Source organism: Callorhinus ursinus, unplaced genomic scaffold, assembly GCF_003265705.2.
Source record: "Callorhinus ursinus isolate GAN/ISIS: 27379988/994484 unplaced genomic scaffold, GSC_fseal_2.0 scaffold9, whole genome shotgun sequence".
Classification (NCBI taxonomy): Eukaryota; Metazoa; Chordata; class Mammalia; order Carnivora; family Otariidae; genus Callorhinus; species Callorhinus ursinus.
Window position 1 is genome coordinate 8,963,970 of NW_027397071.1, and position 61,768 is coordinate 9,025,737.

At 48.0% G+C, this 61,768-nt stretch overlaps 2 protein-coding genes and 1 pseudogene across 3 annotated transcripts; 1 reads left to right on the forward strand and 2 right to left on the reverse strand.

Moving 5' to 3' along the window:
* Window positions 1-6,270: 6,270 nt before the first annotated feature.
* Window positions 6,271-50,505, reverse strand: PROK1 (prokineticin 1). Of its 2 annotated transcripts, none has more exons than XM_073896179.1 (5): window positions 50,134-50,505; window positions 46,582-46,701; window positions 46,160-46,295; window positions 8,067-8,192; window positions 6,271-6,514 (listed from the first exon to the last, which is right to left on the reverse strand). In XM_073896179.1, the coding sequence occupies exons 3-5, from the start codon at window positions 46,220-46,222 to the stop codon at window positions 6,395-6,397; spliced, it is 309 nt and encodes a 102-aa protein (XP_073752280.1). In that variant the 5' UTR covers window positions 46,223-46,295; window positions 46,582-46,701; window positions 50,134-50,505; the 3' UTR covers window positions 6,271-6,394. The 2 variants fall into 2 exon arrangements, with proteins under 2 accessions (XP_073752280.1, XP_073752279.1); XM_073896178.1 differs by having other exon boundaries at window positions 50,032-50,505.
* Window positions 50,506-50,525: 20 nt separating this feature from the next.
* Window positions 50,526-55,761, forward strand: LAMTOR5 (late endosomal/lysosomal adaptor, MAPK and MTOR activator 5). Its single transcript, XM_025872558.2, has 4 exons — window positions 50,526-50,678; window positions 51,534-51,595; window positions 54,210-54,327; window positions 54,998-55,761. The coding sequence occupies exons 1-4, from the start codon at window positions 50,644-50,646 to the stop codon at window positions 55,056-55,058; spliced, it is 276 nt and encodes a 91-aa protein (XP_025728343.2). The 5' UTR covers window positions 50,526-50,643; the 3' UTR covers window positions 55,059-55,761.
* On the reverse strand, window positions 52,312-52,805 carry LOC141373385 (acyl carrier protein, mitochondrial-like; annotated as a pseudogene).
* Window positions 55,762-61,768: the final 6,007 nt, after the last annotated feature.

Here is a 61,768-nt window from a genome sequence, read left to right on the forward strand (position 1 = left end):
TTTTTTTTTTTTTAAGATTCATTTATTTTAGAGAGAGAGCAAGAGTGGGGTGGGGGGAGTGGCAGAGAGAGTCCCAAGCACTGAGCACAGAGCAGCACACGGGGCTCGATCTCACGACCCTGAGACCACAGCCTGAGCCGGACAGCACCGCCCAGGTGCCCCTGGCTTCTGTCATGTAGCATAGCGTTCTCGAGGTCCGCCCTTGTTGTGGTAATAGCAGTACTAGGTTCCAGTTTACGACTCAGTGACATTCCACTGTATGGGCACAGCATCTTTTATTCATTCCCCAGTTGATGGAGGCAAGTTTTTTTGTGTAAAGATGGTCCTTCACTTTTCTTTCTGATTCCCCACTGGAAAGGGTGTCGCTGGAGAAACCCCTATGCAGAGCGGGCCCCAGACCACCTAGTGCTTCCCTCCTCATCTGGTGGGATCCGAGGTTTTGGTACACTCCAGGAAAATTCTCCAGGTTGACTCTTGGGCTGGTCTCAGATCAGACACAGGGCAAGTTTTCAAGTAGCAATTCTTCAATCCCAGGGTTTATCACTGTCAAAGCCCCGAAAGAGTAAGAATGCCAAGTGCTGCCCTTGTGCGGGCCTTGGTCCCAGCTCAACCTGCCCCCAACCCAAACCACGCTGGGTAAATACACAAAGTAAAACAGTGTGTTTGCTGTGCAAACTTGGCTCTGAGGCGAGTGCCCAGTCCCGGAGCCTCCCCTGAGCTGACCTTTCTCTCTGGCTGAGGGGGGAGGCTTCCTGCTTCCTTCTTGGGTCTTCCCTCTGCTCAATGCCCCCGGAGCCTGGTGGCCAGAGTCTGTGAGATGGGAGAAGTGCCGGGGAGAGACACTGAGCAACACGCACTCGTGTGCTTGCTTGGTGCGGCCAGTTGGAATCCTACCCAATACACTATCTCGAATTCATCCTTCGGTATTCAGGGGGAGCGGGGCTTAGCGGCAGACTTCCATTGAATCCCCTAGCATTTTAGGCCCTTGCGAGAGCTCCAGGCAGATGCTCGGCTCTGCTCAACCACTCAGGGTTTGGCCCCTGGTCCTCCATGAGGAGCACCCACGAACTCACCTAACCCCACCCCCCGTGCTAGCACACCCGCTAACTCAGGCCCTCCCTTTGCTCAGCTCAGTTCCAGCCCCCGACTGGTGACATCTCCCCTAACTGGTGCCAGCAGCTGGGTCCCCTTCCTCTGCCCTACCTTCTGCTAGCATTCTCTTAGAGGGGACAGTCCTTTTTTGTCTTTGTGTCCATAACGGCAAAGTCCATCCAACAAAAGTAAATGGAATTTGTATACCTTAAGACGTTCTCACTCACAGATCCTGTACTTTCCCACTCCTGATCTGCACCCCGAGGCCCGTCCTGGTCTCTCAGGGCTATCGTGGGCTTTGTATATGGCTCGTCCAATCTCCAGGACCTCAGAGGGCCTCCCTCTGCTGAGCCAGAAACTGCAAGGGGGCCGGGAGGTGAGCACTGGGGTGTGGGGACTCTGGGGGGAGAAGGTCTGTGACAGGGGGCAGCTATAGAACCCCACATACCAGAAGCCCCTGAGACCCTCGCCAGCCTATCTCCTCCTAGGAAATGCCCCCGCTGTTTCATTCATTCATTCGTTCGTTCGTTCGTTCATTTGTTCATTCAGTAGATGTCTGTTGAGCCCAGCTCTAAGCCAGGCACCAGACACAGGAGAAAACCATGGTCTCCGTCCTCAGGCAGCAAATGGTCCTCTGTTAACCATGCAATAAAGGGACCCCTTAGCTCATAAACTAGTAATAAACTAATTAATTAATACATGAATTAACTGGGGGCAACACTTTAGATGACCAGAAATTTCTCAGTCCTCTCTGGGCCCTCCCTTCAGATCTGCCAAGGTGTCCCACCCTCCTCCCCAACCATGGCGTATACGCAGATCCTGAAAGCCAGCACCCTGCCACGTCCCACGTCTCCACTCCAAACATTGTGGGGAGGAGTCTGGGCCAGGCCAGCCAGCCCAGAACACCCCTGCTTCCTCCCCCCCAGCTCCCTTCTGCCTGCAGTGACAGACCACAGTGCAGACAGCAGGAGGGCACCGCCTGTGTAGCTTGGGGTCTAGAGAAGGGCTGCCACGGATGGCAGGCAGCCCACCAACATCCTCTGTCAAGTACTCAGTACACCTGGTACTTGGACTTGGTACACCTGATACTGGGCTTGGTCTGTGATGAGAAGAATCCTCGCCCCCACACCCTGAAGCCAACCCTGGCAGAGGGCAGCCTCTGGCCTCAGTAAATGAAGGGCTCTGTGGCTGAGAGGGTGGTGCAGGCACTTGGCAAGGAGCTGGGCCCAGAAGCCCCTCCTGCCCCCCTCTCCATCCCCCACCTCCACCACAGGCCTGGGTGTTCTCAGTCCCTCGACCTCATGCCCCTGGAGATGCAGTTTGCTGTGTACTGGGCACAGGAGGGGAATCCAGATCCTGGGAAGTCAGGCCACCGAGAGGATAGGCTGGGCGTGGATCTGCCCCCAGGTGAGTCTCCGTCCTCTGGCTATGCAGCTGCTCCAGCCCTGGCCCCCACTATTGAACCCGGGGACACAGGCAGGACGCAGACACTGCCCTTCCTTCTCTCAAGGGGTGGGGGGTGCTATCTAAGAGCAGGTGCCAACTCGGGGCCTGAGATGCATCCCAGGTGTTTCTGTGTTGATGGATGCGGATGGGGCAGGGGGGTGCATTTGAGTGGCTCCTGAAGGAGGTGTTGAAGTCCCCAGACAACAGAAGAGAAGCAGAGCATTCCCCGCAGAGGAACAGCTCAGGCAAAGACACGTGTAGCCGCTTCCACAGACCGTAGGCAGTCCCGAGGCCGAGAAGCCTGGTGGGGAGCATGGGAGAGGCAGAGAAAGGGTGGGCGGGGGCTTGTTGCTCCCTACCAAGGGCTGGGCTTTCTCCTTTGGAGCTGAAAAGGGCCATCGGGGAGCACAAACCAGGTAAATGTGCCTCCTAGAAAGATGCTGGTGGACAGGCCAGGGTGGATTTTAAGGGGAAAACTGGAGGCAGAGAGAATAGGTCGGAAGCAGTTGCCATAGGCCATGCTGGGCAGGATGACTGCTTAGACTTGGCCATGGCTGCTGTGAGAAGGGACGGTAGAAGAGAGAAGAAATCTAGACTGCTCTTGAGCTTCTGGCTCGGATTCTGGGGGTGATGGTAGCACTGACCCAGATGACTGGCAAAGAAGATGGAGATTCAGGGGCACAGGTAGGGGGAAGGGGCATCCCATCTCCCTCATCTGGCCCCGCCCATCTCCACGGTCCCACTCCGGGAGAAGCTGGAGCGTGTCTCACCGGAAGATGACAGTAGCTTCTAGGAAAGAAGTATCTAGGAGGGACGGGACCCAAAAGGGCAATTAAATATTTCTCCTGTGCTCCTTAGGGTGACAGTTTTCTTTCCACAGGTGGAAGCACTGTCCCTCTAAGCCTCTGGTTGAATCTTGGGGACATCTGGGGAATGGTCCCCATCTGCTTTGAGAAGGGTGCATCTTTGACTCTTCCATGCCATCCCCAGGTTGGTCACTAGATGGCAGAAGACTCCACCTGTAGGGTAGGAAGGGGCTTGGACTAAGGGGAGGTAAGGCAGTCACTGAAGGGGCCCGCATCCTGAAGGGGTGTCCTTTTCACCTAACCCTGATTTAATTTAATTCTTTGGGAATACGTTCTTATCTTGGATCTATTATTCTTATAAGTAGATTCTTCTTATAATTGTATTTCTGAAGAGTATAATCCTGAATATAAAGAATTCTCACAAATACACTTTTCTTACCCCCCCCACCGCCCCCCACCCATCTCCCCATCTCTCCTTTTAGGGCTTCAGAAAAAAAGCAGCTAGAAACTGGGACAGAGGTCAATTATACATTCCTTGGCATTCTGGTATAAAAAATGAGAATTTTTCCCGTTAAACTAAATAAGGTCTACAGACTGGCCAGCTCCCAGATGGGGACAAAGATGGGGGGCTGCAGGTGGCAAGTCAGTGTGCACCACGTCATGGGCACCCCTCTGCCAACACCCCGTCTCTGCTGTGCTGAAGCCATGGCCATTGTCTCACCCAGGAGGCTCTGCCTGCCGAGGACACAGCTTGACTGGGGAGGGCCCCCCACACCAGCATGACGTGGTGGCCATCAGCAGTACCTAGAGACCCCAGAGGACAAGGATGGGCAGACTGGAACCCTAGAAATGGACAGTAGCTCTATGTCCCGCACCTGAGCCTAAGTGCTGAGGGTAGAGATTTATGCATGGGCTGCAAGAAGGGCCAAGAGTCAGCAAAGCAGGCAGTGATGTCTATCAAAGGAGATGAAAACAAAGAGAAGGAGCCCTGAGTAGAGCTAAGGTCTGGCCTGAGTGGGTCCTGCAGTAAAGCCTGTTCTGAGCACCCCTGAGCAAGGCTCTGGCAGATCCAGGGCAAATAGGGGAGGGCAGGAGCCCCCAGGGCCTCGTTAATCACAATGTGCTTGGAGGCTTCTGAGAAACACGGGATACAATGTCCTTTCATCTTACATTTTGCATTTTTCTAGGCTAGGAATTGGGGTGAGGAGGGGCTGTGGGGACACTAGCCTGGCACTTAGGGGATGCTCCCAGCCCCCGGGTTCGGACACAGGCTCAAGGCCATCCTGATATAGACTTCCTCACCCCACACATGGTGGTCTGGGGGCATCAGGTCCTAGACACTAAGCAAAAGAGACTAAATTGCAGAAATGGGAGTTGCAACCCATCCAGATCTGACCAGTGGAGTCCCCACTCAGCCGCCAGCTCAGGGCTCCCTTCCTGTCTCCAACCCACCAATGCGCCTGAGTCACACACTTGAGCAGCATCCTCCGGGCCCAGAGCCCAGTGCCTGTCACCTTTCATTCAAAGAAACCCTGAATCCACTTTCGCAAAAAAAATTGCCCAAAATCAAAGGAGGACATCATAACCGTTCCTGTTCACCCTCCGTTGAGGAAACCTCAATAGTTTAGTGTCTGGGTGAGTCACAGGGCAGAGACGGTGTCTGTCCTGTCCACTGCTGCATCCCTAGCACCCCCGAGCGTTGAGCACATCATAGCTGAGCTATAAGTGATATTCAGTCCACCGTGTGTGCGTGCATGTACACGTGTGTCGGCGAGAGCACCTGGCTCTCATCCTGGATGACCAATGTCAGCCCTCCCCCACCTGGAAAAGGCCCCATCCTGCCCTCCCCACCCCGTGTCCCCACACCAGCAGGAACAACACGGCCACTCGTCCCTTGTTCATGCTTTTATTCTGTAGGGGGCAGGTCAGGGAGCACAGCTTCCAGGGCACCAGGCCGTCCTGGGTGAGCCGAGGGCAGGGTCCAGGTGGGAGGAGCTTGGTGGGGCTGGGTGTTGTAGAGGCCAGTGGAGACAGTGACACAACTCCCAGAGAGCTTTGAGCTCCAGGAAGCCTTGCTATCTAGAGAAGTTGCCTTCTCTGGGTGTGAGGCCTGTGCAGCCTGGTCCCTGGGGGGTCGTTGCCTCCCCCCAAGTCCAAAATCAATGTGCTCGCCTGCTGTCTCTCCCCTCCCACCTCCCCACCTCCCCCAGCTGGGCAGAAGCCACGTCCTCAAGGTCACAGACATGCTCCCGCAGGCTGATCCTCGGAAAGGAGCTGTTTGAGGTTACTCCCTAATTGCCTCCTAAAATGTCAATGGCTGATTAGATTAAACTGCCCCCACTTGCTTTCTATAGGGAGGCTGTGAGAACTGGGGGTTTCACTGGTGAACTGGTCAAGTGCGCGGGGATGGGCCTTGGAGGCAGTGCGGTTCTGGCCTAGTGGGCGGGCTCCCTGCACCTGCCATGAGATCACTGTCTACTGCACCCCGCCTCCCCCCACCCCGGGAAGGGCTGACCTTGGGTGCATGGCCCAAAACTGAGGACTTAGTCAATCAGAGGAAGAGATACAATTCCCGGTCGCTCCTCACAGGCCTCATGGAAAGGGCCTGAGGCTCAGTCCAGGACCTGCCACTCTGAGCAATATACCCAGGGGTCTGTGCTGGGGAATGTGGGATTCGGGCAGAAGGGCACATGCAGGAAGGCAGAGAGACGGGCCCAGGGAGGACAAGCCACCTCTGAGGAGCAGACGGGTGAGTGAGGCAGAGGCTAAGGGAGAAGAAGCCCCTTCCTGTTACTTACAACCCCTCAGGCAGCCGGAACAGGGAAGAGAACCAGTCAGGCCCCCTCTTGGACCACAGCCCGAAGCGGGGACCCTGCGTGCTGTGCGTCAGCAGGCATGCACACGGCTGTGCTAGGGAGGAGGCACCGAGGAGGACAGTTCGGGGACGGGGCGGTGGGGGAGCTGGGCCACGGGGCAGATAGGGCCTAAGAGGCGAGCCCAGGCTGGGCTCATGCAGGGGCGCGATGTGTATCCTGACTACAGACAGGCTCCTAGAAGCTGATGTTCTTCAGGTCCGTGGAGCAGCGGTACCTGCCATCCAGGCACCTGGAGCACAGCAGGCTGGGCAGGCAGGGGCAGGTATGGTGCTGGCGTTTTCTGAGGAAGGGGACCTGGGAAAAGAGAAGAAGAAGGAGGACTCCTTCACCATAAGGGAAGTGGGCCTCCTGGCAGGAGCCTCTGGCCAGCCCAGCCCTGGCCGGTGTCTCACCCCTCCGACCAGCCCGACAGTAAGTTATGACAGAGGGAGAAACTGAGGCACAGTGGCTGAGCGACATGCCAAGCTCACACAGCTAATTTGTGTAGGAGCCAGGATTTGAACCCAGGCCATCCGGTTCTCGGGACAGTGTAATCAGCCACAACCCTGTGCTGTCCACTCCAGCCTTAAAACTCCACAAGCCCCCGCGCTGCCTAGCCAGGTGCTCTCGCCGACACACGCGTACATGCACGCACACACGTTGGTGGACTGAATATCACTTATAGCTCAGCTATGATGTGCTCAATGCTCGGGGGTGCTAGGGATGCAGCAGTGGACAGGACAGACACCGTCTCTGCCCTGTGACTCACCCAGACACTAAACTATTGAGGTTTCCTCAACGGAGGGTGAACAGGAACGGTTATGATGGCAGGTAGGGTCAGACTGCCCGGGTTCAAATCCTAAGTCTGCCACTTCCCAGCTGTGTGACAACTGGCAAGTTCTTTAGTCTCTCTGTCTCAACTTTATTATCTGCAAAATGGGTTAATAATAGCACCTACCACATATGGCTATAAAGAGGTTTAAACTATACAAACTGCAAAAGCACTTAGCCTGAAAAGTGGCCCATAGTGAGCACTCAGCATTAGCTTTTACTGCCACTGGTGTCCCCTTTGGGAATATAGATCTGCAGCTGAACCACCTCACACACCCCGAGGCGGCAACGACTGCCTTGCCATCCCACCTCCCCATCTGCCAAGAGGTCCGGATCAGGGGGGTGACCACAGGAGGATGCTCTGAGCCCAGAAGAAACCGGTCTCCTGGGTGCAGGTGTCGTTCCCTGAGGAGCATGACAGACTCCTGAACTGCAGGGAGCCCGGGGGAGGGGGCTGGCACACGGGGTCCCCATGCACACTTGTCGTTGCTCCTGTACCCGACCCTTCTATGCCCCCTGGGCTGGGAGCTGCCTGTCAGTGGATGGGAGCAGGGCGCGTAGGGCCCATAAGAGTTACAAGTCCCTCCTTGAAGCATATGCCCTGGGCCCGTGGCTTGCCTCACCCTAACCAGACCCATCCCTTGGATGGGAGGCCATTTTGTGAGTCTTATTTCATGTTCTTGAGGGAAAGTTCCTATGGGTAGAGAGCATTCAGGCCCCCTTGAGAACCTGAGCTCATCAGATCTGAAAGAGACTTCGGGGGCGATCGGTCTCTTCCCCTCATATACACGAGGCGACTGAGGCCCAGAGCAGTCATGCTAATTGCCCAAGGCCACTCAGCAAGTGAGCAGCTGGGGTTCCGGCCCCCAGGTCTAACAGCTGTGTGATTAGTAGCCCCCCCACTCCACCCCAGGCTGCCTCCAAGGAGCAAGGAGGCGGTGCCCAACCCCGCGAGATGTTACTAGAGTCAGAGTCAGAAAATCGGGGTCCAGTCCCAGCCGTCTGGCTCTGGGCCCTGAGCAGGTCTGTGCCGTACCTTATGGCTGCCGGGGTGACACTCCTCTCCTTCCCTCCCCAGCGGGGTGCACATCCGAAGCCCACGTAGCCACAGGCTGATGGCACAGCACGTGCCCGCCCCACACTGGACATCCCGCTCACAGGCCTGCGAGGGGAGACAAAGCGGCCATTTGTGCCCATTAGTGCCCCCCAAGAGAAAGCAGAAGGGAGAGGTACATCCAAAACCCTCACGGCAGCCTCGCACCCCAGGCCGCACATCCGTGCTCCTGCCGGGATGCTCAGGGCTCAGCGGGGCATCAGCACTGCATCTGGGGACCCCTCCAAGCTCCTCGGAGGCCACGCAGTAGAGAGGCAACACTCCTCTCCGGACCAATGCTGAGGTCAAGAGACACAGTTCTTCCAGCCCCAGGACATGCTCCAAGGATGCTGGTGAAATGGGACTGATCTGAGTTCCTAGAGGTGGGAGGGGCATTGATGGCCCAAGCCCCTAGGGGCTCAGTCCTTGGTCAGTCCAAGCTCCTCCCATCAGGACCCTGCCCCCGGCTCACCCAGGATGGCATGGTGACCCGGAAGCAAGTTCCCAACCTTGACCCCAAACCCGGGGGTGGTGCCTCACTTCCCTGTGCTGGCCCCCACCTTGGCCCTCCCCTTGGTCCTCACCAGAAGCCCAGCCTCACCCGAGGTGCCAGCACCCCAGAGTACAAGGGGCTCCCCTGGGGCTTCTCTGCTGGCCTCCTCGATCCCCAGATAGGGATGGACCCCTCTGGGTTGGGCTCCAGAACAGGAGCTGAGCAGCCTTGGCTGGTTTCTGGAAGTTGCCATTTGTTAAAAAAGCCGGACCAAGGCCGGCTTAAAAAAAAGGCCGGGGGGGGGGGGCGGGGAAGGGGGGAAGAGACCTCTGAACTGCTCCAGCCTCAAGCAGGGCCACGATGGAGAATCTTGGCACTCCCAGAGAAGCTTGGTGGCTTTTCTGAGCTGAGATTCACAGCTGCGGAGCACCCTCTGGCTACCTGGGTGGGACCTGGCAGAAACTGGAAGCAGCCAACTTGCTCAGCCCCGGGAGGGAAAGTGGGGGTGCGGGGTCTGCTTGCCACCCAGAGGAGGTGCAAGTGACAGTCACCTGGTCGTGCAGGTCTCCAGCCCAGCGAGGGCACATCTCACACACCCACCAGGGCCAAGCAGACCTTCCCTGACTCTTCTACAGAGCTGGAGCATCATTGTCCCACTCTGGCAGGAGGGACCATCCAAGCCTGAATCCGGGCTGGTCACAGTCCAGGGAGCAGGGGCGTGCGGTGGTGTCTGCCCAGCCTCTTCCTGGGAGTCAGTCTTGGGGCCGCAGCGAGGCATGGAGAGTGGAAGAAGACCCTCACCCCCTGAGCACTGGGTCCCACCCTCTCCTTGTCCTGTCTGTCATGCATGTTGGAGCTGGCCCTGTGAGGTCACCTGGGCATCAAGGTCAACCCGCAGCTCCCATCCCTTTTGGTGGCTTCTCTCCTTTGTTCTTAGCCTCCCGCATCATCAGGCTACACAATAGGAGGATTCAGAGGCTGATTCATTAGGTATAATTTTGCCTTAACAATGTTATTCATGCTCTGGGTCTCAAAAGCATTGACTTGCTTTAATATGTGTTCATCTTTGAAACTCAAGTCTTTTTCCTTTAAAAAGGAGAAGAAAGAAGTTTTCCTTTCTGTGACCATGAAAACTAATGCAATTCCAAGAAACATTTGGCATTTTTCTACATTTCCATTCTCTATGTGAAATGTTGAAGGATGCTGGGGGAAAAAAATAAATTTCCCTCTCTCTCTCTCTCTCTCTTTTTTTTCCTAGTGGCTTTGATCTGAAAGCTCTCAGGTATTACTTTCCGTTTTAGTAAGAATGGTCCCACCACCATCACACATTTGAGGGGGTCCTGGGGAAAGCCCCAGTGTGAAGGCAGGCAAGCGCCCCTGTGTGGAAAACCTCCACTGGGAGGCTAGATTTCCACTTGTTATCCAATGCCTGCTTTTGGGCACACCCAGCCAAATGCTCTGATCAGAACCGGGCACAGTTAAAATACACAAATAATAAAGGAAGGAAAGAATTTCAAGACAATCTTTCTTAAAAGTAGAAAAAGCAGAGGTTAAACATCCCCCATTAAAGCTAATAAGGTCACTGCCTTAAATTAAGTCAACATGTGTATAAATTACACTGGGCATGTGGACCAAATTGTATAAAAAACAAAATTTACACAAAAGATAAATTATGGGGTGCTAATCAACTTTATGAAAGAATTCCTTATTACACAATTAGGAATCTTCATGTTCTCCAAGGTCTAAACTTCAAAATGTTCGATGTTCTCCTAATGCAATTGAAAATTTTAGATTGGATTTACACACAGCCTCTCCAAAGTAGATCCCGTCGTGGAGGGGGGTAAGGTCCAACTAATCAAAAAGCATGTGGAATGCCTCTCTGAAATGCTGGCTGACCGCTGACTCCCCAGTTTTTTTGTTTGCCCCCTGCGTGGTTGCTGGCTCCCATCCGTGCAGACCCTGACACCCTCCCAAAACCCAGGGCAGAGAGGGAGTTGGACACCTTACCCCCGTGATCACGGCACAGTCCGACACAGTCACCAGAAGAAACATGATTGAGGCTCGCATGGCACCTCTCATGGTCACTTGGGGTGAAGGCACAACGCTGCCCATTCCACGGCCTCTCTCGCTTGCTCCTGCTCAGCCTCCTGTGCCGGCTGGGAAGCCCAGGCTGTCTGGCCCCCTCCCTCCTCCCAGATTTATGCAGTCCGATCTAGGCTGCCTGTGGATGCCTCGCTCTGCTTTTCCCTTCCACGTCACCAGTGCCATTCAAATGATCTCAGGGACGAACATGAGACCTGAATCTCTGATGACATCAAATCACCATCAAAACCAATAAAAATGAGCACATCGGGGGCGTTGACAGTGGCTCGAACTCTCCGAGGAGCGCAGAGATGCAGTCAGTTACATACATTTCACTACATGGTCTTCTGCGCCTGTGGGACATCCTATTCTGCTTGGGGCTGGGGGTGGGGGGCGGCTCTGGCAATGAATTAAGGGATTTACAACATCACCATTAATCCTTTCCTGCTCCAAACCATGCAACATACAGGATCATCAGTCCCCTCACAGTCAAGCCAACAAGAATTATCTGGGCATTTACCATTTGTTCAGCGCCGAGTTGGTGGCCCAGAGGACATGGATGGGTAAGGCAGCATCCCTGGTTCTCTAAAAGGTTAAAAGTCCAATAGGGAGATGTAAGACAGTGAGAAAACAAGGCCATGCCGGTGGGGTTGATGTCTCTGAGAGGCACACATGAAAAGTAGCTCTCTAAGAGGCTCAGGAGTCACTTGGTACAGGACTCAGTGTCACTTGGTACAGGAACCAGAGGGCAGAAGATGAGCACAGGTCTCTGCTTGGGTGCCACTGCAGCTAAAGGACACCAGGAGCCTCCCCACTGTCTTCTTGGATTTGGAGTGAGCATGAGGGTGGGCGAACAAACACGGTGGGCTCAGGTGCCAGTCTGGTAGGAGGTTGACTTGGGGCATGGTCTCTCCTGCTGGGTGAGGAAACCCCCAGTCCCAGACTTCCCAGGCCAGCCAACCCAGAGAGAGCTCCCGGAATCCTGTATCAGACAATCTGCTTCCCTCCACAAGGATAAAAAGCTATTATTTCCAAGGCATGCTTTGCCATATGTTAATAGATGTTACACACACCAATGAATAAATAAAAGATGTCTACAGTGAACACTTAGGGAAACACTGATTATACAAGTTCAACTAGGATTTTTTACTGCAGGACTTTTCAGAGCCTTTCATAAGCTACCGAGCAGGAAATGCAATTTGTAGTATCTCCCAAACTGAATCATCCATCAAGTGCTTTTTTCTTGGAATGTCTCAGGAAAATAGGGTTCCTACATAGAAACACTGGCAGGCATTTACGAGTGCAAAGAGAAATGAACTAGCACAGTAGCTAAGAGCTAGACCTCAGAGGCAAGACGGCTCATTCGTTTTATGACCCCAAGAATGCTGTCAATCTCTCTAAACCTCAGTCTTCTCATCTATAACTTGGGGGTGATAGTACCACTTACATTACAGGATTTTGTGAGTATTCATCCATTTATTTTTTCATTGACTATGTATTTATTTATAACTACTCCATTGAAGGCACTGTCCTCCGTGGTGGAAATAAAGCAGTGAACAAAACAAGGTTCCTGCTCTCATGTATCTTCTCTTCTAGTGAGAAATTGGTAATAGACAGCCAAATAGATTTATAATAAAATGGCTAGGTGTGCTCTGTTCTTTTTTTCTTTTCTTTTTTTTTAAGATTTTATTTATTTGACAGAGAGAGACACAGTGAGAGAGGGAACACAAGCAGGGTGGAGTGGGAGAGGTAGAGGCAGGCTTCCCGAGGAGCAGGGACCCCGATGCGGGACTCAATCCCAGGACCCTGGGACCATGATCCGAGCCGAAGGCAGACGCCTAATGACTGAGCCACCCAGGCGCCCTAGGTGTGCTGAGTTCTATCAGAAACAGAAGACAACAGAGCTTAACAACAGGTGATATTTTGGATGGGGTGAGTGTCTTTCTGAAGAGACACTAGAGAAGGCCTAATAAAATGAAGGAATGATCTGGGCAGCACCCGGGCAGGCGAACCAGAGCAAAGGCCCTGTGGCAGGGCCTTCTTGGTTAGTTCCAGGAGCAGCAAGGAGGGTGGCGAGCAGGGGAAATGAGGGGTTACAGTTGGAGGAGGAGCAGGGCCATGCCCTGCCAGCCTTGCAGGACACGATAGGGGCCTGACTGCAAATGTGCCAGAGATCTTGGACGGTTTGGGGCAGGGGAAGGGTGGCGGGAATGTCATTTTTATCTTGAAAGGCTCTCTCTGGCTGCACATAGAGAATTATCTGAGCTAATGCGTGTGACATGCTTATCACCATGCCTGGTATAGAGCAGCGGTTTGCTATTAGCAATTTGTATCACACACACACAAAAAAAAGATGGGCCTATCTGCCTTAATATATCTCCTGTGAGGTGGGCATCAAAATAATGAACCTGTTCAGGCCACCTGTACACTGAGCACTGAGGAGGTGCACAGCCAGAGAACCGAGAGACCACCTGGCCTGTTAGACGCTTACCTGGAGGAAGAAAGCAGGGTCACACTGGGTGCTGGAGGAGCTCCCAAAGCAGTCCTGTGGGCTCTGGGTGTCCCCACAGATGCCACCTCACACAGGCTGCCTTCCATGAGACAAGAGTAGATGATGGCTGATCACCCTCAGTCCTCCCCCTGCCTCCCATTCTCACCTCTTCCTTCAACACAAAACTAATTATCCCACACACCTGGTGAAGAATGATAGTGAGAAATACTGTTGCAAACAAAGCCAATAACATTGATTGAAAGCCTTGTACTCACCTTGAACGCTGGCACTTCAGGAAAAGCCAGCTTAATTAGAGGAAGGTAAGGGATAGCTGGTGATTTTGGTGGAAATCCCAGAAGAGGTTTTTGGGGAGCTTTCAGGGTTCTTTACCTGATAACTTGATGAAGCAAACATTCACTGAATGCCTTCCACATGTGTGTGGGGCCAGACGGGGTGATGCAGGTGGACGGGGACAGCCTACTGCTGAGTGATTGTACGAGAGGGCTCCATGTCACGCACCTTGTGACTGGGACCTGGCCCTACTTCTCACTCTAGCTGATGCCAGTGTCACCATTTTCCAGACTATACAGCTGTGTGTGTGTGTGCCTCTGTGTGTGTGTGTGTGTGTGTGTGTTTTCATGTGCATGCATGTGTGGCGAGCAAGGGCCACTCTCTGGGCCCAGGTCAGAGCTGACCTCACATCCTCCCCTAAGATGGTTAACGTTCATCCACAGAATAAATTTGACTCTGAGGGCATTGGCATTCCCTTCCAGCTCCACCATGAGGTCCTTGTTCTGCAAGCTACAAAGCAGTGCATGTCCAGGAGCCAACCAGCCCCTGCCTGAGTGTGACAGAAAGTGATCACTACCATTGGTTCCTTGCCAATGATTAAATGTGAATTGACTCTGGCTCATTTAAGAATGATACAAAGAGGGGCACCTGGGTGGCTCAGTCGTTGGGTGTCTGCCTTCGGGTCAGGTCATGATCTCAGGGTCCTGGGATTGAGCCCTGCATCGGGCTCCCTGCCCAGCAGGAAGCCTGCTTCTCCCTCTCCCACTCCCCCTGCTTGTGCTCCCTCTCTCGCTGTCTTTCTCTGTCAAATAAATAAATAAAATCTTTAAAAAAAAAAAAGAATGATATGAAGAGGGGTGCCTGGGTGGTTCAGTTGGTTAGGCATTTGACTCTTGATTTTGGCTTAGGTCATGATCTCCGGGTCATGGGATCGATCCCCTCGTGGGGCTCCACATTCAGCTCGGAGTCTGCTTGAGATTCTCTCTCTCCCTCTCTCTTTCCTCTGTGCCTCCCCCTGCTCATGCTTTCTCTCTAAATAAATAAAATCTTAAAAAAAAAAAAAAGAACGCTATGAAGAAAGAAATCAACAAACAATGGAAACCAAAGCATTGAGACCAGGAGTTCTAAACCTGGGGTCACAGACTCCCAAGGAGTTCATGAGCAGAATTCGGAGGACCCATGCATTTGGCTAGAGAAAAGAATTGTGTCTTCATCCTCACTAAGGTCTAACCAAATTTGAACATTTTCTTCGATTCTAACCAAAAGCCACAAACACAAAGGTATCAGTAAAACCTAGATCATTGTCACCAAAAGAAGTTGCAGATGTTTTCATATCCTATCATTGTTGTTGCAAACAGGTCAAAAGATTTCAGCTCATCACTATATTAAAGTCATGGGAGTTACTGGGCCCACTGCTGGACTGTGCTACTTGAGGTGTTAATAAAGAAGCACATCTATTACCATGTCAGAAATGTGTTCTTAAGATGTTTGATAACTAAGTTTTAACATATTGATTTCCTTTGTAATCTTGCATACTTTATTCTATACATTTAAAAACATTATTCTGGGAGGAAGAGTTAAGATGACAGAGGAGTAGGGGGAATCCTAGGCTTGCCTCCTCCCTTGAACACAGCTAAATAAATACCAAATCACTGTGAACACCCAAGAAATCCATCTGAGAATTGAGAGAACAAACTGCACATCTAGAGGTAGAAAAATAGACACACCCTGGCAGATAGGAGCTACAGAGGGGTGATTTGGGGGAGAAAAGAATTGTGGGTGCTGTGGAGGGGAGGGAGCTCTGATAACAGAGGGAGGAGTGAGAGAAAGAGAGACTGACAGAGACTGAGAACAACATAGAGGGGATTGCACAAGAAAAGCCCTTCCCCAAAACCATTGACTGGGAAAAGAAGAGGGGCTGATTACTGCAAGTTTTTATAAGCAGCAGAGATCAAAGTCTGAAGTTTTTGAAGTCCACACCATTTCCAGGGCTGTGCCTGGCAGACTTAGCAGTACTTCTGTGGTGACGGAGGGCAGAGGCCTTGGAGCAGACAGCAGGGTCTGAAGATCCCCTGTGTCACATGGGTAGAAACAGTTCCCCTACCTGGAGTGCTTTTGGGAAATGTGGCACAGCCTCTCCAGGGACAAAAAAGCTGGTGGGAGCCAATGTGCTGCCCTGTTTATTAGCATAGGAACAGAGAGACACCTGTTGAGGGCAGCAAACCTTGGTGCTGACTTTTTGCTGCACTTTATCATAAACTCTGAACAACCGTGCAGTCGTGCAAGTGCTCCTCTGACAAACCAGCACTGGCCACAGTGAGGCAAGACCCACCCCCAAGAGATCAGCATGGGATCACACCATGCAGATCCCTAAAATTTGGAGTTTTGAAACCCAGCCACGCCCCAAGATAAATCCAGCCACACAGGAGTACTATGCCACCTGGCAGGCAGACAGCTTGGACACAGACAGGATGAAGGCAGGGATCTGATGAAAGCTGGGGACACAAGAGAAAAGATTGTTTGCTCTTCTGTGAGGGCTTCCTGAAGAGTGGTGGGTGCAAACTCCCAGCTCCGGGATAAGAGAGTAGGGCGATGCCATTTCCCCCCCACCCCTGCCCATCAGCATAGACCAATTTCAGTGAGCAACATGAGCCACTGACACCGATCCCCACACCCTGTGCCCTGAAAGTGCATCTTTATTAGGGCAAGTCCCCCTGAGAACCAGCGCAACAGGGCCCTCCTCCAGAAGACCAGGTCTACTGATCATAGAGCCAGGTCTACTGATCATAGAGCACTGCAGAGCTTCAGCTTTAGGGGAAATAGGATCTAGCATCTTTTAACAAGCAGACCAAAACACACCTCATTAAAACTTGCCACCAGTTGACAAGGTCCAAATACCCCCCACTGCAGGCAAGGAGAAACTCTGCAGAGGACTGACCTGAGGAAAGGAGCAGCCAAAACACAGCAGCAGAGTGCACACTCTGAAACACTTCCTGAAGCACTAGGCCCAAGACAGCATGGGACTTCTTCTTAATATAGCCATTACTCTCGGGAGCAGGAATATAACAGGCCTTCCTAACACATACACACACAAACAGCGACCTAGACAAAATGACAAGATGGAGAAATTCACCCCAAGAAAAAGAACAGGAAGAAGTCACAGTCAGGGATTTAATCAAAACAGATATAAGATGTCTGAACCAGAATTTAAAACAACAATCATAAGGATACTAGCTGGGCTCAAGAAAAGCATAGAAGACACTAAAGAATCCCTCATTGCAGAGATAAAAGAACTAAAAACTAGTCCCGCCAAAACAAAAATGTTATAACTGAGATGCAAAACTGACTAAGTGCAATGACAACGAGGAGGATGAAGCAGAGGAACGAATCAGTAATATAGAAGGTAGAATTCTCGAAAATGATGTAGCTGAAAAGAAGAGGGAAAGAAAGGCATTGGATCATGAATGTAGACTTAGTGAACTCAGCAACTCATTAAGGCATAATAACATTCGTATCATAGGGGTCGCAGAAGAAGAAGAGAGGGAAAAGGGGGCAGAAGGTTTATTTGAGCAAATTATAGCTGAAAACTTCCCTAATCTGGGGAAAGAAACAGACATTGAAATCCAGGAGGCATAGAGAACTCTCAACAAATTCAAAAATAGCTGGCCGACACCAAAACATATCATAGTCAAATTCACAAAATGCACAAAGAAAGAATCCTGAAAGCAGCAAGGGAAAAATAGTCCTTAACTTACAAGGTAAGACAACTCAGGTTCAGAGCAGATCTGTCCACAGAAACTTGGCAGGTCAGAAGAAAATGGCATGATATATTCAACACACTGAATGGGAAAAATATACAGGCAAGAATACCTTATTCAGCAAATCTGTCATTCAGAATAGAAGGAGGGATAAAGAGTTTCCCAGACAAACAAAAACTAAAAGAGTTGGTGACCACTAAACCAACCCTGCAAGAAATGTTAAAGGGGACTCTTTGAGTGGGAAAGAAAGACCAAAAGCAACAAAAGCTAGACAGGAACAGAGAACATCACCAGAAACACCAACTTTACAGGTAACACAATGGCACTAAATTCCTATCTAGCAATAATATTTCTGAATGTAAATGGACTAAATGTTCCATTCAAAAGACATAGGGTATCAGAATGGATAAAGAAAACAAGCCCCATCTGTATGCAGCCTACAAGAGACTCAGTTTAGACCTAAAGACATCTGGAGATTGGAAGTGAGGGGATGGAGAACCATCTATCATGCTAACGGACATCAAAAGAAACCTGGAGTAGCCATACTTACATCAGACAAACTAGATTTTAAACCAAAGACTGTAACAAGAGATGAAGAAGGGCATTCTGTCATAATTAAGGGGTATATCCGTCAAGAAGATCTAACAATTGTAAATACTTATGCCCCCAACTTGGGAGCACCCAAATATGTAAATCAATTAATAACAAATAACAAAACTCATTGATGATTATACTAGAATAGTAGGGGACTTTAACACCCCATTACAGCAATGGACAGATCATCTAAGCAGAAAATCAACAAGGAAACAATGGCTTTGAATGACTCACTGGACCAGGTGGACTTAACAGATATATTCAGAACATTTCATCCTAAAGCAACAGAGTACACATTCTTCTCAAGTGCACATGAAACATTCTCCAAATAGATTACTTACTGGGTCACAAATCAGCCCTTCACAAGTACAAAAAGATTGAGATCATACCATGAATATTTTCAGACTACAATGTAATGAAACTTGAAGTCAACCACAACAAAAAATTTGGAAAGACCACAAAGACTTGGAGGTTAAAGAACATCCTTCTAAAGAATAAATGGGTTAACCAGGAAATCAAAGAAGAAATAAAAAAATACATGGAAGCAAATGAAAATGAAAATATGACAGTCTAAAACCTTTGGGATGCAGCAAACATGATCCTAAGAGGGAAGTATATTGCAATACAGACCTACCTCAAGAAACAAGGAAAGTCTCAAATACACAACCTAACCTTACACCTAAAAAAGCTAGAAAAGGAATAGCAAATAAAGCCTAAAGGCAGCAGCAGATTAGAGCAGAAATAAACAAACAAAAAAACAAACAAACAAAAAAACCCAGTAGAACAGATCAACAAAATTAAGAGCTGGTTTTTTGAAAGAATTAATAAAATTGATAAACACCTAGCCCGACTTATCAAAAAGAAAAGAGAAAAGACCCAAATAAATAAAATCATGATGAAAGTGGAGAGATCACAACCAACACCACAGAAATAAAAACAATCAAAGAGAATATTATGAAAAATTATATGCCAATAAACGGGGCAATCTGGAAGAGATGAACAAATTCCTAGAAACATACAAACTACCAAAACTGAAACAGGAAACAATAGAAAATTTGAACAGACTCCTAACTGGCAAAGAAATTGAATCAGTAATAAAAAAATCTCCTCACAAACAAAAGTGCAGGGCCAGATGGCTTCCCAGGGGAATTCTACAAGACTTTTTTTTTAAGATTTTATTTATTTATTTGACACAGAGAGAGAAACAGCTAGAGAGGAAACACAAGCAGGGGGAGTGGGAGAGGAAGAAGCAGGCTCCTGGCTGAGCAGAGAGCCTGATACGAGGCTCAATCCCAGGACCCTGGCATCATGACCTGAACCGAAGGCAGAACTTCAGTCGACTGCGCCACCCAGGTGCCCCTCTATAAGACATTTAAAGAAGAGTTAATACCTATTCTTCTCAAACTGTTCCAAAACATACAAATGGAAGGATAACTTCCAAACTCGTTGTATGAGGCCAGCATTACCTTGATTCCAGAACCAGACAAAGATCCCACTAAAAAGGAGAATTACAGGCCAATATCCCTGATGAACATGGATTTAAAATTCTCAACAAGATACCAGTAAATCGAAGCCAACAGCACATTAAAAGATTCACCACGATCAAGTGGAATTTATTCCTTGGCTTCAGAGGTGGTTCAATATTTGCAAATCAATCAACATGATACACCTCATTAATAAAAGAAAGGATAAGAACCATATGATTCTCTCAATAGATGCAGAAAAAGTATTTGACAAAATACAACATCTATTCTTGATAAAAACCATCAACAAAATAGGTATAGATGGAACACATCTCAACATCATAAAGGCCATATATGAAAGACCAATAGCTAATATCATCAATGGGAAAAACTGAGAGCTTTTCCTCTACAGTCAGGAACAAGACAGGGATGTCCATTCTCACCACTGTTATTTAACACAGTACTGGAAATCTTAGACTCAGCAATCAGACGACAAAAAGAAATAAAAGTTATCCAAATCTACAAGGAAGAAGTCAAACTTTCACTATTTGCAGATGACATAATACTCTATGTAGAAAACCCGAAAGACTCCACCAAAAAAATAGCTAAAAGTAATACATGAATTCATCCAAGTCGAAGGATATAAAATCACCATAGAATAATCTGCTGCATTTCCTTACACCAATAATGAAAGAAATCAAGGAATTACACCATAAAAAGAAATCAAGGAATTGATCCCATTTACAATTGCACCAAAAACAATAAGACACCTAGGAATAAACCTAACCAAAGAGGTAAAAGCTCTGTACTCTGAAAACTATAGAACACTTTTGAAAGAAATTGAAGAGGACACAAAGAAATGGAAAGACATTCCATGCTCATGGATTGGAAGAACAAACATTGTTAAGATATGTATACTACCCAAAGCAATCTACACATTTAATGCAATCCCTATCAAAATACCACCAGCATTTTTCACAGAGCTAGAACAAACAGTCCTAAAATTTGTATGGAACCACAAAAGACTCTGAATGGCCAAAGCAATCCTGAAAAAGAAAAGCAAAGCTAGAGGTATCATGATTCTGGACTTCAAGTTCTATTACAAAGCTGTAGTCACCAAGACAGTATGGTACTGGCATAAAAACAAACATATAGATCAGTGGAACAGAATAGAAAACCCAGAAAAACCCACAGTTATATGGTCAACTAATCTTCAACAAAGCACAGAAGAATATCCAATGGGGGGGGGAAGTCTCTTCAACAAATGGTGTTGAGAAAACTGGACAGCCACATGTAGAAGAATGAAACTGGACCGCTTTCTTATACCACACACAAAAATAAATTCAAAATGGATGAAAGATATAAATGAGAGACAGGAAACCATCAAAATCCTAGAGGAGAACATAGGCAACAACCTCTTTAACCTCGCCCATAGCAAATTCTTACCAGATGTGTCATCAGAGTCAAGGGAAACAAAAGCAAAAATGAACCTTTGGGTTGTCAGCAAGGTAAAAAGAAACTTCTGCACAGTGAAGGAAACAATCAACAAAACTAAAAGGCAGCCTACGGCATGGGAGAAGATATTTGCAAATGACGTATCTGGTAAAGGGTTAGTATCCAAAATCTATAAAGAACCTATCGAAAAAAGAATGAAATCTTGCTGTTTGCAATGACGTGTTTGGAGCTAGAGTGTATTATGCTAAACGAATAAGTCAGAGAAAGAAATACCACATGATTCCACTCATATGTGGAAGTTAAGAAACAAAACATACGAACATAGGGAAGGGGAAAAAGAGAGAGAGAGGGTGAAGCAAAGCATAAGAGACTCTTAACAATGGAAAACAAACTGAGGGTTGATGGAGGGAGGTTGTGAGGAGGATGAGCTACATGGATGATGGGCGTTAAAGAGGGCACTTGTTATGATGAGCACTGGGTGTTATATGTAAGGGATGAGTCACTAAATTCTACTCCTGAAACCAATTCTACGCTATATGTTAACGGACTAGAATTTAAATAAAAATCTGAAAAAAATATAAAACTTCATTCTGAGCAGGATTTATGGACTTCAAAGGAGTCCATGGTAGAAAAATAGTTAAGAACCCCTGAGGCAGAGTGAGGAGACAGAGAAAAGAGAGAAGACCCAGTTGAGTGAGGTGGAAGGTCATAGCCCAAAGAGAGAACCTTAAACTGGACACATTTGAGAAAAAAATTGTCAAGGAGGAGGAGAGGCACAGGGAGGGGAAGAAGCTACAGCAGTAAGCGTGAACAGGCTGACAGTGCGGTCTCTGGGGTCAGACAGAGCAGCGGGACCAAAATGGTCGGGCTACCTCCACGCTGAGGGGTCACAGGAAGAGCTGGCTCTTAATCTGGATCCAGGTGGACTCCATCGCTGGTTCCAATGTCTCCCTAACCCATAAACAACTTATATCCCCATCTACCTCATCTTCAGAACCCTTTGGATTTAAAAAAACAAACAGACAAAAACGATAAAAACAAGGACCAGGTTCCCATCAGTCCTTAAAACTTCAGTCTATATTCAAGTTACCTTGATGCCAACTGTCCAACTGGGTTTCCAATGAGGGCAAGACTTCTCCGTTCTACAAGTTGAAGGCGTAATTAAAAAAAGAAGACACCAGGGGATGCCTGGGTGCCTCAGTCGGTTAAGCATCTGCTTTCGGCTCAGGTGGTGATCCCAGGGTCCTGGGATCAAGCCCTTCATCAGGCTCCCTGCTCAGTGGGGAGCCTGCTTCTCCCTCTGCCTGCCGCTTCCCCTGCTTGTGCTCGCTCTCTCTTTCTCTCTCCTTCTCTCTCTCCTTCTCAAATAAATAAAATATTAAAGAGAGAGAGAGAGAGAAGACACTATTGCAATAGTGCCAGAGACTATCAAGTACCTAAGAACACACCCCCTGACAACCAGGATCCATTACCCCGTGCTTATCCTGACAGCGGCCACACTGCAGGCTCCGCTCACAGCAGCCCCTTGCACCCGGCCTGGAATGTGGCCCCGCTTCTCTCCTTTAGCTGCACCTGTTCCTCTCCTTCCCTCCACGATAACACCCTAGAAGGATAGACTACCTTCCTCTTCGCCTATCGCCTCCTCAACCCGTTCCAGTCTCGCTTCTGTTCCCGATGACCAGTGACCCTGGCCTTCTAAATTGCCAAGTACCAAGTGTCATTTTCAACCCTTGTCTTACGTGAATTTGTGCAGCTTTTGGCTTCCTTTAAATTCTTCTCTCTTACTTTTCTCGACATCATCTTCTCTGTCGTCCCCACCCTCCACCTTCAGAGGCTCCTCAGCTCTTTCCAACCTTTAAACTGTTCCCTGGGGTTACACTCAATAGTCTCCTATCCCTCCACACCCACACCATGCACATCACTGAAGTGATTAGGATCCCAACCTGTGTCCCCACCCTGGGCCCCCCAGGCTCCAGGCCCATACAGCCAATAGCCCCAAGGCTGTCACACAGTGATACCCACTGGCACCCCACACTCACCGGCCTCTGTCCACAGGTGTGTTGAGAAACGGGTGTCCAAGAACAAGTCCCGGAGCCACAAGACAGAACTCCCTAACAAGGGAGCGTGCCTCCCAAAGCCAGACCTGCGGTGAGCTCCAGGCCCCACGTGGAGCGTCTTTCTTCGCGTTGCTTCGTTCCTGAGTTCCAGCTGCAGAACCCGGGTCTCATCCTGCACCTCCCACGGGAGCACATACAGGGAAGTAGCTGACTCATCACTGAAGACACGGAAAGTGTTTAAAGCTCTCAGGGAGCTACAAAGCACGGTCTCCTGCTGCTCCATTCTTCCTCCTGTGTTCCCTGCTCAGCTAATGGCACTGCGACGTGCAGTCCGTAGCCCCACCTGGGAGTGTCCTGGTTTCCGGAAAGTCTCTGCTTTCATTAGTTGTTGCATCCTGTCACTTGTACCTCCCCTGGAACTCACAAGCACCCCTCCCTTCCATCCTCACCACCACCGCCCATGAACATCTTCCCCGCTGGCCGCCTCCAGGCTCACCCCTCTCCAACCCAGCTTCCGCACAACCCAGACATCCACTCTGCACCTCTTGGAGATCAACAGTTCCCCAAGGACTCCTCACCATCCTCCAGATCAAGCCCAAACCCTCAGCCTGTCGTCCAAGGGTGGAATGACCTGCCCCACCCTCCTTTGAGCTTTGCCTCCCATCACCCCCACTCGCACACAGTCACTTTTCCGGCGACACACAACCCCTCATGGCTCCTCCCCCAGCCGGTCTGTGTCATCCCCCCACACCTTCCACGTGCCGCTCCCCTTCCCTCTGGCCTGGGTGGCAAAGCCCCAGGTCCCCATCCTAGTGCAGCCACTTACTGATGGTACGAACTTGGACAAGTTACCACACCTCTCTGAACCTCAGTGTTCTCTTCTGGAAAAAGAGACTAATATCCTACTCCCAGGTGCTTTGTGAGAAGTACACAACATAACTCTGCAGAGTGTTTAAGCGTTATAATGGGCTCAACGGTGGCCCCCCAAAAGATATGTCCCCATCCCATTCCAACCTGTGAATGTTACCTTTGCAGATGGGACTAAGTGAAGCATCTTGACCCGAGCTCAGCCTGGATTAGCGGTGGGAGCCAAACCCAGTGGCGAGTGTCCTTACAAGGGAGAGACCAGGGAGGGCTGTGGGAAGTCGGAGACAGAAAGGAGAGCCACACCACCACAAGCCCAGGAGTGCCAGGAGCTGCCAAAAGCTGAAAAGGGCAAGGAAAGATTCTCCCCCAGAGCCTTTGAGGGAGCATGGCCCTGCCAACACCTTGATTTCCGACTTCCAGCCTCCGGAGCTGTGAGAGCGTACATTTCTGTTGTTTCAAGCCACCGAGTTTGTGGCAGCTTGCGGGCAGCCACGAGAACTAGCACAGACCCACCAAAGCCATCTCTCCACCTGCCCCTCTGTCCTCATGGGCCCCCTTCCAGCTGGGGCCCCACCAGGGATGCTACTGGCCTGGGGACCATGGAGGCCAGGCCCGGGCCAGCCAGCAACACGTCAAAACCGCTTTAAAAACAAGCACCACCGGGGCTCCTGGGTGGCACAGTCTGTTAAACATCCGACTTTTGGTTTCAGCTCAGGTCATGATCTCAGGTTGTGGGATCGAGCCCCATGTTGGGCTCTGTGCTCAGTGGGGAGTCTGCTTGAGATTCTCTTTCTCCCTCTCCCTCCACCCTTCCCCCTACTTGCCCGTGCACGCTCTCTCTCTCTCTAAAAAATAAATAAAATCTTTAAAAACAATCCCCACGGAGAATATCTCTCTGAAGAGTAATGTTGGACTAGAGACACTGCACCACCCTCACCCCAGAGGGTGCAGAGCTAATAAACCCAGGGGACCAGCTTCACTACTCAAGGGCAGGGCAGGGGGATGAGTTCCCATTTATCTTCACTTCTCGAAAACTCCCCAGAAATGTACAGCTTATGTTCATTTGTTTATTTCTCTTTTTTTAACTTCATTTATTTTTTTTTTTAGTACTCTCTACATCCAACGTGGGGCTCAAACTCACAACCCCGAGATCAAGAATGGTAGGCTCTTCTGACTGAGCCAGCCAGGCACCGCTGTTTGTTTGTTTCTGAACGTCTTCTAAGAAATGCTTGGACACTCTTTTCCCTGTGGACATCTGTGGGGCCCGTGGCATCTGGTCATTTTGACTGAGCTTTTCCATCCTGCTTCCTAAGGGTCCAGTTAGGGAACTTAAAGTCCCAGGCATCGTAAGGACATTTGTGTCACTGTCCAGGGTGATCGGCCTGGGCTGGCCAAGGGGAGGCTGCAGGCAGCTGGCCATTGGTGGGACGGGGCTTGCTTTCTTTCCACAGCCCTCTGGCCTCCACTACCAGTAGACAACTTCGCATCTTCACGCTCCAGTTTTAGTCCCATGGCAGCTTGGTCCCTCCCTATTCACTCACTCCTCAGAGAAGTAGCTGAGCCCAGAAAGGTTATGGAATTGCCTGGGGTGACACAACTCGACAGTGGGGGAGCCCACAGTCCGCCCAGCTATAGTAGAGGAGGCAGAGAACGAGGCATATGATGAAGAAGGCTGATTATTTTATAATTTTTTTCAAAGATTTTGTTTATTTATTTGAGAGAGAGCGAGAGAGAGAGAGAGAGAGAGCGAGCATGAGGGAGGGAGGGTCAGAGGAAGAAGCAGACTCCCCCTGAGCAGGAAGCCCGATGTGGGACTCGATCCCGGGACTCCAGGATCATGACCCGAGCCAAAGGCAGTCGCCCAACCAAAGAAGGCTGATTTTTTTATTGTTATGTTAATCACCATACATTACATCATTAGTTCTTGATGTAGTGTTCCATGCTTCATTGTTTGTGCATAACACCCAGTGCTCCACGCAGAATGTGTCCTCTTTAATACCCATCACCAGGCTAACACATCCCCCCACCCCCCTCCCCTCTAGAACCCTCAGTTTGTTTTTCAGAGTCCATCGTCTCTCATGGTTCATCTCCCCCTCCGACTTACTCCCCTTCACTCTTCCCCTCCTGCTATCTTCTTCTTCTTTTTTTTCTTGACATATATTGCATTATTTGTTTCAGAAGTACAGATCTGTGATTCAACAGTCTTGCACAATTCACAGCGCTCACCATAGCACATACCCTCCCCGATGTCTATCACCCAGCCACCCCGTCCCTCCCCCCCCCCACCACTCCAGCAACCCTCAGTTTGTTTCCTGAGATTAAGAATTCCTCATATCAGTGAGGTCATACGATACATGTCTTTCTCTGATTGACTTATTTCACTCAGCATAACCCCCTCCAGTTCCATCCACATCGTTGCAAATGGCAAGATCTCATTCCTTTTGATGGCTGCATAATATTCCATTGTGTATATATACCTCATAGAAGGCTGATTTTTAATCCTGGCTCAGCCACCTAACTCAGCTGGCTTCCCCCCCCGTGTTCTGGGGAAGACCCACGGAGAGGCGGGGTGCCAACATACTCTGTGAGCTGGGGTGCTTTCACAGAAGTGGGACATGGGTCCTCAGCCCCGTGGAAGCCCTCATGATTTAGCTCTAAAGTAGAAAAGGAAAGTAACAGAATCATCTGAGGTCCTGGGAGTGGGACTCTTGCCGAAGGTAATTTGTGGTGATCTAGCAGGGCACTGAAAGGAGACCCAGCTAGTCCAGACCTCCTCGTGAGCCGTGTTTGCGCCTCCTCAGTGTCTGGCTGGCATCAGGCACAGGATGGGGCTCACTCAGGAACCGTCAGGCTGGCTGAGCAGGCCATAAGGATGGAAGAAGGGGCACAGAGGGTATTATTAACTCCACTTCCTTCCCCCCCAGCTTCCCCCACCCCTCCCCTGTCTCACTCCGGGGCATCTCCCACCCGCCCCCAAAGCCAGGCTGTTACTGCTCTCCAGTCCAGCCCCCGTACCTGCCCCTGGGTAGGGACCTCCAAAGAGGGAATCTGGGGCACAGGAGGGAAAAGGCAGACAGGGGCCTCGAGCCCAGAGGCATGCTGCACGGTCTAGACCTGGTGGAGCTTTTCGAATACAGCCCAGCCCCAGAAAAAGCCTGGGCTCCCCTCCCTCTTGGTCTGCATTCCCAACCTGGGGGGGGGGAGGTCAAGGGTGAGTTGGGGGGTTAGTTTGGAAAATCAACAGACCAATTTCCTGCCCACCTGACTCCCCACTCCTCAGGTCCCACCCTGACGGCCAGCCTGCTAATCTGACTACCGTCTTCCCCAGACAGTCCCCATCTGTCCTCTCTCCCATCATGCCGTCACCCATCAGCTTCCAGACCCTCCAGCCCCCGATGGCAGTGTCCCAGAGCCTTCATTGTCCCCCTGCCTCAGCACAGGCTCATTTTCAGCAGAGAGCAGGCAGGCTGTCTTAGGGCAGGTCTGGAAATGACACCCTAGCACGTGAAGGCGAGCTGGAGGGGCTCAGCCTGGAGAAGCAGGTACGAGGGCTCTCTTCAGTTGTAAGGATCATTACACTGCAGCCCTCATGCACCCCTGGCTTCATTCTTACAACAGTCCCAGGGAGATATCAGCACCCCATCTTACCGATGAGGAAAGGGAGGCTCCGTAAGTAGCCAAGGCCAAACGGATGGGAAGTACAGGGCTCGAATCCGATCCCAGATCTGACTTTAGCACCCACTCCGAACCACCATGCTATACTGCCTCCTACGTGTGAGAACGGCCGCTGGGAGGAAGGTGGGGCAAGCTTGCTCCGGGCTGCTTTAAAGTGTGGAAGTTACAGGAAATGAGATTTAACCCAGTGCAAGGAGACTATCCCGGCAGGGAAGGGAAGGGGCTGCCAGGGAGGCAGCGAGCTTGTTGTTGCTAGATGCTTCGTGGCTTGCCGTCCAGCAGCAAAGCCATAGAGGAGATTCTTGTCTCGGGTGGCTTTTAAGGTCCGAAGACACTAAGTATATAAATGGACCATGACCATACCATATATAAAAATAGAATTCTGCCCCATAATCTGCAGCAACCAGACCAGGAAACCAGCCCCTTTCCTTAGGTGACCGGCCCAGGAAGCCAGCCTGCTTGAAGTCAGACCTGTAAGAAGTCAGACTGCTACCTCTAGCAACAATCCAGGAAGCCAAACAGTAACTCCTATAAACAACCAGCCCCAGATAGCCAGGACTTGCCTAATACCTGACAGCTCCCCTCATTTTTTGTCCCCACATACAACTAGGACCAACCAGAAAAAGTTTAGGACACACCCCTAACCCATCACATAGGACGCCCACTTCTAGTTAGTTCGCCCACAGCCTCCCCATGCAGCAGCCTCCAGCCAGGGCACAACAAAGCCTCCCTTCTCCCCATGAGAGAGCTGGCCCACTCCTCGGCCTGCCTTTGAGTCTCTGCCAAAACGATGGTGGCCGACTCTCCTGCTATAGCAAACTCTGAAAATAGCTGTTGCTTTTCTCATTTGGTCTTCATTTCCACAATCCATTCAAATGCTGAGTAAAATGAATGTGTGTGTGAGAGAGAGAGAGAGAGAATGTGTCTGAGATTTTATGCCTGTGTCAGATTATGTACATTCACACAAATGTGTATAACCTCCTATGTTATTCTTTTTTTTTAAGATTTTATTCATTTATTTATTTGAGAGAAAGAGAGAGTGGGTATGCACACAAGTGGGGGAAGAGACAGAGGGGGAAGGAGAGAATCTCGAGCAGACTCTTCACTGAGCTCAGAGCCCAACACAGGGCTCGATCCCACGACGCCAAGATCACAACCTGAGCCAAACCAATAGTCGGACGCCCAACCAACTGAGCCACTCAGGTGCCTCTCTCCTATGTTATTCTTGGTTGTAGAGCCCTGGGCTCCTAGGCCCCAACTCATTATCTTCCTGGACCTTGGATAAGTCCCTTGTAGAAGGCTCCACTGCGGTACCATGATGACACATCCCCTGGACCTATCACTGATTTCAGGAGCAAATGAGGTGGAGAGCTCCACACGAGCTCAGATTTACCTGTGCTGACAAGGTCTACATACAGAAGGCCACTTCTTCCCTCCTGAGGCCCCAGGGTCTTCTCTGCATGGCAAGAGCTCAGCCTGTAAGTACAGGGAGTAGATCCCCACCCTACCCTGGGGGACCTGTCGACCAGGGACCAGGAGCCGTGAGGTCCAACAAAGAACCTCCCACTCTGTCTAACAGAGCAACCCCGTCTTCAGCTGTCTTATCTGTTGGGGTTCCACGTGAGTTCACTTTTTCAAAGGACTTGTGCTTTGACTTGTTAGAAGACCACTGGTCTTGAACGTTCCAGCCCCAGAGGCAGTTCCAGAAAAGAGAGCCCCCACCCCGCTGAGGTGGCATTACTCAGGTGTCCTCTCCAAGGACACACACAGAGCCTGCTGCCTATCTCATCACGGGGTCACACCAAAACAAAGCACGGGGCTTAGGATGTGCCCTCAGCTGGACATTTCCAATAAATTTCTGGACATTCCTATCTGGGATGGGTTTCTTCTTCCCATAAGAAGATCCTCCAGGCACCAGAAACCTCTCTGGCTCATTAGCTCCTTGGTTCCCCTGTAAAGGTCAGAGCCACCCTGTCTACGGGAGCACAGCGATGTCTTTGAAGTGGCAGTGGCCATAATCAGCCCTGCGGCTGCCTTGCACATGGCAGGGCTGGGAGGACTCAGAGACAGTTGGACAACGTCAGGCTCCCTGCACACTAATTACTCCCCGCTCCGCGGGAGGATGCCCCAGAGTGGGAGAGCAAAGAGTGCAATTGCTAAAAGTCAGAGGTCCTGAAACCAGGAAGCTTGTGGTGAGCAGGACCCCCTTCCCTGAACAACTGGCAGAGATTTCTTCACCTCCGTGCTTGTCAGAGCACGGTTCCCAGGAGAGAACCCACGGGTCAGTATTCCCCACTAGTTCCCATCTGGTCCAGTTTACACAGGCTTCTTTCTAGGTGTAGCTGGACCTTGAGCCAAAGGACGTGGTATGATGTCATCTTGTGCAACTGCCCCAACAGCCCCACCAGCTGGGTTTAGTATTATGCCCATTTTACGGAGGAGCAAACCGAAGCTCAGAGCTTTAGCCCAAGAACGCAAAATTAGGGAGTGGGAGTCAGGGATTCAAATCTGGGTCTGGGGGACTCCGAAGCTCTTGCTCTTCAAGGCCACTCAAGCTGCTGCTGGAATGTGTCTCCCAGGTCAAAAGAAGGGCTTGGCTCTGGCAAGGGTCTCCAGGGCAATTGTCCAGCGTCTGACTCCATCAACATCCACTTGCATAATGCAAGTGGGAAGATTCTGGAATTTATAAACCTGCCATAAAATACAGTCTCTGGAATTTATAAACCTGCCATAAAATACAGTCTCTGGAAGCCTGGGTGGCTCAGTCGGTTAAGTGTCTGCCTTCAGCTCAGGTCATGATCCCAGGGTCCTGGGATCGAGCCCCGCATCGGGCTCCCTGCTCAGCGGGAAGCCTGCTTCTCCCTCTCCCACTCCCCCTGCTTGTGTTCCCTTTCTCGCTGTCTCTCTCTCTCTCTCTCTGTCAAATAAATAAATAAAATCTTTAAAAAAAAGCATCTCTGTCATAATGGCCAAAATAATGTTGTAATTTAGACAAATGGGGTGTTTACTCGTGACACGGTGAGGGGCACCTCCACAGAGAACTGAGGCTATGGAACAGCTACAGGGCCATTTGTAGCCTGTCCTTCCAACTCCATTAGCTCATGGGGTTTTCACAGCAACCCTGGAAGTGGGCAGGAGCCATGAGGCCCTTCTTTCTTTCTTTCTTTCTTCCTTCCTTCCTTCCTTTCTTTCTTTATCTTTAAAGTGTATCTTTTTTCCCCCATAATCTTTGCACCCAATGCAGGGCTCGAACTCGTGACCCTGAGTTCAAGAGTCGCATGCTCCACCGACTGAGCCAGCCAGGCGCCCCCCATGAGGCCCATTTTAGAGATGAGGAAACTGAGGCCTTGGGGGATAACACTATGTGCCCAAGGTCAGTGACCAGACCAAACTTAAATCCCAAGGCCAGTCTCAATGGCCTGGAGATCATCAATGCAATGTGAATTCTTAGCCAACATTTAAAAACCAAGAAATTTTACAGCAAAATCCTGTTTCTGGCTTCTGTGAAAAATCAGACAGTCTGGCTTCACTGGTCTACACCCCACATGGCCACAGTTGGCTGGAGCCGAGTGGTGGCTGTCTCTTCAGACAGAACGTGTGAGCGCTAGGGCTAACTTGCTACCACCTTGCATCATACAATTGTGTTACTCTCCCGGCCCCTGTAGGGCTCAAGTTTCCCTCCCAGCTCTATCCCCACCTCTCTGTGTGCTCTGGAATAAGTTACTTCTATTCCCTGGGCCACAGCTACCCCTTCCATAAAATGAGGGGGTGAGACTCAGTGGTTTTGGAGGCCCCTTCCAGCCCCAGGAGTCCATGCTTAGTGCCAGACTCCAGGCGGAGGAGGGGAGAGCTATGGAAGCATGAGATTCTGCTCCTGGAGAGTGTCTCAGTTGTCTTTTGCTGTAAAACAAATCATGCAGGTAAGATTTCCAAAGAAAGTAAGAATATAGCCAATACAGCCAGATGGGGCCAGTAGCTAAGTAAGACTGCCGGGGGGCAAGCTCCCTCTTCCTGCCCCTAATGGACAGCACCTCCTCAGCATGCTGATGCAATCTCTCCCTCCCCCCTCACCAGAAGTGCTGCCCATCATTAACATTTTAATTTTCCAACCTGACCTGCCAAGCCTCCTGACAGCCCAGTATCCAATCTTTGCTGATGGAGCTTCATCTCTAACTAAAACCTCAACAATTTGTGGGGCGCCTGGGTGGCTCAGATGGTTAAGCGTCTGCCTTCGGCTCAGGTCATGGTCTCAGAGTCCTGGGGTCGAGCCCCGCATCGGGGTCCCTGCTCCGCGGGGAGCCTGCTTCTCTCCCTCCCTCTAGTGTTCCCCCTGCTTTTGCTCTCTCACTCTCTCTGTCAAATAAATAAAACCTTAAAAAAAAAAAGAACTTCAACAATTTGTAACCTCCAGAAACACATTCTAGGTGAGGGAGACAGAGAATCAGAGGGACTAGGAAAGACACAGAAAATAGGAAATGAGGTGGGGGGACTTCCAGCCCAGTTACTCACCCATAACAGTATTTATCGAGTGACTACAGTGTGCCGGGCACTCTCCGCAATAACTCCATGAAGCAGATATTCTTTTGGAGAGAAGGGTACAGGGTGGTGGAACGGTCATAAGTTTACAAATCAGCTCTTCTGTTCAACTCCTGCTCTGCCATACGTCAGCTGGGGAGGTGGGCCTTGTGTCCCCCTAATGGATACTTACTAGGGGACACCATGTGATGGGCATTGTGCTCAAGACGAGAGCCTCAGTCTCTACGCTGGGAATCAGCCACAGGACAAGTGTGACAGTTCCCAGTTCCTCCATAGAGGAGCTGTCCACATGGCCTCCATGAGCACAGTCCCATGCTAATGGGTGTGGGGTTAGGTAAGCTGAGAGACTGGAGGATTTGAAAAGCATCCTGGGAATGGGCAGAGCCTGATTTTCTTTTGGAGGGATGTGCAGAGATGAAGCCGGCTCTGTGTTTAGAGCAAACATTTAATGCAAAAAGGAGTGAGAGGGTCAGTAAGCAGGCAGGAGCTCATGGAGGACCTGAGCACCCACATTTGGACTATTAACCAAGTCCAAGACCATGGGGACCCCCGAAGGGTTTCGCGCAGAAGAAGAGCATAGTCAGGTGTGCTTTGGAGTGGTCTACCACCGAGGAATAGTTAGTGTGCCTCATCAGGATGGGCATTAGAGTCATATACATAATTATCCTTAGAATTATTAGAATGAGAATTATGATTATTCTGTGAAAAGCATCTTTGAGTACAGCTTTTGTACTTGCAAATGGGAGCAAGGTCCCAGCCCACCAAACTGCGGAGCACGGCCCAGGTCCCTGGTGAGGGCGGGGAGGTCCCTGTGTGTGCTAACCTCTGAAAAATCGCCCAGCCCCCTTCATCTCTGGGAAATACGTGGCCAGTTCCTCTTCTCTTTCTAGGACTTGGTCCACCTGGAAAGCTCAGAGAAGAGCCCTCCTGCTCCCTCTGTGTTCTGCTGCTACAAACCCAAAGGATTAACGGGGGCAGGAACTGTGGTCTGTGAGTTACCGTGAGAAGGCAAATGGTTGTTGGCCAGTGCCTGGAAAGAAGAGTAAAGCTGCGGAGCTCCACAATCCCTTAACCAGATGAGCCTTGTAGACGCTCGGGGGGAGAAAACTCAGGATGTTCTGAACACGACGTTGATGGAGCATCAAAGCTGACAGCCGCAAGGTGGCTGCCCACGCGGCAGGTCAGGACCTGCAGCCAGGGCCTCACAGACAGGAAGGGAGTGTTATACCTAACCAGTGTTGATTGAACAGGGCAATCAACAGAAGCTCTATGGGAACAGTCAGCTGAAGCTTCATATGGGGTGATAAATCTGAGTTGGCCAATTCCGCACTAAAGTAAGTTAGCCGCATCCTCCTGGAGAGCCCCGTCTTCTCATTAAAAAATAATCCTTCAATTTCTGAAGCTTCCGAGAGAGTATGTGGGTGATTGTTTTAATACCATTCTTTAACCCAGGCTCTTTTATGCCTTTGAAACATTTCATTAAAATAAATATAAAAGCAATTAAAAACAATTCTTTTGGTGGCAGACTGGGACCTTCGTCAGCAAAGGGATATTTACTTCCCTCTCTTTCTCTCCCACATAAGATTCAGCAACTGAACATGCCCTTTCTTGAGGAACAAGAACAGCAGGGTATGGAGAGGCACAGCTGGGTTCCTCAAGGTAGGAGGGTCTCAGGAAGCAGGGCCTGCTCGGGGTCACTGCATCCGATAAGCCGCTGCATGGCACAGGGACAGGGCTCTGCCCCTTGCCTGCCTTTGGGAAGAAGGGCTCCTCACCCCCCGCTTCAAGCTGTCCTGCCTAGAGGTGGGAAGAGTCCCAAGAATGGATTAGGAACAGGCAGGAGCAGGGCTGCTTGTGGCAACGTGAGCAGAGACACACCTAGTCTTCTATCAGAAAATGCTAAGGCTGGGGAACAAACTCCTGGGCCATCTTTAGCTCCATTTCCTCCATCCACCTCCACCCCTCCCAGCTACCTCCTGTCCTATTCTTGCAGGGACAAGAGACAAACTAGAGGCCCTTCTAAGTATTCTATCCAATGGGAGGTTGGCCTACGACTCCTGACTATGATGAGAAACTAATTCAGGAAAGACAGAGGCCGGTGCTGGTTGGTCGGAATGGCTGCCAAGAGAATCGTACTGAGGCTGACCTTGAAGCCACCTTGGGGCTCCGTGGGAAAGGGTGCCAGCATTGATTGGTGATGTCTGCCATGGGTACAGGTTGGGAAAATACTGGCACTAGTGCCATGTATCTTCTAACCAGGGGACGCTACTCAGAAAGAATCCTTTTGTACTAGAAAATACCCACGAGATAACAACCCCAGGCTCAGGGTCAAGGGGCTTTCAACTCCCTGGTTATGCTTTTGCCTCTGATTACAGAAATCAATTCCAGCAATGCCTTCCTTCGGCCTCTGGCTCAAGTCAATCCAGTCGGAACCAGAGTTCTTCCTTTGAGAGCTATGGGTTGTTGGTGCTGGAATGGGGTTATGATACATCAGTGGGTTCCCCTTTTCTAGTGGTTCAGGGAGTAAACTGCTTTATTTTTTTTCTTACCTTTTTGGTAAAGAGACCAGGGCTGAACCCTAGAAACTCTGCTTCCTGGGATACCAGTCCTTTCTAGGGAGGCCTCCCGCCCTGGCCATCCTGGGCAGAGGCTATGTGATGCATACACGTGGGCCAAGATGATTTCTACAGGCTCAGATTTCCCCCAAACAATGAGACACTCTTTACTTTTCCTCAGTTAATGTTTACCCTCTCAAAATGGTTCTTTTCAGCTCTGAGAAAAATAAGACCTAGCACCTTCAGGCCTCAAAGTCTCAAGGTCAGTGGTTCCTGCCAAGCCTATGCAAGTTCACTTTGAGAATTGTTTTCCAAAGGTCAGTAACTGACTTTTGTAACAAACTTTCCCTTTGGGAAACAGGGACTGGAGTGGCTGCAAAGGGTCAGCCATCCTAACAGGGATGTGCCTTATCCTCTGCATACAGACCTCTGGTTCTAAATCAATTGCAGAGGAGGAGGGGGTCACACTGCCTTTGGGAACATCCTTCTGGAAGGGTACTATATCATGGATGAGCAGTGTATCTCTCTCTCTCTCTCTCTCTCTCACTTTCTCTCTCTCAGATGATCTTTGAACAAGTTAATCGGCCCACCCTGAATAGTTTGGTAGATTCACAAAGCAGGTATGTGTCACTTGCGAAGCAAGTCCCTTGGGTACAAACCAGCTCAATCTGGAAAGAGGTTCAGTGTCCCCCTAGGGTACAGCCCAGAAAGGAGAAGTGTAACTGGACCCAGAAGACAAAGTTGGGCAGGATGTGCCTTGGATAGAAGTTAATGAACATGGGGCCGAAGATCATGACTGATGTGGGGAAATTAATATTATGTTGCTAAGTGAAAAAAGCTGGAAACAAAAAAGAATGTTCAATGTAATTCCATTTTGCACATGTTGGGGAGGTGAGGGCTGTGTGTGCACGCACATAGACACAAAGAAAAAGAAGGTTGGAAAAAAAGGAATTAAAATGTGAGCATTTCATCCTGACAAGCAAGAATTGCTAATGACATTGAGCTTGGTTTTATTCATTTGTTGGTCTTGGTGGCTCTTCTGTCTTCATACATTTCCACGCTTTCTAAATTCTTGGTTGGAGCATGTGTTCCTTTTGTAATAGAACATGAAGTAAATGTTTCTTTAAAATAATTATAAAGGGCGGAAAAGGGAAAATATAAAATAACAGGAGTATTGGGATAATTTAGAGCTCTGCTCGGATCCTCATCAGCCCGCTTAGCTGATGCCCTTGGAGAAATGATTTCTCTTCCCTGGGCCCCTGATTCCTCTCCCCAACTCACCCCTGCGTGGTACATACTTAGAGAAGGCAAGGCTGTTGTTTTCATGATGCTTTGTCATTGTGTGCAGAGCAAGGGTGCTTAGCAGGCAGTGAAGGATGGTATGGCACTAGGAAGGGATTTTGGGGTCTCCTCTACTGAGACTGAGGTCTAGAGAGGGCAGATGGGAGGAAGCCTGGGGGAACCCCAGAAGTGGTCCTGCTGGGAGGCACCCACACTTGCTATCAAGCGCCCAGCAGTGCCTCCAACCCAGACACAGGGAGTGCAGAACAGCAGTGACCTTCTGGACTCCAGGAAGTGAGACTCCAGCCCCATCTATGGCCATGACTCATGTGAACTGACGCTGAAGAGTCCAGGACACAGTCTCCAAACAGAATGTTCTTTCTGAAACAGCGTGTGTGCACGCGTGTGTGGTGTGTGTGTGTGTGTGTGTGTGTGTGTGTGTGTGTGTGTGTGTGTTTGCAAGTGGGGGGCCAAGCCAGACTGGGAGGGGCAGATAGATGAATGTGCCTGCAAGTTGGTGAGACCCACAGCCAAGAAAAGTGGCTGAGCCACCACGGCAGTGGCACGTGGGACCCAGGGGGAAGCCAGGGCGGGGCTGAGCATGGCTCCAAAGGCCTCTGGGGACATCGCTCACCACGGGAAAGATAGCAACAACACCCAGCAGTGTGGCCCAGCAGCACTGGCCAAAAGCAGCAATCCCAGCTCCCTTCTGCCATGTAAAACTTATGCCAAAGCACTCAAGTTAATTTCAGCAAGAGGTCCCCAGAGCTCCCAACTGGGCACATAATTTCACCTTCTTAATGGCTCACCCGGCATCTTCCTCCTGTCCTAAGAAAAACAAGAGGAACTGCCAGAATTTCTCAAGAAAGTAATCGAAAACAGCATTAAGTGTCTCATGAATACATAATAAGACAGTAATTTGCTACTTTCTCAAAGGCAGACTTGGAGGCTGGGTACTTTCCCTCCCGGGCCTGCTCACCCAGGGGCCCTGGCTTCTGGGAGGAGGCGTTCCTGCCACCAGCGAACAGCAGCTGTTCCCTCTCTAGCAAAACTGCGAAACAGCACATTCCTCGCCTGCCTCCCAGCCGCGGAGCCTGGGCCACAGACCTCACGCACATCATGGGTGGCTCCTCCAAGAAAAACAAGAAGAAAATGCTTCCGTGTATCACAGACACCCGAATACATCTTTCATGTATTCATTCTATGTTTCGTTTTCATGTTTGCATCCGTAACTACTTTCTTGGATGGATGACAGACCAAACTAGAATCCAAGCATCTTAGAGCTGGGAGGAAAGCCAGAGAGGAGACAGCATCCCCAGTGCCCAGCACAGTGCCCAACGCTTCACATGCAGTCATTTGGTGGGTGAGAACATCAACGCCCTGGGAAAATCACAGGACCTGTCACTGTCACAGACACAATGAAAACACAGGTCCGCTGCTCCCAACTCATTCCACCACGTTGCTTTCTTCAGTTCTGTTCAATAAACCAGAGCAAAATGAGTAAGACAGAGCCCCTGCCCTCAAGGGACTGGTGGGAAAGGCGAGGATATAAATGACTGTGATGTTAAATAATAATAAAACCTATAAATAAGGCCATGAGAGGACACTATGCCCTCCAAACATCATTTGGTCATTGTTACACAAGCCCACCCAAGGATTACTTAATTACCTAGGGGAGAGATTTCTGTTTGACTTGGTTATTTACCATTAAGGGCTCAGACTCTGTCAAGTTACATATTAACTTGTAGATTGTGTCCAGTAAAGATGTTAATAATTTCAGGGCGCCTGGCTGGCTCAGTCGGGAGAGCATGCAACACTTGATCTTGGGGTCATAAGTTCAAGCCCCACGTTGAGTGTAGAGATTACTAAAAAAAACAGATAAATAGGGGCACCTGGGTGGCTCAGTTGGTTAATCGTCTGCCTTCAACTCAGGTCATGATCCCAGGGTCCTGGGATTGAGTCCCACGTCGGGCGCAGCGGAGAGTCTGCTTCTCCCTCTGCCCCCCGCCCCTGCAACTCATTCTCTCAATCTCCCTCTCTCTCTCTCAAATAAATGAATAAAAATCTTTAAAAAGTAAACAAACTTTAAAATATATATACAAATAATTTCTATCAAATAGAAAAGATAATTTCCTTTTTCAAAGACTGATTTTATAATTGCCCTATAGGACATCAACCAGTTTTGTTTTATTTTTTAATTGTGATAAAACACACCTAACATAATATGTTACCATTTTAACCACGCTAAAGGGTACAGCTCTATGGCATGAAGTATATTCATATTGTGGTGCAACCTTCACCACAATCCATCTCCAGAACTTTTCATCCTGCAGAACTCAGTTCCCATTAAACAATACCTCCCCATTCCTCCCTCCCCTAGGACCTGGCAACCACATTCCACTTTCTGTCTCCATGAATTTGACTACTCTAGCCCTTCATATATGTGGAATCATATGGATTTGTCTTCTTGTGAGTGGTTTATTTTGTCTACAAGGTTCATCCATGTTGTAGCTGTATTGGAATGTCTTTCTTTTTTAAAGCTGAATAATATTCCATTATATGTACAACCCACAATTTGCTTATCCATCCACCTGTCAACGGATACTTGGGTTGCTTTCACATTTTGGTTATCATAACTAATGCTGTGAATATGAGTGTGCAAATATCTCTTCAAGATCCTGCTTTCAGTGCTTATGGATATATACGCAGAAGTGGAATTGTTGGATCATGTAATAATTCTATGTTTAATCTTTGAGGAACCACCACACTGTTTTCCACAGGGGCTGTACCATTTTACAATCCCACCAATAGTGCACAAGGGTTCCAATTTCTCCAGATCCTTGCCAATACTTGTTACTTCTTGGTTTTATTTTGGGGGTTGTTTTTGGTCCTAATGGGTGTGAGGTAGTATCTCATTGTGGTTTTGATCTGCATTTCCCTAATGATTAGTGATGTTGAGCATCTTTTCACATGTTTGTTGGCCATCGGTACACCCTCCTTGGAGAAATGTCTATTCAAGTTCTTAGCTCATTTTTAAAATCAGGTTATATGGTTTGTTGTCGTTGACTTGTAGGAGTTCTTTACATATTCTGGGTATTAACCCCTTATCAGATACATGATTTGCAAATGTTTTCTCCCATCCTATGGGCTGTCTTTTCACTCTGTTGATAGTGTCCTTTAATGCACAAGTTTTTGGCTGTTGGTGGTGGTTTTTTTTTTTCAGATTGATTGATTGATTTTAGAGAGAGAGAGAGTGCAAGCCAGGGGAGGGGCAGAGGGAGAGGGAGAGAGAGAGAATCCTCAAGCAGACTCCCCGTTGATCGTGGAGCCCAACTCGGGGCTCCATCCCAGGACCCTGAGATGAGGACCAGAGCCAAAATCAAGAGTGGGATGCCCAACCTACTGAGCCACCCAGGTGCCCTGCAAAAGTTTTTAATTTTGATATAATTCAATTTATCTTTTGTTTCCTGTGCTAATAGTGTCATATCCAAGAAATCATTGCCAAATGAAATGTCATGAAGCTTTTCCCTTATGTTTTCCTCTAAGAGTCTTTAGTTTTAGCTTTTACATTCAGGTCTTTGACCCATTTGAGTTCATTTTTTTATACTGTGTAAGGTGAGACTCCGACTTCATTCTTTTGCATGTTGATATTCAGTTTTCTCAATTCCATTTGTTGAAAAGATTGTGGAATGGTTTTGGACCTCTTGTCAAAAATCATTTGTCAAAAATACATATAAATACACATATCATTTGGCCACATACGTAAGTTTTGTTTTTAACCTAGGAATTTACTCAAACATTTCCTTCTAAGTGCTTATAAATACTCAGCTCCTCCAAATGCTCTCCGAACCAGCTTTGCCACCGTACGGGTTCCCTCACTCACAAGTTCCTCATGTTTGACACATGCCCATTCCATGTTTTACGAAAGCGATGTTTTTAAATGTTTGAACATTAGGCTTTGATGGTAACATACAAAGGGCTACATCTGTCTTGGTGAAGATCACCTCTGGTTGGGGGATTCAAAAACCTTTTCACCTCTGAGATCAGCCTTCTGATTAACAGGTAGACTTTTGGCAGGTAGAAATGGAGATCTGTGGCAGACATCAAAGACCTCAGGAACAGCAGGAAAGGTGTTCTCCTTCCTGTTGGCTTCCTTTCTTATGTGTCCTAGCCAGTAAAATCTAAGGGCCAACGCAGATGTGATACTTGCACACCAGCAAGCCTAGGAAAAAAGCCCTTCCCAAGGGGTCCCTATTACAGCTCTGGGATCGTGTGGCCCTTCCCAAACCCCCACCTCCAATTGTCCCCCTTCCCCTACCCCTCAAGAGGCTAGAAAGGTCCTGGGCCTTTCCTTCAACACTTCAGATTCATCTTCGATGCTGCTTTACCTGGGGAATCACATTTCCTGGCGTCTCAATTCCCCGACGTGGCGCATCCGTGAAATATCTCCCTGACAGACTCTAAATGTTACCAGCATTAATCACAGGGATAAACAGCAAACAAGCCCAAGACAGGGCAGCCATCTCTGTCGGACCCAAAGTGGTATTAATCAGAAAACTTACTTCTGGCCACAGAGCACGAGCCCCACAGCCCTCGAATGACCTTTGCTTTGGCAGCAAAAAGCAAGGCCCGAGAACTTGCTGCTCATTTCCCTAGACATTCTCCAGGGAAGTCTCCAGGGAAGGCTGCTGCCGAAGCCCCTCTCTCGGGGCTCTTCACTCTGGAGTGTGCTTCTGCCCCTGGTTGAAGGGAAGGGTCAAAATTTCATGCTGAGACTTGTGTTTTCTGAAGATCTCAGGTATGCATGTTCCTTCTTGAGCTTTTGAGATCACACTGCTGTGGGCCCCAGGCCTTCCTAATGCAGACTTCCTAACCCCTGGTTGTGGCGTCTTCTTGGGCTCTCGGTGGTCACAGCAGCCTGCACTGGCCCGACACTCTGGATGTCCCAGCTTCTGACTAGCCAAGAGACCGTCACTGGCCTCACCTCTCCTCTCCTCCCTGGAAATTCAAGCCCGGCGGGAAGCATGAGGAGCCTCGGCAGAGCCTGAGTCCCGTGTGCTGCTGGGCCCCTCGGCCCCCGCTTGCCGTCTCCTCCACCTATCCCTGAGCCTCAGCTGCCCAGATGCCCTGACTGAGGCCTCCGGATGGTCCAGCCCCTCAGCCTTTGTGGGGCCACTACAACTAGCAAAGGCCATCTCCCCCTTGGGGTCAGCAGGGCTACCTAAGGGACTAACCGAGGACGGAATGAGTGGGGTGGACAGAAACACAGCAGTCTGGAAGCTGTCCAGGGTTGTCTGGACTCCTTTCAGTCTGAGTAACCTGCACACACTGGGTGGGGATTGAGGGCAGGCGCAGGGGCAGCCAGGCTGCACCTGATTCACCTTCACTAAGTAACCTTGGGCGAGTCACTCCACCTCTCTAAGCCGCAGTTTCCAAATCTGTAAGGTGGTGCTGATGATAACATCTCATAAAGCTGCTGGAGAGTGAGAGTAAAACACTTAGTACAGCACCGGGCAATGATCAGTCCCCAGCAAATGTTAACTATTTTGGGGGAGTCAAGGGTGGATTTTGTCCTGTTTGTGTGGTTGTGTGGATATAAGAAATAGAAAGTCTTAGGGAAAGGACAAGGAAAAAGACCAGAGAACTTGCTGCTGGTTTCCCTAGACATTCTCTTTGCTGATCGATGTTTCCACCAACTCGTAAAGGAGGTTAGTCCTAATTTCATATTCGCTTGTCCAGAGAGTGATAAACTGTTATCCCCTTAAAGTAATCCACACTGCTTTCAGATCAGCCCTTCTCCGTCTTGACAGATGGGATTATATTCATCTCGCTTCCCCTTTAGCAATTGAAAAGATCAATGAGACATTAGTCTCCTTGCTTCTGACTTTCTCCTGGGGGAAAATGCTGATGGTCCAGAATTAATGTGGCAATTGATTTACTGTGTGGTGTCTAAAGGCAGGCGGACAAGCTCTCCCACCAGTGGGAGGAGAGGTGGGGGAAGGCAGCCGTGGGCCACTGTATGGGACTGGCTCAGGGGACTGTGTTGTCTAAACTGGGGGAGAAAATAGTTTGCAGAGCAGCCAACTGATCTGGGACCTACACCCTAGGGACTGGCTGCCCCTAGCCTTGGAGTGCCCAAAGCCAGGGACACTTTCAAGTTCTACGTCCTTGACAAGTTATTGACCTCTCCTCTCCTTCATCCATAGAGTGGGGATACAGATTCCCCATCACAGGATGATTGTGGGATCAAAATGAGGTAATGTGTGTGAACAGGTGTGCTTTGTAGATGTCGGTTTTTCATTTTCAGGTGCAAGAGTAAAGGCAATGCTCTTGAATGAGAAACTGACCAAGTTTACAGACGTTAAAACCGAGGCCGAGAAAGAGGAAATCCGTAACAGTCAGTAAGTTAGGAAGACCATCCACCATCTTCACTGCTATTGACGCCTGAGATCACCATTGTTTCTACTGGTTCCTTGGGGCAGAGAAATGCACAGATGAAGGGGCGGAGAGGGTCAGTTTCCTGGGATCTCCAGAAGGGATTCCTTCTCTAACAGAACAAACATTTACTGAACACCTGCTGTGGGCCAGATGCTTTTCTAGGGACCATGGAGAGTGAGGACCACACACTCAAGTCTGAAAAGGCCTCGGCTGCGAGAGTTCGGTGTTTCTCTCTTGGTCCTCTTGCCCCCCCCCACCCCATCTTCTCCTTCCCAGAAGCAGCTCTGTCTGTCCCTGACAGGCCTGGGGAGGGACAGATGCTCCCCCCCACTCCAAGTCCTCTCCTGAGAACCTGGTGCCTGGAAATGGCAGTGTTGACCCCAAGCTCCAGGCGGGGCCAGACGTGCAGGCTGTCATGGGTGATCATCATTGGTCTGAAAAGTTTCTCTTTCTCGAAATAAAACGTGGGGCTTTTTTTTACACTATCTACCTTATTTGCTGTGTAGAACACAAGCTCCTTTCCTAGGGAAGCTCTGCTTGATTTACTAGTGCTCCCAGCATAGAGTTTGGCGAACCAGGACTGTGAAATCCGTACGGAAATGGAACTGTAGACCAACAGTGAGACCACAGCATGAAGTTGGTAGTCACGTGGCCTCTGAGAGGGCTCGGGATGCCCTTATTTCTGGGAGCACAAAGCAAAATGACCAATGCTCTAAAATGATGTTGGGAAACTGGTGGGACTGGGGAAGCCCGAAAGTTCAGTCTCAGAGTCCAGCGACAAAGCTCGGAACCCCACAGGTGGAAAACGCCACCACCAGCCCTGCCCCTGGCCTGTCACAGCACCCTGCCACCTCTGTGTCAGGAACCTTTCCCTACAACCACCCCCTAGACCCCTCACCCCCCAGCCACCCCTCTAAGGCCGCCCTTGCCAGCAAAGTGCAGTTTTCCCAGAGCCTCTGAGGTCTCGTGTAGGTGAGCGTAAGCAGTGAGGCATGGATCACCTGCCTGGCTTTAGTGCAAAGGTGGCCGAGGAGGAAATGTTCGGCATTCTCGATCTGATATGAAGGTGCCCTGAACATAGTAGAGGCATTCATAGGGGGCTGGGCAGCAAGACAGCATTTCAAGTGTCTCTTACAGAGGGCTTCTTGCTTTGCAGAGGGGGATCTTGCTTTGCAGGAGGAGCGCCACCCCCCAACCCCTCTGCAGCTAGGCAACCTTCTGCTCCCTGGCAAAGGGGAGGGGAGTGCTCTCTGCTCTTTCTTCTGCATGAGCCCTGTCTGTAAAACCTCCTTTCCTGGGGCACCTGGGTAGCTCCGTCAGTTTAGGGACCAACTCTAGGTTTCAGCTCAGGTCATGATCGTCGTGAGATCGAGCCCCACGTCAGGTTCGTGCTCAGCGCAGAGTCTGCTCAAGATTCTTGCCTTCAGGGCACCTGGGTGGCTCAGTCAGTTAAGCGTCTGCCTTCAGCTCAGGTCATGATCCCAGGGTTCTGGGATCGAGCCCCGCGTTAGACTCCCCGCTCAGTGGGGAGCCTGATTCTCCCTCTCCCTCTGCCTCCCCTGGCCCCACTCATGCACTCTCTCTCTCTCTCTCTCTCTCTCTCGCTCACTCTGCACTTTCTCTCCAATAAATAAATTCTCCAAAAAAAAGAAAAAACTTAAAAAATAAAAGATTCTTTCTCTCCCCTCTCCCGCTCCCGCTCCCCCTCCCCCCCCCCACATGGTCTCTCTCTCTCTCTCTCTCTCTCTTTCTCAAATAAATAAATAAATCCTTAAAAAAAGAATAAATTAAAACACCGCTTTCTTTCCTACTCCATAAGTCAGCTCCAACTGCTGGTAACTATGAGCCCTGAATGACAGTTGAGTTCAAATGTGCCCCAGCTGTCATTTCTTATGGTCCCAGCAACGACAAGGGCTTCCCTTTGTTCAGGGCTGGCGCTGGTGCTGGGGACCGTGCTCCCGGCTCCACGTTAATTGTCCGCCAGAATCCTCACACCGCCACGCCGAGGCAGGCGCTCTTCTTATCTTCACGGATTGTGGGGAAGAGTGGGGACATCAAGGCATGAGAAGACTCGTCCAAGGTCTTCCGAAAGGGTAATTAAATGCCGAGACAGTAGCTAAGCGCTGGAAGCCACATGAGGATGCGACAGCCGGTGGCGGCCATCCCAGAGGAAGCTTCCCCCTCTGCTCTCCCAGGTGGGACAGGGCAGGTCATCTCCTCTTCACAACATTCTCTTCTCTGAAATAAGGACCAGCACCACCTCACCAGGTTCGTGGATGGGGAAGTAAAGACACTGTCCAGGAAAGGATTTTTCCACAATGGTGGGTTTTTTCGCAAGATTACTGACCATGGGACGTACCATTCGCCCACAAGCATGTTCTCTGAAACCCACCTGGGGTGACAGGGATGCACGTCAGGTAGACAGTGATATGTAGCCGAAGAAGCTAGAGGCCGGCGTTGGGCTAAAAGCCTCAGCGCACAGGCCTGCACTGCAAATACATTTCAATACAGGTAATTTCTTTTCCGTTCGTTTTCGAGTTCTTATTTCATTTACACTATTCCAAGGCCGATCAATCTTGACATTAAGGCTGATTTGATGTGTGGTACAGACGGTCGAATTAAGGATAAGATATTTTATCAGCTCCTCTAAATTTTCTTTTCTCTGGTCGACGATTTTTTATACTGCGTTGATCTTTTTTTTATTCATAAGGGCTTCATTCCCATTTGTCATGGCAGCATTAACTGGGCATCTAATGAAGGCTTGGATATGGAAGTCTGCACCTCATTTATCCTCAATAGCAAAATTAATTATTAGCAAAATTTATCCTCAATAGCAAAAGCATCAGGAAAATAGTTTCCTAAGCTGGAACTTCTCTAGCCCACCCTGAGTCATCTAAAATATATTTTGCTTGTGTCTTCCAGGATTGGGACTCGGCCGGACACTTTGGGAGACAGTGCCCCATTTCAACTTCTGTCAACTGACAGTCCATGCCCTACCCCCTGCCCAACTCGTTGTTTGGAGAGGCTTGGGTTAGAATGGCCAGGAGCCTATTCTCGTGCTCATTCCCTCTACACACACTTATTGAGCACCTTCTATAGGCCAAGCTCAGGGATATAAAACAGACTCAAGAAGGTCATAGCCAAGGGAGTCATGCCACCATTATTGGCCAATGTCCAATTCAAAACCAAGGGGGTCATGCCACCACTGTTGGCCAATGTCCAATGTAAGGAAAACAGTTAGCCAAGTATCAAAATTGGGAGCAAGATGGAAAGATTATCTGCTCTATCCTTTTGCCTCTGGTAAGGCGATCTTCTCAACCAGTGTTTCCATTAAGGGCTGCCAAATGTCTGCTATCACAGACATTGACTTTGACTTACAGACTTTCTGGATGTACGAGTATAGTGGTTTCCCAGGGCTGTCATAACAAAGTACCACAAACTGAGTGGCTTAAACAACAGAAATTTATTCTCACAGTTCTGGTGAGCAGCTGTCCAAAATCAAAGCATCGGCGGGGTTGGTTCCTTTTGACTGCTGTGAGGAAGAGATCTGTTCCAGGCCCCTCTTTTGGCTTGCAGATGGTGGTCTTCTCCCTGTATTTCCCTGTATCACTGTCCCTTCTGGGGATGTCTCTGTGTCCAAATCCCCTCTTTTTAAGACACCCGTCATATGGGATTAGGGCCCACTGTAATGAACTGATTTGAAGGATTATCATTGAAAAGGCCCTATTTCCAATAAGGTCACATTCTGAAGTACTGGGAGCTAGGACTTAACCACATGAATTTTAGGGAGACACAATTCAACCTGTAACAGTGAATGTCTCTGAGGTTGTTTTAAAGAGAGGTCTAAAACAGCCTCCAGCAGCACAATATAGTTAGAGCCCTGGGTGGAAGGTGAAGAGTCTGAAGTTCAAGTTCTAAATTAGCCACTTCCCCTCTCTGAGCCTCAGATCTCTTCTCCAAAGAGCAGGAGATCTGGATGGGGTCTCCAAAGCCCTGTTACCTTTCCAGGATCGTATTGCTGATGAAGTGAGAGAAGTTGAGGCCATGTAGTAGGGAAGTCCATGGTGAGGCTCCACTACTTACAACTAGGGTGATCCTGAGCAAGCGTTGACCTTCTGAGCCTCAGGGGGTTTTAACTGCGAAATGGGGAGAGTGATAGGAGCTACTTCAAAAAGTTGTGAGGACTGTACAAGGGAAAATCATTCAGCCACAAAAAGAAGGAAATCTTGCCATTTGCAAGGATGTGGATGGAGCCAGAGTATTATGCTAAGCAAAATAAGTCAGAGAAAGACAAGTACCATATGATTTCATTCATATGCAGAATTGAAGAAACATAACAAGCAAAGGGGAAAAAAAATAAGAGAGAGAGACAAAGAGAAACCAAGAAAGAGACCTAATTATAGAGAACAATCTGATGCTTACCAGAGGGGAGCTGGGTGGAGGGATGGGTTAAATAGGTGATGGGGCTTGAGGAGGGCTCTTGTTGTGATGAGCACCGGGTGCTGTACGGAAGTGTTGAATCGCTATAGTGTACACCTGAAACTAATATTATACTGTGTATTAACTATACTGGAATTAAAAAAAAAACTTTAAAAAATACAGAACATAAATATTCTACTAAAAACAAAATAAAACAAAAAACAAAAAAGGCTGTGAGAATTAATAAGGCCCGTGGATTGCCCGAAACACAGTTGTCACTCATGCACATGAACCGTGAATGGTATTATTACTGCTCTTAGTAGTGGCGGTCAGGCTTTGGATCTCGGACTCAGCTCTCTGGTGGCGTCCGCTGTCAGAAGGCAGGGACCCAGTGTCCCATCCAGTGGCTCCCATGGAGTGAGATGCTTTAGCGCCAACATTCTGGTGACCCTTGTGATATGCCTTTTCCCAGCTCCACCTTACCCAAATACTATCCCATTCATTCACATTCGTGTCATTCTGGTTAGGGCTGGGATTTCAGGTGATGTTTCCTCTCACTGTATTTTATAATTTTTATACCATACAAAAGTGTAATAAACCATATTCAGGGGCGCCTGGGTGGCTCAGTCGGTTAAGCATCTGCCTTCGGCTCAGGTCATGATCCCGGGGTCCTGGGATCGAGCCCCACGTCGGGCTCCCTGCTCAGTGGGGAGGAGCCTGCTTCTCCCTCTCCCTCTGCCTGCAACTCCCCATGCATGTGCTCTCGCTCTCTAGCTCTCTCTGTCAAATAAATAAAAATCTTAAAAAAAAACATATTTAATTAGGGCATTTAACATAGCTCTGCGGAGTAGCTGTGTAAATCCAGCCCTCGACCTCCCTCCCCCATGAACTAGACTGCTGGAGGTATGCCTCAGCGTTTGGCTCTGACCTTCATTGAACTGTTCCTTATTTTCTCATGCGTGTCCTCACCTAAACTGTAAACAATTTGAGGAAACAAACAGGACTTTTTGCTCAGATTTAGCAGAGCTGATTTACTGACTCCCACAGTGCACCAGCTCCTCTGATGTAAAGCATCTCGTATAATCGTCCCCACCACCTCAGGAGGCAGGTCAAGGTACTGTCAAATCACAGAGGAGCCCCTGAAGCTCAGAGGTCACACAGGTAGGCGGTGGTCAGGAATTCTGCCTCAAGCCTAATGCTATCCTCACCAAGCTGCACCAGCTCAGCAGATCTATGGATCTCTTTCCTTCCCCTGGGATCCTCCAGCCTGAGCAGGGTTTTCCATGGCCGTGGTGCCCCCTAGTGGCTTAAGAGGGCCCATTCCCCAGCCAGGTTTCAGGCTCATTCCATGGGACATTGAGCACTTGACAGAGTGACCAACAGGGCTGGCCCTGGGGTAGCCGACCCTGTGCACCCAAGGGAGAACGAGACCCTCTACCCGAGCTGTGCTTCTTCAGTGGACCCCCCCAGGAGGACTCTGCTCCTGATAGGCCAAGGAAGATGAGCTAGGGTCTTTGGGGCCAACAGCAGAGAGAGGACCTAGAAGGTCTGGTTCCCCCAACTGTGCTTCTCACCTCCAACTTCGCAGTCAAGACATGTGGGCCATTCTCTGCTGGACCCTCCTGGGACTTCCATTTCCCACGAGCTCGTTTATGGAGAAGAGGATAAATGTGGCCAAAGTTTGGGACTTAAAGGTTTTTCTTCTTTTTTTAAGTAATCTCTACACCCAACATGGGGCTTGAACTCACAGCCCCAAGATCAAAAGTCGTACATTCCTCCAACCGAGCCAGCCACGTGCCCCATGACTTAAAGGTTCTTAACATGACACAGAGTTCCTTTCCCAAAAGACCCATCAAGATTCTTCAATAAATATTGAATCCTCATTGCATCCCACAATGCTCAGGATGCAGAAATGGAGGAGATACTTTTCTTATCTTTGAAAAAAGTAAACATATAAAGAATTACAATGCAATGAGGCAAGTCCTTGAATGTGGGACTTTTCCTGTTACCCCAGAAACGGATATCAGCACTCAAAACTGAGAAAAAGAATCGTCAATACCCCTGCCAACTCATGAAAGTAGAAAACAGTGTGGGGTCAAGCACTCTTCCAACCAACTTTTCTGAGAACACTTGAACCATCAATCCGGCTTTGAGATAATCAGAGATACCCGGGAGCTGCATTAGCCAATATGGCAGCCCATAGCCACACGTGGCTATTGAACACTTGAAGTGTGGCCAGTCTGAATTGAAATGTGCTGTGAAAAATATGCACTGGATTTTGAAGACTTAGTACAGGGGGGGAAAATGTAAAATATCTCATTAGTATTTTTAAATTGATTACATGTTGAAATAACAATATTTTGGACACATTAGTTGGATAAATAAAATATACCATTAAAATTAATTTCACCTGTTTTACTTTTTTGGTGTGGCTAGATTATTCAAAACTACAAATATGGCTCAAGTTATAGCTCTCTAGGATGGCCTGGCCCCGGAGCTTACAAAACGGGAGCTGAGAAGCCCTAGTCCAGGAAAGCTTGACAACGCATGGGACCATAGGGGGCGCTACCGCAGAGCAGCGCTTCCTCCCCAGAACTTCGGAGGGAAGCCGACTTTTAAAGGTAGTTTTAAGCTGCTTTTTCTAAAATTTAAATGGTCCATACTATGTTGACATAAAAAGTTTTTCTAGGCAGAAGTCCGAAACTCCTGAATTACATATTCAAGACTAGAATTTTAAGGAAGCTGCAAGTTTCACTATCACAGCTAGGGACATATCCTTTGACCCAGTAATTCCATTCTAGTAATTTATCATAAGAAAAATTTTAACGTGCACAAATATTTAGCTACGAAGATATTCACCCAGCATTTGTAATACCCTCCCCCCCCCTCCAAACCAACAACCAACTAACTGGATATTAATAAGGGATTAGTTAAATCATTTATGGTACAACTATATTATGGAATATTTTGTAACTACCACAACGGATGCAAATGAATACTTATTGACATGGAAAGACATTTATGCTAAATTCTGTGGAAAAGGCCAGCTACAGAAATGCAGGTCCATTATGTGTCAATTTTGCCTAAAAAAGAAAAAAATAAATAAAAGCATATATTTGCAGGTAATGGGCTGAAAGGATATTCTCCAAGGGTTTTCTTTTTTTTTTTTTTTAAGATTGCATTAATTTATTTGAGAGAGAGAGCATGAGCGGGGGACGGGCAGAGGGAGAGGGACAGAGACAAGCAGACTCCCCAGTGAGCTGCGAGCCCAACGTGAGGCTGGCTCCCAGGACCCCAAGATCATGACCCCAGCGGAAGTCTGACACGGAACTGACTGAGCCACCCAGGCGCCTCTCTCCAAGGGATTTTAAATCCTCTCTGGACAGACTGTGGGTGGCTTTCTCTCCTTATTTCACAACTGCTCTTTTAAAAGTTATTTTTAAGTAGTCCTACCCAGTTTTCTTTGCAAGGGACACCTTCTTCCTCAAACTTTTCCTGCGCCCCCGCCAAAGGAAGAACCAAGGTCTTCGTTAAAATCCCTACACTTCCCGAAACCTAGCTTGGGGTTTTCACCGTGTTTCAGGTGGTCCTCAGGCCCCTGCGTGCATGTCACCTCCCCTACACGCCTGGACAGCACTGCACCAGGGTCCGACGTCGCTCTCTGTCCCTGCCGCACCGCCTGGATCTGACTGTCCGATCCGCCCGGTTATTGCAAAACGCACACAAGATCTGGTCTGAAGGTCTCGGAATCGGCTGAATGGAAATCCAAAGGTTGACACCGCTGAGACACAGTGCCAGGCCGGAACCGAGGCCCTGCAGGCCAGCTGCACACCTCTCCCCCCGCGGGAATCACTCGCGCCACCCGGTTGCGGTTCGGGGCGGCGGGGGCGGAACGAACTCGTCCAAACACAACGCGGAGGTTGCCCGGCGAAGTTTGTCCCTTTGGAGGCGCCGTCCCCCTCGGCGCCCGGTTCGGGTCACGTGAGCGAGACGCACTCCGGGCCTGGGGCGGAGAAGGAGGTGACGAGAGCTGCGGGATCCCGGGCCCGGCGGACGGCGGGCGGGATGGAGGCCACCTTGGAGCAGCACTTGGAGGATACGTGAGTAGCGCGGCGCGGGGACTTGAGCGGGACACAGGGCGCGCGCTGCGAGTGCCGGCCGGGCGTGTTGGGGACGCCCTGCGACCCTCGGGTCGGGGAAGGGGGGGTGTTGAGGCGGCGAACCCTGTCCCGCGGCCGCGGGGGTGGCGGGAGTGACCCGGAATTAAAATCCCGCAATCCTGCCGGGGCCCCGCACCCTCCTTCCGGGAGCTAGTCTCCGCAGCCCAAAGCCAAGGCCAAAACCGCCCGTCGTGTTGCAGTTGTCTGTATGGCAGGGTCATTCTTCGGGAGTTTTAGGAAATGGGTTAATTTGGGGGAAGGTTGTACCAGGTGTGCAAAGCGAGCCCTGCAATGTAAACATAAACACACACGTCTCTCCTCCCGTGTGTAGCCAGTTACTTGGTGCTTAAGGAAATGAAAGACATCTCTTAAATTTTTGAACAGGTAATACCCACCTAAAGTATAAAATTGAAAGTATAAGAAGGCGCCTCCCACCATTGCCCCTCAGTTTCTCCCACTTCCCCTCCTGGAGGCAACCGGTGTTAGTTTTTTCCGCATCTTTAACAATGATGACGAAATATTAATATTGCCATATTTGTGGCCCTCCAAAGCTCAACAGTACCTGACCCAGTCTTTTCTCCCATCAGACGTAAATTGGTTTAACTATTAAATTTACATTAGTTCATTGTAATTTAATTTTTCTCCGGGGGGGGGCGGTGATAATGAAAAAAGAGAAACAGTGGTTTAAAGCGCAACAATGCCTGGTACAAAGAAAAACCTGTATGTGTTGTTATAATTATTTAAATTAATTTTCTGACATCATCTGCTTCATTCCTCTGGTGCTCCTGGAATTAGAATGAAGAATCCATCCATTGTTGGAGTCCTGTGCACAGATTCACAAGGACTTAATCTGGGCTGTAAGTATCTCACGATCAACTCTTTGATTGATTGCAAAGCACTTGATATTGACTGGGAGCCTAGTGTGCCGTTCTCTCGCTTGTACTTCTTGTTATCCTGCCCCTTTCTGGGTACTTTTGTGAGAGTAGAGTTTATCTCCAAAACTGAAACTTTTCAGTTGGTATTTATGAAGGTAGAAGTGGTCCTTGCAGTTCTAACAGTACAAAATTGTTTCTACTAAAATAGTATTGAATTATCTTAAATTGGGTCTAGCAAGGACTTGAGATCACGACATCAAGTTCCATTTGTTGAATGTGTGCAGACTGCTAAGGTCTGTGTACTTTATCTCTACTTTTCACAATAACCCAGCAAAATAGTGCTATTTTGTAGTCCAGCTACACTTAACAGTAAGAGAGTAGGCGGTAGAAATGGGAGCTTCAGAGTTGAACACACTTGGGTTCAGCCCCCTGCTCTTCCTTTGCTAATAGTGTGACCTTAGACCAAAAATAGCCTTTCTTAGCCTTAGTTTCTCTACTGGGTTGTTTTTGCTGGTTGGTTAGTTGGTTGGTTGTATAGATTTATTTTCAAAGGGCAAAAACTCTTAGACAATTTCAATACAAGTCTAAACAGAATTACTCTGTCAAAGTCAATGATAATGCCAAAACACGTTGTCACTTCCAGACACTCACCAGTATCTTCCTTGTCTTCTCTAAGTGAAGAAAGGGGGTCTGATATTTTATTCATATACATCCTTCTTATCTGCAATGTAATATACAATTTCTTGTGGACACATTAACTTCTCCACAACTGTATCAGGAATTTCAAACCCAGAGTCATCCTCCATGGCCAATATAATAATCTCTACTTGGTCCAAACTGTTTAAGCCATTTGGTCTTTCATCAAATGGGAATTTACCTAGAGCTTTTCTGGGTCAATCTTGTCATTGAGTTTTAAGACTTTTTTTTTTTTTTTTTTGGTAAAGAATATGGTCCTTAATTCCCTCTCACATCAGAGGAGGCGCATCACCATACAGGTAGCTCGCTTGGGTAACTGCCCGGACCCTGCGTGAGCACCGAGGCCGCCTGCGCAGGCACAGCCCTCATGCAGACCCCCGTGGGGCACAGGGTGGTGCTGAGCAGCCAGGCCTTGGCCAGCGAAGGGGTGTTGGGCAGCAAAGGTCTAGGGCACTTGGCTGACATGGGTGGAAAGGACACGAGCTGCTAAGGCCATGCCAACCCAGGATCTCCATACTGGGTTGTTTAATAATGATAGTAATTATTTATTATGCATTTATTGAGTGCCCGCTATGTGCTGAAGCACCATTCTAAGTGCTTTACCCAAACTCTAAGTCATTTAATCCTTGTAACAACCCTGTGAGGCAGATGAAGAAATTGAGGTTGAGTAACTTGCCCCAGGTCATAGACTAGGATTGAGCTAGGATTTCAGTCTGGCTCCAAAACCTCTTAGTCACAGTGCTGTAAGATAATATACTGTGTGTGAAACACTCAGCACAGAACCCAGACATGATGCTCAATAAATGTAAGAGTTACAGATGAGGAGATAAATCCTGAGAGGTAAGTAACTAAAGCATTCAGCTAATTCATGTCAGAACTCATAAACCAAGGACTCCTGCCTCCTTGCTCCTCTCTACTGCAGGAATTTTAAAGCTCTGAATTTCTGCTGGGAGGGTAACTGAAAGAGGTAATCTGTGTAACTCAGATTTTACACAAATCATTTCGTTGGGAGAAAAAAGGCAGATTTACTTGAGGTGCTTGTTGAAGGAAAGCCTGAAATCCAGGTGTGGAAATCTAAGAAATAAGCTCCTTCAAGAAACCTTCAAGGCCCAAAAGACTGCACGGTCTGTCCAGTTAGCGTTTTATGTAACCGTAGTAAATCCACGGACTCTGCCATACTGGTGTGTCTGTTACCTGCCACAGTTCCAGGCAGGCGAGCTTATGCTGCCTTCATATGTGGAAATATAGTGTAAACTTAGTAATTACCTTTTGTATCGGGCACCCAAGATTTAGTTATTATCTACAGGCTAAAACAAACATTAACAAAAGCCAGTTAAGTTTGTATTTGAAAACACCCAGCTTATTCTAGTTGAAATAACTGCTCACAGAATATTCACGTATACTGTCAAAGTGACTTTACAGCTGAACTCCTAAGTAAAGACTTTTGTATCCTTTGAGGTTGAGCTCACTAAAAGGAAATCAGATTTCCCATGAGGAATTAATTAGTTTCACAAGTCTCTTGCCCTTACTGACTGCTTTTTGTCAAGCTCACCTCTGAGTGTCTTGTTGGTTTCACTAAGCTTCCTGTAAAAGGAATTTATGGCTTTCAGATTGACTTGAATTAGAGCTTCCTTATATGTGTGAGAAGGTGTTTAGAGATGGTGATGAGAGTGATTGAAAATTGAGTGTCTCCTGACGCTTTCTTGATGTAAGAACTATTGTCTGGCTTTCTTGTTTATGTAACCAGCTGAGTATCAGGATAAAATCATTTCATGTCAGTACCTAACCTAAAAGACCATGAACTGAGCCTTCTTTTTGTGAATAAATCAATGAGAGATACTACTATAGCTCAGTACTCATTTTTGGACAATCGGGTGACATGATTACATCTGTCTTCCAGGCCGTGGGACCCTGTCAGATGAGCATGCTGGGGTGATATCTGTTCTAGCCCAGCAAGCAGCTAAGCTGACCTCAGACCCCACTGATATTCCTGTGGTGTGTCTAGAATCAGATAATGGGTGAGTAGATGTTGACGGATCCTTTCCTTTTTAATTAGAAAAGTTCCTGGGAAGGTTGAGTGGGGCCTGCCCTGTGTTATTAGCAATTTCCATTCAAAAAACTTGGAGGGAGGTTCCTCACCCTTTGGACCATAGGAGGAAATAGACTGATCTCTGAAGCTAATGTACTTTCAGGACCACAGTTATTTAAATGAAGAGCAAAAATTGTCATGACTATTGGTCTATCAAGAAAAAGAAAGTAATAAATAGTACAGGCGAAGACCAACCAAAGGACAGAAACTACTTCTGTAGTAATAGAAATACTAAAGATATTCCAAGTGAGCATCCTCAGAATAATAGTAAATGATGAAAGCAGAATACAGAACTGTGCACCGTATGATCACAGTTTTGTAAAAAGAGAAAAAAAATGCATGTATGGTATACATGCAGGTAACAAAACACAGTAGTGGCTGTCTTTGAGCAGTAGGATTATAGATTCATTTCATTTGTATATTTTATACTTTTCTGTATTTCCCAAATGTTTTCCTGTGTTCATATATTGCTCTCAAACATTAAAAAAATGATAAATAGTATTTTTTTAGTTGCATCCTAAACCAAACAGCAGCTTTAATCTTCAGCAGACTCCCACTTACACAACATTTTACTGAATATCTTCCGCTTTGCCTTTCAGGAACATTATGATCCAGAAACATGACGGCATCACTGTGGCAGTGCACAAGATGGCCTCTTGACGGCTTATATCAGTTCTCCAGCAGCCTGTCACCAGGGCTCAATCCTACCTGTGTAAATGATCTTGTAGAACTATGAAAGTCCCAGTAGTTAGGCCATTTATTTAGTGTTGTATTGGGCACATTTCTATTAATTTTAGAGTAAGCTGCTTTTTGACACTCAGTGGACTGACTTAACCCAAATATTAGTAAGAAAGGATCATGTTTTGAAGCAGCAGGTCCAGGTCACTTTGTACATAGAGTTTTCTTATGTTCAATAAATCTGGTCAGAGGAAAGCTTGGATCTCCTGGATTCTTTAAATTCTTATCAAATTTTTTTTTCAATTATCAAATTGTAATTTTTTTTTAAGTCTTTGTTCCAAATTACTCTCTTCTCTTTCCAAAGCTTCCTTTAATTCTCACTGATAACCTTATTTGGTATGTACTCTTAGTTGTCCCATTTTGCATTTGTGTAACTAAGGCTAAGGGATTTGCAGAGTAACCATTTGGATTTTAGACTCCCCAGCTCAGGGGCACCTGGGCGGCTCAGACGGTTAAGCGTCTGCCTTCGGCTCAGGCCCTAATCCCAGGGTCCTGGGATCGAGCCCTGCATCGGGCTCCCTGCTCGGCGGGAAGCCTGTTTCTCCCTCTCCCCCACCTCTCCCCCACCCCATTCATGCTCTCCCTCTCTCTTGCACTCTCTCTCAAATAAGTAAATAAAATCTTAAAAAAAAAAAAAGACTCCCATCTCTGAGCTTGTACTTTGAACATCATACCATTATAAAAAATATGCATGTTTGGCCAGGAAAAAAAATCTGCCATCTGAACATAAGACAACATTATCTTTTCTTTAACCTTATAAAGGTAAACTATAAATTCTCAACAGCGGAATGGTGCACAGGCAGGTACAGGTGACCTCATTTTGTTGAATTTAAATGCAGCTCCTGTTACTCTTTAGCAATTTAATATTTGACAGTATAAAAAAATCTCCAGAATGTTATTTATTCAAAAATACCAAGCATCTCCAAATATAAGATACTATAAGAGGATACAAAGATTGTGCATAAGACCTGGTTCCAGCCTTTGAGTTCGTACTTTGATAGAAGGGATGTGCATGTATATTGTCTTCACCAATACCTGACATGTAGTATATATGTTTGTTTTATATTTTAAAATATGTTTGTATGTTATATGATATTTGCCTGTCTTGCCTGCCTCTGCATAGGTTTTAAGGGCAGGTGCTTTGTCTTATTCACACGAGTGTATTCCAAGTACTTAGAACAGTGCTAGGACATAGTAGTCACTGAATACTTGCCAGGTAGAATAACCTATACCTAATAGAAGAGAGTTTTGTAGAAAGACCTAGGACGTTCCAGGCAGAGAGAGTGGCAACAGCAAACACTGGTGATAAACCAAGAGGACTGTTTATGTAATACTAAATGCTTTAGTTTGGTCTGTGAGGTAGGAGGTGAAAAAGCTGGAAGGTAGGGCAGCTACCTCAAGGAACTTGAATATCTACTTTTTAAGAGTCCTGGGCCTCACCCTGTTAGCAGAATGGAGTTCGGAGTAAATAAGCATCAAATTTGAGCTTAAACATTAGTCTGATGAGGTAGACCAAACTCACTTTTCTTCAAGCAGAAAAACTTCCTTTTAGTATGTATTTCCAATTCTTAACCCTGAGTGATAAGAGCCCATCTTTTAAGTTTTTGCTACATGCTAGACACATGCTAAACAATTTACATGCATTTAGCTCATTTAATCCTCTTAGAAGGTATTATCCCCATTTCAGAGAGGAAGAAATAGGCTCAGCAAGATCAAGTCCTTAGCTCAGGATCAAATATGAGAGACAGAAAAAAAAAAACTGGCAGAAAGGAAACAAAAGAGAATGAAGAATTAAAGATAATTGAATTGTCTAATCTAGAGATAGGAAGAACTAGGTGCCTTGGAAAGAAGCACTCAGAGAGAAGGATTAGAGAGCAAAGATGTCTGGGTTTGATAATTAGACATGTGAACCTTGAATTTTTTTTTTAAAGATTTTATTTATTATTTGACAGAGCCACCGCGAGAGAGGGAACACAAGCAGGGGGAGTGGGAGAGGGAAAAGCAGGCTTCCCGCTGAGCAGGGAGCCCGATGCCGGGCTCGATCCCAGGACCCCGGGATCATGACCTGAGCCGAAGGCAGATGCTTAACAACTGAGTCACCCAGGCGCCTGGAACTTAAGTTTCTAACAGGACATGCTGATGGTAACGCTCAGGAAAAAACATGTAGCAGGTGCTCACTTTGTAGCAGGCACAGTGCTATACCTCCCATAGCCTGTAGAACAAAACCTGAAACTGTTACCGTGGTCTCCCAAGCCCTGGGAGATCCCGTCCCTGCCCACCCCTTACGCCACATCTCAGACCACCCTCTGCCTACACATAGCCCCTCTGTCTAGCACAGTGCCTGGCACATAGGAGGCAACTTTATTGAATGAAATTAATAAACGAGCATCCGTCCTCATTTATTCTTCATAACAAGCTTCAAGGTAGGGCAGGGTGCACCCACATTTATGGATGGAAAGAGTGCTGCGAAGAGCTCAGGGCTGAAGACTGCTGATTTTCTGGTCTGTACAGAGCTGCAGCGAAAGTAGGATTGTATATGATCCTAAGCCGCTGAAGTGGGATTGTGTGTGTGCGCATATACGTAGATCTACTGGTTCTGTTTCTCCTACAATCTCTGTATATTGTTAGTCCTCACAAAAAAAACTTGCAAAGTAGTACCAGCGACATTTTACAGATTTGAAAACAGACTCAGGGTAACCTGTCCAGAGTCTCCAGGCTTAAAAAGCAGCAGAGTTGAGATTCTAATCAAGTCTGCGTTTCGCACATCTGAACGCTCCCTGTATGCCGTAGGTGCTCAGAGCAGTTCATCCGAGGACTGCGCATCCCTCCCAGCCTCCGAGAGTGGCTGACTGTTCCGCCACACTTTGAACCTGACCTCCAGCCCTCAGCATCAGAGCTCTCTATGGATAGAAAGCCTAGCCTCAGCTCAGCCTGCTATCGGAATCATAGATAGCCCTGCTTTAAAAGAACAAGTCCTCCCCACACACGCGCCCCCAAAAATTAGTCCCACGGATGTTTACTCGAAAGCGCTTGTTAATATGTAAGTACAACACACTAACAATTAGGAACATTGTTAGTAACCACAAATAACTGTCTGAAAAGCCTTCACCTTCTCTCTTTAGGGTTTTGCCCTCTGCTGAAGGTCTGTTGGATCCTTAGCACCAGCACCACACAACTGCCTAATCCTTTCCATCTGTAACACTTGCAGGGCATCTTCCCAGCTGTGCTTCTGCTGGCACTTTCATCAAAAAGTATCACGGAGTTTGGTTTTAAGAGCCTGAGAAACCCCTTATTTTTTATAAAGGAGGATGCATAAATATGTGCAGATTTTCCAGATAAAACAAAAACGCACTCCGGTTCAAAACCTAGAATGTTGGTGCTGGGGAGATGAAAGGCGATTTCCTGTTGCCTTTTTTATTATATTTTCCTTTTTGATGTGGAGGGTGGGACAGAGGAAGGAAATGGGATAAGAAAGCTGAATTTTCCCAGTCATTTTCGAGGAAACTTAACCATTTCCAAAACGCAAGAAAGGCTTCGTTAAAACTACAAGTATATACGTTCCACGGGAGGTGTCTGGAATTAATGTGATCAAGAATTAAAAAAAGGAAGTGGGGCTTCAACTCCAGATTACTAAGTAAAATTAGCCAATACACAAAAGGTCACATAAATAAGCAGAACTTACTGCAGACTGCCATCTGTAGCCAGGAAACTCATCTCCCAAGTCTGGGAGAGTTGTACGTTTTCTGTAAAATTAGCATGTCCTGAGGAACTCCCAGAGGAGCAGCACCGGGATCAAAGTTCTGCGGCCCCACACCCCGCCTTCAGCATAGTGTTAAACAATAAACTGAGGTATATTAAAAAATTATAAGGGGCGCCTGGCTGGCTCAGTCGGTGGAGCATGCAACTCTTGATCTCGGGGTGTGAGTTTGAGCCCCCATGTTGTGTGTAGAGATTATTCAAATAAACTTTACAAGAAATGTACATATAAATAAAAATAAAAAACACGTTTGACTTTCCTTCCTTGCTTTTCATGCAGATGTTTCCTTTCACCCTTACTATTTTTAAGTAGTTTTAATTACATATATTAATTAGAATTCTTAACCCTTGGAATCCTGAATTTCTTATGAAAACAGAGAAGCAACCAATTGTGGACTGTTACACTGGTATTCCATGGACTGGCAAATTTATAAATCTCATAATTTCTAGTAGTGTGTCCCTCCTCATAGCAAATTTCTCACTGTGGCACAAAACATACTTCCCAAGACTCAAACATCCTTAGTTCCTCTGTATAAAAAGCCAAAAGTAAATAAACTTAAGTTCAATAATTAGTATTCTAGTATTTTATCTTATTTGGAAATGGTGTAGATACTCAGTGAATATCCGTTATTTAACCTAACTTAGTATAACTTTCTCCTAGTTTCCAAGCAGCGCCCCTACCCCCAACCCCGGTTTCTTTTTGTCCCTTCTGATAAGAATTAAGTGAAGGGGGGGAAATCGGAAGGGGAGACGAACCATGAGAGACTATGGACTCTGAGAAACAAACTGAGGGTTCTAGAGGGGAGGAGGTGGGGGAATGGGTTAGCCTGGTGATGGGTATTAAAGAGGGCATGTACTGAATGGAGCACTAGGTGTTATATGCAAACAATGAATCATGGAACACTACATCAAAAACTAATGATGTAATGTATGGTGATTAACATAACAATAAAATAAAATTTTAAAAAATTTAAAAAAAAAAAGAATTACCTCCCTGAAGTCTGCATTTCAAAGAAATGGCTCTGGGTACCTAGAGAACAGAAGTAGAACATTTACATCTCAAAGGCACAGGGAAAAGATATAAATTCCACCAAAAAGGATTTTTATTCCCTAAATCCAGATGTTTTACAGTACCCTGCAAGTCTTTTGAGATGTACAGGAGAGGTTTGGGTATGGTAAAATGGTTAGTGTGCTTTGAACCGTTTCTAGAGCCACATTTCTGTTCTTGTAAAGATGAGATTTGTCAGGACAGGACAGTTGTTTTTAATTCCTCAAAGAACTGGGTTGCAACCTGAATGATATCAACAGGCTGACTGACCCTCCCATCCACCCGCATGATCTTCAATTTGCGGCTTTATTTATTATTCATTAGGGGGATTTTTTTTTTTAAGATTTAATTTATTTATTTGACACAGAGAGAGAGCACAAGCAGGGGGAGCAGCAGAGGGAGAGGGAGAAGCAGGCTCCACGATGAGCAGGGAGCCCAATGCGGGACTCAATCCCAGGACCCTGGGATCATGACCTGAGCTGAAGGCAAACGCTTACCCGATTGAGCCACCCAGGCGCCCCCATTAGGGGGATTTCAACTAAGATGGAAATTAAAAGATTCTCACACTCTAGATTAAGAGCTGTGTACCTTTATGACTTAGTAAATCCTTTCACAGTGGCTTGGGAATGTTTTTCTTTCCCTTTAGGTACATAGTTTCACGTTAGTTTAGGGAAAAAGGCCTTTTTAAAAGTTCCTATCAGGCTCTGAATATCAGCTTCCAATCCGGCCAACTTCTGACCACAGAGCTCACTAAACATCCTTTCAAATATCTTATTAATACTTCTTAGCTGGACAAAGAGTAAAAATTTTTCTTCTTTTAAACCAGAGGTATCCCTATCAGATGACTCAAAACTCAAACTAACAAACCTTTTATGACTTAACCATGGACAGAAGTGCTCCCAAGGAGGGTGCAAGAGATACTACCTCCCGAGACCCTGAGTTACTCCCAAAGAGAACCCAAAAGGAGACTTCGGACAATCCCCCTAATGGCTGAGCATGGCTGGGAGGACACTTGCTGCATATGGGGTGCAACCCATATTTCTGTCCAGCCATAGTTTTAGGGCCTCCAACCCTACAGTTGAGCTGCCTGCACTTGCAAGAACTAATAACCTGTGTGTCCCGATAGGCAGAAAAGCCAAGCCAGTTTTCAGGACACAAAATGAGACAAAGGGGAAAGCAATAGCTGTCTCCAGGAAGACAAGGATTGATAACCAGTGGGCACCAAAACAGAAATTCATGAGTCACAATTCAAAGATCTAATTCTCAAATGTTTTTCTCTTGTCAATCTGAATTTGGAAAGGAAGGGACAGCATGAAGTTTACCTTCCTCTCTCACCCAAGCACCACAGAGAGAGATCCAGGAGAGCTAACTTTAATAAGAATTCTCACCCTTTGCTGGCTTCTGCCAGTTTTCTCAGGATCCCGTCTGCAGGCTCTGGAGTGAGTGGGGTGTCCCAGGAGGTCTCATTCTGGTCACCAGAAATTGCAGAGGAGGAAAAATGATTTTCCCCCACCTTTTAATGTGAGTGTTTGGCTAAGACCCTTTTTTTCTCAAGGGAACCGCATAAATGGATACATTCACCTAAATTAAGAATTCTCCACTATGGCCACTGGCATTGAAGATTATCTTTGGTAAGGTTAACCTGCTTGTTCAGCTTTAACACAGTATTTTATTCAGCTGAGGCCTCACACTGGGCCCAGCCCAGTTCAAGTTGGACCTAGTCTGCCCCCAGACCCAGGCCAGTGTTTAAGTTGAACCCAGTCAGTTTCTGGACCCTAAAAAGAAGTGCTTGAATGAAGTCTGACAGTTTGGAATACAAACGCTGTGG

Coding starts and splice junctions, on each gene's coding strand:
- PROK1 (XM_073896179.1), bottom strand. CDS start 46,222: ATGGACTTCCCTACTACATGGCCTCAACTTCTCTCACTTCATCAGCAA. Junction 8,193..46,159: donor AGCAATACGATCCTGGAAAG/GTAACAGGGCTT, acceptor CTCCCCTCGCAG/GCCTGTGAGCGGGATGTCCA. Junction 6,515..8,066: donor GTCACCCCGGCAGCCATAAG/GTACGGCACAGA, acceptor CTCTTTTCCCAG/GTCCCCTTCCTCAGAAAACG.
- LAMTOR5 (XM_025872558.2), top strand. CDS start 50,644: ATGGAGGCCACCTTGGAGCAGCACTTGGAGGATAC. Junction 51,596..54,209: donor ACAAGGACTTAATCTGGGCT/GTAAGTATCTCA, acceptor TCTGTCTTCCAG/GCCGTGGGACCCTGTCAGAT. Junction 54,328..54,997: donor TGTCTAGAATCAGATAATGG/GTGAGTAGATGT, acceptor TTTGCCTTTCAG/GAACATTATGATCCAGAAAC.